Source organism: Notechis scutatus, chromosome 12, assembly GCF_049901735.1.
Source record: "Notechis scutatus isolate UNSWTSFEM ecotype Mainland chromosome 12, rNotScu1.2, whole genome shotgun sequence".
NCBI classification, from domain to species: domain Eukaryota; kingdom Metazoa; phylum Chordata; class Lepidosauria; order Squamata; family Elapidae; genus Notechis; species Notechis scutatus.
Window position 1 is genome coordinate 10,089,792 of NC_142020.1, and position 55,138 is coordinate 10,144,929.

Consider the following 55,138-nt stretch of genomic DNA (forward strand, 5'->3'; position numbering starts at 1 on the left):
ACAACTGTGAGTAAATGTCTGGAAAAAGTAAAAGCAGACTTGCTGACAGGGGAAGGATTAAGCAAGAAGGGTGGCGGCTGTGATAAGCTTCACACAATTCGGAAACCTCTACAAATGGCTAATCACTGCCTCATCCAACCCTTGGCTTCCTCCTCCCTAAGCGGGATTAGTTTCACATCCTTTCTCACTCGCTCCTGTCTCAAACAGAGTTCAGAAGCCCAGATTTATTTCTCGAAGCCCCGTCAACATGGGGAGAGAGAGTCCCAGTTAAAATGTCATCTTGGTCCCATGGGCTAAGTCACAAGCTTGGCCAAGGAGACCCTGTTGGCATGGTGTCCTTTTCCTGAACCGACTCCAAGCAAGCAGAGGGTAGTGGCTTGGAGACAATTTCTGACTTTGGTTGACTTGGAGATCACTTTTGCAGAGATGCAAAAGCAGCTGCACGGTCTCTGCTAAGGCTGCGTTGCCAAATGCCTTGCGGCTTCTCAAAGGTTTTCTTCCCCAATCCAGGCTCTCTCTTCTTTTCCCTACATGATTTTTCCAGGGCATTTGAGATGTCCTTCTGAACTCCACTTTTGATGGTCATTGAGCTGATTCTAGTGGTGGTGGTAGCAACTGATTTTTTTTCAGGGACATGCTTTTTCGATGCTCTTGATCCGCAATAGCTCCCTCCCAATCAGAAAGAACCCTTAAGAGGATAACCATTCTGACCTCTTCCCTTGAAGTTCACTGAACCATTGAAAACTAAGAAGGGTTCAGACACAAGAGAGAAGATAGAAATAGACAAACAAAGATAGTTTAGATAAAAGATAGATGATGATAGATGATAGATAGATAGATGATAGATAGATAGATAGATAGATAGATAGATAGATAGATAGATAGATAGATAATGGATAGATAGATAGATAGATTGATTGATTGATTTATTTATTGATTGATTGATTATAGGTAGGTTGGTAGGTAGATTAAATAGATGGATGGATGGATGGATGATAGGTAGGTTGGTAGGTAGATTAGATAGATGGATGGATGATAGATAGATAGATAGATAGATGATAGATAGATAGATAGATAGATAGATAGATAGATAGATAGATAGATAGATAATAGATAGGTAGGTAGGTAGGTAGAGCAACAAAGATGATTAGAGGGCTGGAGGCTAAAGCATATGAAGAATGGTTTAGGAATTGCATCTGTCTAGTCTAGTAAGAAGGACTAGGGATGACATGATAGCAATGTTCCAACATTTGAGAGGCAGCCACAGAGAAGGTGGGGGGTGTTTCAACCTATTCTCCAAAGCCCCCTGAAGGCAGGACAAGAAGCAATGAGTGGAAACTAATCAAGGAGAGAAGCAACTTAGAACTAAGGAGGAATTTCCTGATGGTAAAAACCATCAGTAGAACGACTTGCCTTCAGAAGTTGTGGGAGCTCCACCACTGGAGGCTTTTAAGAAAAGACTGGACTGGAATGTCTGGAATGGTATAGGGTCTCTTGTTTGAGCAGGGGGTTGGACTGGAGGACCTCCAAGGTCCCTTCCAACTCTGTAAATTCTGTTATTCTGAATTCTGCTTGAAAACAGTCCTTCGTTCCTAGAAAACCATTGAGTTTGTAATCTCCTATCAAAGTAGGAAGAAGAACAAGTGAAAGAATCTATGATAAAATGTGGGGGGAAAATTTTTGTTTACAATATACAAGTGGCCTCCAACTTACAACCAAGGCAAGAATTGTTATGATCTAAATGACCAGGGGTTCGCACCCCACCATTGCGGAACACAGTCATGGAGAATCATCTCCAAGAAAAAATGAGAAATATAGTCCAATCACCTAGGAAGGTGGCCCAATGGAAAAGACATCCCGCACAGAGAAAAACACCAGAGATTCAGAAATGTGGCTGGAATCACAACTTCCTTCCAGACAATTTCATTTTTTAAAAAGCTGCAGTGATACGCTTTAAGAGTTTAATGAGCCAAACATATTTTCATCAGTGCCACGCTGGTTCTCCTTCCATTAGATTTGTTGTTCAATGGAGTAGAGCATCGAATCAGTAAGAATTCACCCAGGAAGGCAGAAGTTAAACATTGGCAACTAGTTCCTGAGCCTTCTATGAAACCAGACTGGTTCTGATTTTATTCTTTTTTTTGATAGATAGATAGATAGATATAGATAGATAGATAGATAGATAGATAGATAGATAGATAGACATATAGATAGATAGATGACGATAGATAGATAGAAGATAGAGAGAGAGAAGAGAGAGAGAGAGTAGATGGTAGATAGATAGAGATGAAGACAGGAGAGAGAGAGAGAGAGGAGAGGAAGGAGGGAGAGAGAGAGAGAGAGAGAGAGAGAGAGAGAGAGGGCTCTGATTAGACTGGCTGTTTTTTTAACTGTCACACATTTAACAGACTGTTTCACATTTGAATTCATTAAAATAGTGCTTCCTAAACTTTCTCCTTCATTACCCAAAACTTCTTCTCATTAATGAACTTTACGTCATTTCAACAACATACCATTGGTCATTTCATTTTCATCATAAGAGGATCACTTCAGGAGATTTACAAATATACTTTAACACACAGGACAATATATTCTACCCACACCAAAACCAAACAGCACTTTTTGGAGCAAGCCAAAAATCATCGGCCATATTACCACCCGACATGCTCATGAGTTCATCAAAGCCTGGCCCTCCACAAGCCATTCCATCAACAGACACATTGACCTACAACCAGCCTACGAACCCCTTGGAATCCAAATCAACCACACAGACAACCAGAGACGGCACTGACCCTCAGCCAACCCAGGCAAGCCCCCCACAACCAGACCCTTCATCTCCCAATGACCCTCACCTGAGGTAACTTCCCCATCGCAAGACCCATTGCAAGACCCTCACTTGACACACCCACACCTGATTCACCACAAAACCTACTGACCTACTGACTACACGACACCCTTATAAACAGAGGAGAAGGAACCTGCACCATCAGACATGACAATCTTTAAATCAATTTATATGTTCCTATTCCAATGGGTGTTGTTACCCAAAGAAAAGCCATCTTTACCCAATTTTGGCTAATTTACCCAGGTTTGGACCCTGAGAGATTCCCCGCCAGCTTATGACTAGCCACACTTATTGTGGCTCTTATATTGTGAATATATAACCTTTCCATCATGGCCATTTTGTGAAAACCCATCACTTCATGCTCCCCAAATGCTACGTACAAAGGCTGCCTTCGAGTCATAATAAAACTGGTTTATATTAAAAAGTTTATATCGATTTAAGTTAAATAATTTATATAGCTTATATTAAACAGTCGGAGATGACTGAATCAGTGGTGGGATTCAATTTTTTTTACTACTGGTTCTGTGGGCATGGCTTGGTGGGCATGGCAGGGGAAGGATACTGCAAAATCTCCATTCCCTCCCCATCCCACTAACCTGCTTTCCAGCTCCGTTCTCCTGTGCAGGGCAACCAAAGAAGACCCAGCCAATCAGCTGGGACTCAAGAGGCAGAGAATAGATGGGGGCGGGGCCAGTCAGAGGTGGGATTTACCGGTTCTCCGAACTACTCAAAATTTCCACTACCAGTTCTCCAGAACTGGTCAGAACCTGCTGAATCCCGCCACTGGACTGAATGGAGATCATCATTATCATGGTTGGTTTTGATTTAGCATGCAATGGTATGTTCCATAAGCCAGAGTTAATGCAAAACATGGTTTAATGTTTGCTCTTTCTCTCTGTATCTCTCTAACTCACACACAGATACAAATGACAACTATTAATTTTGTTGCGTGTAAAAACTGCTCTGCCTTCTGCACAAACCCTTGGTTTAGCACTTCTGGCTCACCAAATCCCAACACTTCCAGCATTGATTTTCCTCCCAAAGCACCACTTGAGCTACGTGCATAGACATTGATCCCTCTCTCCAACTGCAGAGGCAACAAAAGGCAGGCAAGAGACATAAACTCCTCATAATTAATGGAGCAGCCAAGCTGAAAAACACATTAGGCTGCATATTAATGACAAGTAGCTTATGGTAGCCGCTTTGAATTGCGCGGACTCAATGTGTATTTAATTAGGATTTAATAAAGCCACAGCCTGTTCTCAGAGGCCAATTAGAAACACAGCTCGGTGGAGTTTTGAAGCTCTGAAACGGATGCCTTTGAGATCCAGATAGGCACCGAATATATTGCTATTAATCCTCAATCAAGGCGTCGGATAGTCAAACACACATAGCTGCTTTATTAAATCTTAATGAGAGTCATACTGAAGTGCAGGGAAATACCATTTTTCTTCAAAGCGGGATGCAGGAAGAACAATGAGGTGAGTACAGTTAGGAAGACTCTGTTTCTCTCTCTCTCTCTCTCTCTCTATCTATCTATCTATCTATCTATCTATCTTTAATTAACAAGTGCTTAATAAACAATGTATTGTCTGGGTCAATTTGTTTATACAAAGTGATAACACCGTAATGATGATGATGGTGATGATGATAACAACAACAATAATAATATATTGTTTACTTATATATGGTACTAATCTTTCATCATTTAGGTAAAGGTAAAGGTTCCCCTCGCACATACGTGCTAGTCGTTTTCTGGCTCTCGGGGGACAGTGCTCATCTCCATTACAAAGCCGAAGAGCCAGCACTGTCCAAAGACATCTCCGTGGTCATGTGGCCGGCATGACTAAACACCGAAGGCGCATGGAATGCCGTTCCCTTCCCACCAAAGGGGTCCCTATTTTTCTACTTGCATTTTTAACATGCTTTCGAACTGCTCAGTTGGCAGAAGCTGGGACAAGGAACGGGAGCTCACTCCGTTACACGGCGCTAGGGATTCGAACCACCGAACGGCTGACCTTTCTGATCAACAAGCTCAGAGTCTTAGCCACTGAGCCACCGCATCCCTACTTCATCATTTACTTATACATAATAATAATAGTCCTTTATCTTCTAATTTCTACCTCTATTATCTAACCACTGATAAAACAAACCCCATATTAGAAAATATTCTGTTTCTTCCTTGTCCTTTATTTTTAATGTCAAGACTCTGTTCCGAGGAAGCTGGCTGCACATCCTGTGTCTTTGCAACCAAGAGGGCTCTGTACGCACACAGAGTGCAACACCGGCAGGCATAATGGACAAGCCAGACCCCCAAAATATCCCCTTTCTCAGGCAAATCTCGGACTGAATTCTGATTACTACAAGGAGGGGAATCTCTCTGTGTGCCACCGACGTGGTGGTGACAGCTAATCTGGCCAGCTGTGCAACGTTGGGCCTCGGAGAAAGCATCTTGTTACATCCATGGCAAATTGGATCCGTAAGTACAGGAGTCACGTTGTCCATGCAAAAGATGAGACTTGCTTGAGACATTAAAAGCTCCTCCTACGCTGGTGCATTCACTTCTTGCTTCTCTGACACCACCTCCACTTTTTGAGGCATCCGTTTGGCGCTGCAGCTGCCAAAAAAAAAAGCCCACGCAGTTCTAGGGCGCATTGGCAAAGGAATAGAATCAAGATCACAGGAAGTGATCTTTAGGATCGCTTTATAAGGGCCTTGGTAAGACTGCACTTGGAATGTTGCATGCAGTTTTGGTCACCGTGTTATGAAGAAGATGCACTTGAGACTCTGGAAGAAGCGCAGAGAAGGGCAGCAAAGAGGATTAGGGACCACAGTGGTGGAATTCAATTTTTTTTACTGCCGCTTCTGTGGGTGTGGCTTGGTGGGCGTGGTGTGGCTTGGTGGGCGTGGCTTGGTGGGCATGGCAGGGGAAGGATATTGTAAAATCTCCATTCCCACCCCATTCTAGGTGAAGGTTCCTGCCAAATCCCCATTCCCTCCCTATCCCACTAACCTGCTTTCCAGCTCCGTTCTCCTGTGCAGGGCAACCAAAGAAGACCCAGCCAATCAGCTGGGACTCAATGGGAGGCAGAGAAGAGATGGGGGCAGGGCCACTCAGAGGTGGTGTTTGCCGGTTCCCCAAACTACTCAAAATTTCCGCTACCGGTTCTCCAGAACTGGTCAGAACTGACTGAATATCACTTCTGATTAGGGGGCTGGAAGCTAAAATATTTTAAGAATGGTTGCAGGAATTGGGTACATCTAATCTAATGAAGAGAAGGATCAGAGGTGACAGGATGGTAGTCTTCCAATATTTGAGGGGCTGTCACAAAGAAGAGGGGGTCAAGCTATTCTCCAAAGCACCTGAAGGCAGGACAAGAAGCAACGGGTAGAAACTCATCAAGGAGAGAAGCAAGCTAGAACTAAGGAGAAATTTCCTGACTATGAGAAAAATTAACCAGTGGAACGGCTTGCCTTTAGAAGTTGTGGATGCTCCATCACTGGAGGTTTTTAAGAAGAGATTGGATAACCATTTGTCTGGAATGGTATAGGATTTCCTGCCTGAGCAGAAGGTTGGACTAGAAGACCTCCAGGGTCCCTTCCAACTCACTTATTCTGTTATTCGTTCCATCTCCTAATAGGAGGGCTGGATCTGATTTCCTTAAACGTCTCTTGTCAAACCCGTACCTTTCTCATGACATAAATGAGCATCTCTGCCAACAGCGTGTGGGAAACCGACCCGAGGTGGACCAGACAGGGAATGTCATCTAAATCCTGCCATTTCTTCAAGCCAACAACAGTGTGTAGGAAACCAACCATCCATTCTTCTCTCTGCATGAATGAGAAGGAAACCAATTCACGGGTCTTAATAGCTGCACTTAGAGAGGGTTATATAGCAAATCTGATCTATGGGGAAATGAGGGTGTCTCCTTCCTGCAAAGCATTTTTGCTCGTCTGTGTCGCGGCGGTGGTGTGTGTGTGAACTGACCAGAGGAATGTCTGATGCCTTCTCCACCTTTCCCCACTCCACCCCTGTCCTGGTTAAAAAGATCAGAACCTAATGATTAGCCAGGGTGGCGCGCCTTGAATTCTCCTTCTGGGTCTTTCTGGTCTCTTCGGCGTGGTGGCTTCGGTAAGGTTGAAAACAGTCAAGTGGTCCTGCTGGAATCTTTGACATAATTAGGTTAATTGCAGAATATAGCACTGGTGGTTGTTGGGTTCCCACCCCCGAAGGGACACAAAATTGAGAATGATGAATGAGCAATCAAGGATGTTTTTCTTTCTCTGCCTGGCTCAGCTTGCCAAGAAGCCAGTCGAGTGGAGCGATGGAACAAGAAACGGAGAGGCAACTATTGTCTCTGCCAAGTACCCACTCTGGGTATTAATCTAATCTGTGTTTGCCCCTGGGAGGAGGGACGTTTTTATTCTTTGATTATGTTCCTGGTAAACAAATTGCTTTTAAACAAATCATTCTAACTTTATTCCTTCCTGGAGGTTGGTCAGGCATTGCCTTCTGCTCTGTTTCTTTCTTTTTTAATTCAGTTCCAAGAAACTTTATATCATGGGTTTTTCTGCCTTCCTCCTCGCCAGTCGCTAAATATTATTTTTGGTTCAGTTCCCTCCGTGCCACACTGGGCTTAATAAGTCAGTGGGAGTGTGGCTGGTTCCAACAACATTTGAGGTGGGAAGTGTGTGTGAAACCTCCAGAACGGTATTTCTCAACCTTGTCAGCTTTAAGATGTACGGACTTCAACTCCCAGAATTCCTCCCAACAAATATGGGGAAGGAAGAGGAGGGGCAGGAGGGGAGAAGAGGGAGGAGAGGGAGCAGGAGAAGGAAGAGCAGGAGGAGTAGAAAGAAGGAGCAGGAGGAGGAGGAGGAGGAGGAGGAGGTGGTGGTAGTAATGTAGGATCTTCTGCTTGTGCAGGGGGTTGGACTAGAAGATCTCCAAGGTCCCTTCCAGAGGTGGTAATCAGCAGGTTCTGGCCAGTTCTGGAGAACCAGTAGCGGAAATTTTGAGTAGTTTGGAGAACCGGCAAATCCCACCTCTGACTGGCCCCACCAACCCCATCTCTTCTCTGCCTCCCATTGAGTCCCAGCTGATTGGCTGGGTCTCCTTTGGTTGCCCTGCACAGGAGAACGGAGCTGGAAAGCAGGTTAGTGGGATGGGGAGGGAATTGGATTTGGCAGGAACCTTCCCCCTGGAGTGGGAAGGGAATGGAGATTTTACAGTATCCTTTCCCTGCCATGCCCACCAAGCCACACCTACCAAGCCATGCCACACCCACCAAGCCACGCCCACCGAACTAGTAGTAAAAACCATTTGAATCCCACCACGGGTTCCCTTCCAACGCTGTCATTCTGTTATTCGCTTAAAAAAAACCTTAGCGAGGACAGATCGTCCTGTACAGTCCTTTGCAAAATAAAACAAAAATAAATAAATAAGACAGACACCAACGCATGGGCCTGAAGTCAGCCCCGAGGAGGGCTTGTTTTAACAGCCAGAGGTGTCGTACTAGGAGAGAAGGCAGGAGGTGGCAAGGGATAAGGGGATTGGAAAACTGAACTGGGCTGGAGGTAAGTGAACATCAGAGAATGCCTCGGATCAGGAAGCAGGAGACCCCAGCTGGTTTCTTTTAGCATCTGTCAAGCCACACGTTTCTGCAGATGGCCCCCAAAATCACATCACCGATGGTATTCATTAACGCATTCTTAGGGAAAAATGAAAAGAAACTTTCCCCCCACGATGTACAAGAGGAGTTAATCTGTTGCACAAATTGAGCCTAATCACAAAAATCCAATGCAACAAAGAAGGAAAGGACATTCACCAGGTTGTTGGTTTTTTTTTTATGATCCATCAAAAACCATCAAGGGAAGGGAAGAAAGGGTCGGAAAGAAGAACAAACCAAAGCTTATAGCCAAATCTAAAAATTCCACAGTCACAATAGATAGAAATTCTGTGAGTTGAATTCCAGTGTTAGTTGAAGGACAGCAGATTAAAGAAGACTGCTCTGAACAACCTAAAAAACTTTTTTATAAAAATAAAACCCTAAATCTAAATCTCCTGGACTTTGAGTCCGTAAGTCTAATTTCTAATAAGTCTGTGCGAAAAGGAGTGGCAAAACCTGGGGACAGAGTTAAAAGAGGGGTCAGCCTAGAATCCCTACATAGCCACAAGCAAACTAAGTTCAATTCTCCTTGAGTGCCGTTGACCGTTATCTAACTCTCTCCAGACTTGGTCAGAAGATGGTGGCTGGATAAATATTTGAAATAATTTTATGAGTAGGGGACGTCCTTTTCCCTCATTTATGTGATCCAAAGTGTCAGAAAGAGTCCAGATGGCCTCCAGATTGGTTCAATAGAAGTTCCACCCAGACTTGCTGTTCTTGTTGAATGAAATCCCTCCTTCCCTAAAGCAATGCAGCAATTTATGAATGAATTAATAAGTAAATCACTTTGTGCTGTTTAAGACAACTGAGAATTTCACCCTCCAGAATATTGTTTTAATCAGAGGTGGCCCACTAATGGCCTGCAGGCTGGATGTGGCCTCCAAAATAGTTTTATCCGGGCTCCAGTGACTTGACTTAATTTTATTAAGGCACGCTTTGAAAAAACAAAATGCCCACAATTGTTCTTGCAAGGATAGTTAAACTTGTCAGAAGTGGCATTGGAGAGAGATTCAACAGGGTTAGTCAGAGATGGAGGGAACGAGTTAGTTTCAGATAAAGCAATCAAGATAAAACAAATTGTAATAATAATCTCTAAGAAGAACCTCAAGGTGAAGGAGGAGAATAGACTGAGACTGTGATGTTTAAATCTTTCTGACTTCCATTCATCCTAGAATAGCAATTTAAAGACTCCCTCGCTCTGTCTGGGAACAAAACAAAGCGAGTGTTGGGAAAGATTTGAAGTCTTTCGTTTCTTCTTGAGAATGCTATGACAAGCCAGTTTAGGTAATGAAATCAAATTCCTGGGCTGAGCATCCACGTTCAAGGAAGTTCGTGTCCTTCATGAATTCTAACTGTTCAATGTACATTCTCACCGTGTGTTATCTGGGGTCCAGTTCATTACTTGTTTCTCAGTTAACAACTGCTTGGGTTCAAACAACATGTTTAGCCATAAACGAGCCACACTGGCTGGGTTCACAAGTCCCACGAAGCTGTCAACTAGCAAGCTACGTGTCTGAGGAAGATGGATGGTTTAGAAATAGGAAACAAGGGGGAGGGAGAGAGGGAGGAAGGAAGGAAGGGATTTTGTGAGGAAGGAAGGAAGGAAGGAAGGAAGGAAGGAAGGAAGGAAGGAAGGAAGGAAGGAAGGAAGGGATTTGCCACCTGTGTCTCCAAAGACACAATACTGAATGCTTCCAAGCCTCATAACCTGCCATCAGCTATAGCCTCTCTACTAGCTACCAAACAAGGTGGCATATCCTCATTATTTTTCATTTATCAATGTGATTCTTTTCTCTTTATAAGTGTTACTGATCTAGTATATACAATTAAATTAATCAATCAAGAGACTTGCATAGTCTGCCCTTCCTGATTTTATTCATTGTACTCTTTTCTCCCAAAGTTCCTCTGTTTTATTCTCACAACAACCTAAAAGAAATCGGGAATGGCTGGAACTACACAATACACCATACCATTTGTATCATTTGTTTGAATGCAGCCATTGTGTTTTATAGATTTATAAGGAAGAAAGATTTTGTGAGAACCTGGTCTAACTCTGTTTCCACTTCCCAAGAAAGACCTCCTTGTTTTGATTAATGATTGTCAGGTATCTACTAAAATGGAACCAAGCTGAACCCTTATGTTTGGAGTTTGACCAGCCTCAACGTCTTCAACTTTGGTCTAAACTTATGCATTTGTCATGGAATTAGATCAAACTTGAAGATTTCACCACTTGCTTTGTGCCAGATAGGACAAACGTCAGATGTGAGGGTTTGAGGGTTACTGTTTATAACATGCTTAAAGATGCCATTCTACTCATTGAGACTGACTCTTCAAATCATAATATTGATATCAATTTTTTTCAGCTTTAATAGTTTAGGTCAGTCAAAATCCTTTGTCAGATATTGAAGACATTTGCAAAAAGTTTAAACTACAACATCTCATTCTTTTTATTTTTTTATAGTTTTTTTTCGTGAAAAATATTTGTATGTTACTATCTAATGGGTTTCATATTATTTTTCACACAGTTTAATAAATAAACATTCTATGAATGCATCCATTTGGATCTGAGATATGGTAAATATTGATAAATACAAGCCGCTCTTTTGAAATCCTCCATAATATTTAAAAATTGCAAAAGGTCCCAAGAGAGCAAAATGTTTGATAAAGATGGATCACTGACGTGTTTCACAATGATACAATAACAGTATTTTTTTTAAAAAAAGCATCCATTTGCATTAAACACGGGAAGTCAAGACTTTTTCAATAATAAAATCAGCGGCATTTGAAACAAAATGGACTTTCTGTTCTTAAACCTTTAATCACTCTCCACAGAGAAGCATTGCAAAATAATAACATTAATAAACATCAGAGTTTACTTGGCAAACCAATTTGGCATGCAGCCAATAAAGTAGACCATAATCCCAAATTTTGCAGCAAGAAATTGTTTAAGAAGGAGCGGAAAATTCACAGGACAATTTTTTTCCCCCCTTGCAATTACAGTAGATGTAAATTGGATTCAAATGAAATGAATTAAACTAAATTAAATTACAGATACGCCCCACATATTTTGCAGAATTCTTCTTCTGTCAAGTTAAAAAATTATGATTCTATAACAACTTTTAGAGGGATCTTAATAGGTCATGCAAGGCTTTGGAAAGTGTAGTACATATAATTGGAAAGCTCTGGTTATTTATCTCAAGATAAGCTTGCAAACTTTCACAAAATGCAAGATTTCCTAGGTTGCAGTTATAAAAAAATGTAATTTTAGACTGAACTCAAATAAGCATTGATAGCACTTTACCTAATGGAAAATGGACCTCAACTTACCTTGATGAATGGCCACGTGGGCAGAAGGAAAGTTAAGTGAGTTATGTAATGGGATGAATGTTTAAGCCAGTTCTATACAGGTAGTCATCAATTTGGGTGTGAGGGAACCCTATTCATTTAGCAACCATTTGAAATTAATGACCGTAACACAAGGACTACTTGTACGGCTCCCCAATGCATTCCCAGATTATTTTAAAATCATAAATCCTTGATAGCAGCAATTGGCTTGGGATCCATAGAAACACCTTATGACCAACTCTCTTCTGCCTCTAGTTTTATTTTATTTTAAGATTTTTATTTCCTTTTTATCTTTATACCTTTCTTCTGTTTTTAAAAAAATGTTTTTGTTAATGAATTGCTTTCATTTATTTTATTACGGCCACCCAGGCTCTGAGCAGCTATATAAAATCCAGATGCATTGTTTTCTCTCTCCCTCTCTCTCTCCCCCCCTCTATTTCTCTCTATTTCTCTCTCTGACCAAATTTACCATTAAGGAAACACATAAAAAGCTATAGAAAATGCAAAAGGAGAAAATTTGAAGAATATCTATTGCCTCTTTGTTCTATTTTGTCAGCAGATTTTTTTTTTAAAAACAGTGCTTTTAGCAGACTGATATATAGAAACCAATGTGTCAAGGAAAGAGGACTTAATTTCCTGAGATTCCTGATCAGACAACTTTAAGGAAGCCCTAAGAACCCACAATCTCTACTCTTCAAACATCAGAAACTGGATACATGGCGTTGCTTATTCCTTTGCTCTTTTCCTAATTGGATCATTCACATGTAAACAGCGGCAAACTAATTCGTCAAATCATGCTTGCTCCCACTAAGGTTTAAGGGGTAGCCACAGATCAGTTTTTAATCAGTCAACACACAGTTGGGGTGTCATCCAATTAGATTTCTTTTTCTTTTTTTTACAAGCTCAGCCGTGGCTGCTAAATGCAGACATATGTTCAACTCTGTTCTGTACATAAACAGACTCATTTAGTATATGCAAATATACTGTACCTCTGGAGGAGGGGGGGTGTCTTCCAAGGAAAGAAGGAAAATTCATTGAGACTGATGTGATGACCATAAAACAAGAACATCTGGACCAGGCCAAGGGTGAGTAAACAGAGAAAGACCAAAAGCAACATGGAGTGAAAACCGTTTGACAGATTGTTTTATGGTGAATAATTATGACATTGAAAAATGGGGAGATTTGCTTGTTACTAAAAGCTAACTTGGGGGGCGGGGGTTTGAACCTGCATTCTGTTCCCTGAGTTTGCAGGGAATAGGTAAGATTCCACCTTAATCTCTCCTGGGAAGGGAGAGAAAAACTCTTTGATCCGCAAGAACATAAATTGGAAGTGACAAAATACCAGAAGAAACAGACTCAAAGGATCGGTCCCAGACTGACCCTTGGCAGAAAGACTGCTAGGTAGAACTCTCACTTCCAATGTTGACAGGTTCAACCTCTGACTGGGGTTGTCGGTGGAGCTGATAGAAAATTGTTATGACACAAAGAAATTCCAACTTGGCGTTTTCCTCAATAGCATGCCAGTTTTGGTCAACTTCTAGCATTTTTTCAAGAACTTGGAATGCTCTGTGACACGATCTCTGTCGGATTCTTTCTTTCAAGCCATGTTTATCCTACCTTTCAGCCAAGGGAAAATCCCTAAACAACCAGGGTTAAGATGATCCATAAATCAATGTCATTTGCATTGCATTGATGTGAGATAAAATTAGCATGAATCTCCTGGGTGGAATGTAGATGGGTTCCTTCTCATGGCCTTGGTTGAGGGGAAGATCTAGTTTTGATCCTTCTAAGATGTGCCGAAGGTGCTTTTTTTCAAAAGGAACTGGACTTTCTTGGTTTTTTTTTCCTTTGAAAATGTTTTGCTTCTCATCCAAGAAGATTCTTCAGAACTGGGACATGCCTGGATTAGAAGATATGAGAAAAGTAGCCCAAAATAGACTAAGGAGTAAAAAGTCTTGGATGTGAAACCATCAGTGTGATATAGAAGCTGAGGACCTCCATACTAGATCCAGGGAAAGCTAAAGTCTATGTTCACCTTCATGTCTGTGGAGATTCTCAGCCATCCAGATGATGGTTGTCCCAAAAGTGCTTTTTTTCAAGAGACAACTGGACTTTCTTGTTTTTCTTTGAAGACGTTTCGCTTCTCTGAAAAAGCTCTGAGCTGAAGAAACTTCTTGGATGGGAAGCGAAACGTCTTCAAAGAAAAACAAGAAAGCCCAGTTGAAAAAACACCATTGGGATATGCTCACCTACAGAATCTCACTAGAAGACTTGAGGCCAATTAGGTCCTCCCAACCTACCTTACAAGGTCTTTGTAAGGAAGAAAGACCTTTGTTGGAGTGTCCACAGAGTATGGATGCAAAAGTCAAGCTTACGGCTGTGATGGCATGATGAAAGCTACCTGTAGGAAATGACCAAGCTGAATCCAAGGGGTCAAGCACATCATCAACTTGGAGTCACCACACCTCCAAAAGAGACCTAAGTCCAGCCCTCCCCCACTTCTTGAAGTGCACTGAGTTTTATCTGGTGCCAGAGATGGTATTCATCAGGTTCTGACCAGTTCTGGAGAACCGGTAGCAGAAATTTTGAGTAGTTTGGAGAACTGGCAAATACCACCTCTGACTGGCCCCGCCCCCATCTCTTCTCCACCTCCCGAGTCCCAGCTGATTGGCTGGGTCTTCTTCTGTTGTCCTGCACAGGAGAACGGAGCTGGAAAGCAGGTTAGTGAGGTGGGGAGGGAATGGGGATTTTGCAGTAACCTTCCCCTGCCACGCCCACCAAGCCACGCCCACAGAACCGGCAGTAAAAAAAATTGAATCCCAACATTGCCTGGTGCCAATTCACCTTGACAGTTAGTAGATCAGATTCTGTGTGTAGGTTGTAGGGAATGAACTCACAGTGTTTCCTGAACTCTATTCTGACTCCTGATTTTTTGCACTTGACATTCCCTGAGTTTTATCTGCCTAAGGACCAAGTAAAGCTTTCACCACAACGCTATAATCACTATCTCCATTTTTGGACCAAAGCCCCGAGACCCTCTCAGTTCTACACTACACACCTCATTCCCCCTGGAAGAAAAGCAGGATATAAACCTAATGAAAGAATAAAACCTGGCTCTCTTTTCCTTTCCTTTAAAAAGAGCTTTTGGAGTGTCTTCTTCTCCTTCCAGGACTTTGGCCAGCAATTGTGAAAACGGAGAGATAATGTTCAGGCAGCAGAGACGGCTTTTAAAATGGCATCCAATTAAATGTTTATTTAACTAATGCTGAGTGCGATTAAATGGCTATAAACATCATCAGGCTGCCTTTATTTATGTTCTGCCTGTTTTGCAAGCAGTCCCCAGCTCCACCCTGGTTGTTTGGTGGATTAATTGACATGTTTCAGAGGAAAATCCATGACTCAATTAATCCGCCCAGGACACAAAAGTGTCAGAGGTACAAGAAATCAAAAACAACAGGACCAATATGCAAGGGTACAAATCTGAATACCCTAAAAGGTTCTGTAAAGATACAAACTTTATAAAAAGAATCAACCAAGGCCGTTCTCTAATTTTTAGCAATTGCAGAAGAAGAAGAAAAAGAACAGGAAAACAGGATATTTTAAGCCTTCTTGCCTGCTGCTGCTAACAATGATTATATATTGATTGAAATTCTTCTCTAATTTCTCGTGAAAGGCTGGTGTGCAGGTTGGCCAACCCCATGAAGACTATAACAAAAAGCAAACAAATGAAGAGCCATGGTGGTGCGGTAGCTAGAATGCTGTGTTGCAGGCAAACTCTGCCCCCTGCCAGCAGTTCGATCCTGACCAGCTCAAGGTTGACTCAGCCTTCCATCCTTCCGAGGTCGGTACAATGAGGATCCAGTTTGTTGGGAACAATATGATGAGAAAGTTGTAAAGCACTATGAAGCGGTATATTAGAAGCAACCTAGAAGGAGGGAGAAATTTCCTGACAGTGAGAACAATTGATCAGTGGAATGGCTTTCTTTAGAATTTGTGGGTGCTCCATCCACTGGAAGCTTTTAAGAAGACACTGGAGAACCATTTGTCTGAAATGTTATAGGGCTTCCTGTTTGAGCAGGGAGTTGGAGTAGAAAACCTCCAAAATTCCTTCCTCCAATTCTGTTTTTCTGCTCAATTGAAGAGGGTGACAGGATCAAGAGTCCTTAAAACATGGACTGGTCCTTAAGGGAGAATTCCAAATCGCAAGGCATTTGAAGGGTTATCATTGTTTAGGCATTATTTCCCACTGATGAAAAGCAGAGTGTTTGATTTATAAAGAAAAAACAATAGCTTGAACATGTAATTGCACCCTAAATCATAGCTGGAGCTAAATAGAGCTGTTCAAATTAAGCAATCCCGTTCCAGGATCTGGGTCAACCGTCTGACAGCAACCCTCGAAACCAACTATTCTTCCAGTGGTTGGTGTCAATCACCCAAATGAACAAATACAGAGCGGGCAAACACTACAAAGCTCAGCTCCAATGCTACATGTGTTAATAGTCACTCCCTCCTCACTTACATGTTTGGTGAACATCTACAGAGAGACAGTTCTGGCTCATGTAGAGGCTTCCAGGTTGACAGCTGTTCATGCAAATGTCTCCTTTTCGCGAAAGTCAACACAGACACCAGTGGGCAAATCTACATGGTTCTCATGAACCTAGACAGTCTTTCAAAACCTGAAGTGGCCTGCCAGTTTGGCATCGTGGCTCCTCTGGAGGATTAGGGTGCATTGGGGTTCTGGAGATGTAGAGTTTTGTCCCCTTCCATGCTAGATCATCCCTCTTTTAGCCAAGATGTGTTGATTGTCTCAGAACCAGCGGTCTGCTAGCAGTTCACTTTTGAGTTTCGTGGTTGGATCGCTTGCAGGTTGGTCTTGCCAGTCACAGCATTGTCATTTGGTGGTCACATAGGCAGCTATTTGAGTAGGGGGGTTGATGGTGTCTACTACCTCCTCTCATTCACACTTGTACTGGGGCATGCGGGAGAGGGCATCAGCCAGAATGTTCCTCTCCCCTGGGATGTGCTTTAGCGCAAAGGCAAACCAGTTCAAATATTGAGCCCAGCGGACTTGTTCAGGCAATATTTTTCATGGGGTTCTAAGGGCCTCTATATTTTTATAGTCAGTCCAGACTTTGAATGGCCTCTGCCCCCCCCCCCCTTCCAGCAGGTGGGGATGTCCCGGGTGGGGTTTCATTCCTGGGCTGCTAGAATTGCAGAACTGGGAAGCTAGAAAGGATGATCCCATCCATCCTTCTCCAAGGTGCAGGAGAAGCAGTTAAACCTTCCACGAGAGTTGGCCCTTCAGCCTCTGCTTAATATGTCTGTGAAACAATATGTCTTCTGTCTATGGAGGTTCTCAATCATCCAGGTCATGGTTGTCCCAAAGGCAACTGGACTTTATCGGTGTTTTTTTTTCCTAAAAACATTTAGCTTCTCATCCAAAAAGCTTCTTGGATCTAACTTCCGTTCAGTTAGGAGGAAGTATATCTTCAGATGCAGGTCAGAATTGCATTAGCTCCTCCACTGGCAGGAGGAGACCAAGACCAGGCCCACACATGAAGGTTCAGTTAAACTGATTTATTGCTAAACAGCCTATGTGCAGGAATCTTCTCAACTAATGGTCAGAACCTGGTTAGAATTAGAGAACGGTCATTGGTACAATACTCGAAGGAGGTTGGACTTAGTTCATTTGTGATCAGTAGGGATTCTAGGCTGATCCCTCTTTTCACTTTGTCCCCATGTTTTGTCATTCCTTCTCCTACATCTACCAGCTGTCTCACACTGCTGATTCAAGTTCAGCTTGTGGTCAAGAATTTCTTCAGTGTGGTGTTTCCAAGATATGACTCCTATATGTGTGCCCTATTTTTCACTCCCTAAATGCTTTTTTCCCCGTTGAAGAAGACCTTGTTCTTCTCAATCCAATCCTCAAATCCAACCCAGTCTGAACTGTGATCAAAGACCAAGAAGTTGTACTTCCAATCTGTCTAGATTAGGTTGCAATCTCCTTCTATCTTCCTGGGTGATGGACAGATTTGCTAAATTTGTTTGTTTGTTCGTTTGTTTGTCAAACATGTACAAGATAACAAGTATAAGCATGAACATAAACAAGAACAAGGGAGTAAATACAGATAAATGGGGACTGTAAGACAGGAACGGTAGGCACGGTAGTGTGCTTATGCATGTCCCCTTTAAGTACCACTTAGGAATGGGGTAAGGTCCATGGTAGACAGGTTGAGGTTGATGCTATGAGGGGTTGAGGCTGTAACAAAAGAGTCAGGTAGGGCATTCCAGGCATTGACCATGAGATCCATAATTATTCATGAGATCCATAATTATTCATGAGATCCATAATTAGAGCGACTTCCCGGGCCATCCTCACTCACGTGCTTGGTCCCGTGGTAACACTAAGGCCTTTAGAGGGCTCACCAGACTAGACAAATGCATTTTTCTAGTTCCATGAGTTGACGTATCTTCTTCACAGGATTAAAAAAGAAAAGGTTTTTCAGTAACAGTGTTTATTGCAAGTCTCTCCCTCCCCAACATGCCTTTTAAGAAGAACAGAAAGGAGTTGGAGAGGGGACAAGGCAAAATGACAAAGGGTTTGGAATGCGTGACCTATGAGAAAAGTCTGAAGAATTTGGGTACATTCTCCTCCAAAAGAGGGGAAGAAACAAGCACGGACAACAGAAAGACACCAGGCTGATTTACAAATATCTTGAAGGCTGCCAAACCGAGAACCAATGAACTGTTTTCTCATAAGAGGGGGGCCTTGGAAACCAAAGATGGAATTGAGGCGGGCTATTGGGTTTTTCCACTGGCCTTTCACAATAAAAGTGAACCCTGGGGAGGAAAATCAGAAGTCCTGCTAAGGCTTAGAGCTCAGGAATCTATTGGAACTGGGAATTTGTTGTTCAGCAAATGTCACACATGAAGCAGAAAGACTGTTAGAACCCTCTGGGTTGAGAACAAGGGTCTCCAAACTTGGCAAATTTAAGACTTGTGGACTTCAACTCCCAGAATTCCTGAGCCAAGCATACTGGTTGGGGAATTCTGGGAGTTGAAGTCCATAACTCTTAAAAGTTCCCAAGTTTGGAGACTCCTAGTCTAGGAGAAGCCAGGACCAAGTGATGGGAGGAAGTTTGAGTTAATTACCATTCAGAACGATGGTCACAACTGGATCTGGATCTGGATCTGGACCATCAGAGATGGAGCTCCTTGTCAAAGAGCAACCTTATCTAGATGGTCTTCCTGGAAAAATGAAGACTTCCTTGAGTCAAAATGGACTCTTGGTGATTTCATAGCTATGTCCATATGGTCTTTTTTGGCATCAACAAAGTAGTTTCTCATTACTTTCTACCCCAATGAATTTTGGCTTTTCAATTTATCCAACCACTTCTGGAATCCCCTGATGACCTCTTCCCAAGTACAAGCCAGATCAGATTCTGCATGGCTTCTCCACAATCAACCAAGGACAGCTAAAAGGGCCACCAACTTTTCTTGTACATATTCGAAAAGGTGAGTTTGCACCTATACGTCAATGGAAGCACAAAGATCACTCTTGTTCATGAAATTAAATCTCGTATATTAAATCATACAGATTAACAGAGTTGGGAGGGACCTTGCAGATCACCTAAGACTGCTATCCTGTCTCCCTTGGTCCTTCTCTTCACTAGGATAGCCATGCCCAGTTTCTGCAACCGTTCATCATATGTTTTAGCCTCCAGTCCCCTAATCATCCTGGTTGCTTTTCTCTGCACTCTTTCTGGAGTCTCAACATCTTTTTTATTGGTTACTTCTTAAGTTATTTGGTTACTTCTTAAGTGAACCTGTCTTCCCTGTTGCCTTTGCTTGCCAGAAGGTCACAAAATGTGATCTCATGACCCCAGGGACATTGCCACCATCATAAATACACATCAGTTGCCAAGCATCCAAATTTTGACCACAGGACCATGAGGATGCTGCAAAAGTCACGTGAAAAACTGTCCTTTTTCAGTGCTGTTGTCACTTTGAATAGACACTAAACGAATGGTCGTAAGTCGCGGATTACATGTGTAGCAGGTCCTGGACCTCTCTAGCATCATGGGTAGAGAATTCCCAAGAGCCAGTTATGGGGGAGGCTGAACCGCCCTTGAGATTTCAACCTCCTGTGTTCCTTGATCTCCCCATCCTACATCCTGCTGGGTTCCCATCTCAGCTTGTCAATATAATCCGCCTTACATTTGGAAGGGATTAAACTGTATCTCACTTCTGCTCTCTTGATCAATTCGAGCCAATGGGCATCCAGGGGGGAGGAGGGAGGGGTGAAGGAATTGCCAGATTCAATCAGACATGTTCCCCGAAGATCTTTTGGAAACCGTTGGATTCGAACCAACTTCTCATTTCTGACATGCGTTTCTCATAGCCTGATTCCTATAGTTTACTTAAAATAAACAGGTCCTTATGTTCGGGTGTTCTGTTTCCCCAGGGCGGGGAGCGGGGAAGGGCGACAGGACAGTTCGGCTCGCTCTGCGTCTGGGTTGCCATCTTCTTCTTGCTCTTGTCAAACGCTTTGATTTCCACCAGCTCAGCTGCCTACCCCCTCCCCACCTCACTCCCCCACCCCAGTCCATGTTCCATAAACATTTCTTGACGGGATCCTACATTATCCAGATGCAGCCGAGCTTTGAAAGACTGCTCCAATTTCTGCAAAGGATGTTTGACATTTGTAGACCCTCTTCTAATAAAGATGCAAGAAGGAGATTGCGACCCGAAGGAAGGGAAGGAATAAACTGATAACCTTACCCTTTCCAGCCTGCCCGGGATAGGCCAGCATCCCAAATTCTTTGCATAGTCAACCTCGGTTGGCCAGGAACAATCCAATAAAATTGGGGCAGAATTATAGATGGCTTGCTAATGGAAGAATAAAGAAGATGGATCCGTCTGCTCGTGTCTCCAATTTAGAATTTGCTTTGTGGGTGGAGAGATTGAAAAGATGCCTCTCTGGAATTCCATGGAATAGCCATGGAATTACGTTCTGTGGCTATTCATCAGCATAACAGAGTTGGAAGGGACCTTGGAGGCCTTCTAGACCAACCCCTTTCTCAAGCAGGAGACTCTATATAGATGAGTCTGTCATCTGCACCTCTATAACTGTCTGGTTTGGCTCTGCAACCCAACAGGACAGACACAGACTTTAGAGAGTAGCTAGGACTGCAGACAAAACCATTGCTACCCACCTGCCTTCCATCGAGGATCTGTATACTGCAGGAGTTAAAAAGAGGGCTATGAAAATATTTACAGACCCCTCACATCCTGGACATAAACTGTTTCAACTCCTTCCCTCAAAATGATGCTATAGAGCAGGGATCCCCAACCTTTTCGACGCCGCGGCCCGGTTCCGGCGTCAGCTGCGGCGTTCCGCCAGCTGGCGCCGCCATCTTTTTGCGAAAAATCACTTCCGGTGACGTCACGGAAGTGATTTTCGTCAAAATAGCGGCGTAGCGCTTTGGTGAGCTTTTTCGGGTAGAAATGGCTTTCTACCCGGAAAAGCTCACCAAGCGCTGGCGCCGCCATCTTTTTGAAAAAATTGCTTTTTACCAAAAAGATGGCGGCGCCCAGCAACCAGCGGCCCGGTAAGGCTTGTTCCGCGGCCCGGTACCGGTCCGCGGACCGGCGGTTGGGGACCCCTGCTATAGAGCATTGCACAACAGAACAACTAGACACAAGAACAGTTTTCCCCCGAATGCCATCATTCTGCTAAACAAATAATTCCTTGCTTGTATCCTTACAATTTATATGGACAGTTTCCTAGTATGATTTGATTGCCTATTTGTATTCTATTACTATATTAAGTATTGAACCTTATGATTCTTGATGAATGTATCTTTTGTAGGTTTTCTTTTTATGTACACTGAGAGCATATGCACCAAGACAAATTCCTTGTGTGTCTAATCACACTTGGCCAATGTAGAATTCATTCATTCATTCAAGTTGTTCCACCGGTTAATTGTTCTGACAGGAATTTTCGCCTTAGTTCTAGGGTGCTTCTCTCCTTGATTAGTTTCCATCCGTTGCTTCTTGTCTTGTCTTCTGGTGCTTTGGGAAAGATAATAATAAGCAACAGATAATAAGATAACAAGAGATAATAACAACAAGCAACATTAAAATGTAGGTGGAAGAAGAGGAAGAAAAAAAATTCTTCTTCAAAATGCATTTTGTGAGCAGTCAAGAGAACAAAGAGCTGCAGGATATTATTATCCCAAAAGAAAAAGAAAAATGACCTGACCCTTCTAAGAGAGGAAAGTCCTCTGTAAACTAGCAGTTACTTGTAGTCCTTGGATATCACAACTTGAGGCATATCTCAGGTCTAGTTGGGAAAAGATGATGCAAAGAGCAAGGCCCTTATTTGTGAAATCTGCTTTGGTTCTTCGACAAAGAACAAGCAACATGATGAATGGGGCAGAAGCAGTTCTTCTGTTAGAAGAAGGTGTCTGGAACACCATGCGCCACTTTCTGTTCCAGACATCTCAGAAATATACCAGCCAGCCCCCCAAATGCTCATATCCATCTGTTCAGGGGTAGAAATGGAACATTCTAGGAGGGGGGAAAAACAAGCATTTCTGGAAAAAAACAGATTGCTCCAAAGTGGAATATTTTGCAAATTATGAGTCATCGTGTCTCCAGAAGTTCTTCAGCGATCATCTAAACTGCTCAGGAGAATGACTTGTGGTCCTCACTCAGAGGAAGCTGCCACCCCTGGCTTACAACAACGTCAAATAAGGAGAGGTAATGACAGAGGTAGAGAGATGTCTGTGCAGTGGGGAAAATATGGAGAGAGACAGTTCTCCCCTTTTTTTTGAGATGTCAACAACTGGGATTGTTTAAGGGAAGGACTTTTAAGTAGTAAAACCATGGGATCTTCTTCCATCACATCTAAAGATGGCTGCCAACAGTTGATTTTAACAGAGGCAAGACAAAGTCATGGATAATAATATTATATTCTATATTGGCTGGCTGTCTTCAACTAGGGCTGTACAATGCTTTCGATTCCATTCCATAGCTTCGGAGTATACAAGAATACCAGCACTCTTGAAAGCAGCTACATCTTTCTTTGCTCAGGATGGATGTGCTGCTGTGCAATTCCAGGAAGAGATACAGCTGCTTTAAAGAGCTGCAGGCAGAAGCGATATTTGCACTCCTGCATGCTTCAAAGCATCTTTTCCCCAAATCAGTGTGTGTTTCCAATATCTCCTATGTCCTAATCACAAGTATAAGAATAAGAATAAAGGAGAGGGGAGGGGAGGAGGGAAGGGAAGGGAAGGGAAGGGAAGGGAAGGGAAGGGAAGGGAAGGGAAGGGAAGAGAAGAGAAGAGAAGAGAAGAGAAGAGAAGAGAAGAGAAGAGAAGAGAAGAGAAGAGAAGTTGGTTGGTCAAGTGTGATTAGACACACAAGGAATTTGTCTCTGGTATAAAAGCTCTCAATGTATGTCTTAAATGCAAGCAGTGAGGAACCATGGAAGTCTACCATCCCGTACTCTTCCCCTACTTGTTGCTTTTTGAAGGTAAAAAATGTCACACAAAATGTTTAGTCTGATCTAGGAGTCCAGTTCCTCAAAAGCAGCCGTCTTACCAGCTGTTAACATTTTGCTTTCCAGAATACTTTTTCCCCCTTACATTGTCCTGCTTTAGTTTGCATCTTCGTGAGTTGTTCTGGTTGGTCACCTACTCAGAAAACCTCTTTGTGTCAAACCTGTCCCATCCCTGACATGACCTAGGAGGAGAGCAAGCAGAGGCAGGTGGCTCGGCAAGCCTGCCCTGGCAGTGGCATCAAACAGGACAATACAACAATTCATTTTTTTCTTGCCGTTCCCATACAGAGCGCTGAACTGCTTGAAATTTTATTGGAGTTACTATGCCAAAAATTTATCAAAGATAATTAAATTTTGCCATGACCTGCCCTGGGACTGGGACTGTGCAGCCAGGAAGAAGGTGTGAGTAAAAGGGAGAATTTTACTTGCAAAACAAAGGTAAAATCAGCCAGGGCAAAAGTTCTCCACTGTACCTCTTTGTTGTGAAAGATACGGATTAATCTGTGTTCTGATCATTGCAAAGGTCATTCCTTCAGGGGGGAATCGTATAGAATCCATATTTTGAAAAATCCAGATAATAGGCTTTATCAGAATGTTATCTCATTCTCTCTGTGCCCCTTAATTGGCCTGATTAATGATCACTTGGTTGTCCATATTAACTTCATCAAATAATTGAAACCGATCAACTGTGAAGCTGGGAATTATTTTCCCATTCACAGTAGATTTTTTTAATTGGTTATTGATATTGTTGTTATCTTTTGTTCATTAAACATGAAACTCAAGTCAACTGAACATTTAAAAATGTATCACAAATATCGTTGACTGGTGCTGATGGATGATACGGGTTGTTGCCAGCGTCCTAGGTATCAACCAAGTATCTTCTTAAAATATACGATGTTCCAAGTAGCGCAGTTTTTTGCAGTTCCACTGGTGTTATGGCAGGAAGCTGCAATTTCTTGATGTGTTTTGTAAAATTCTTGGGCATGGTCCAAGCGCCCCAATGACAATGGGTATCAGTGTTACGTGTTTCATCCATAATCGCGTAGTTTCAATGGCCAGGTTGCGACATTTCCTGATCTTTTCCAGTTCCTTTTCTTCGACTCTGGCGTCTCCTGGTACAGGAGATTTATTTATTTGGTACAATTTATTTGGTACAAGATTTATTTGGTACAATTTATTTATATCAATAAATTGCATGCTTGTTTTCAATGACTGTGATATCTGGCGTGTTGTGTGTTCCAAATGACGATCTGTCCCACAAGATCTTCACCCTCTCATTGTCGACAGCTTTTTTCACTTTATATTCCCACAACTTTTTGGACACAGGTAAGTCATATTTGTTGTTGTTGTTGTCACACTGTCATACAATTTAGTCTGGGTTTGGCAGTTTTTATCCACCTCTCGAAGACCTGCAATAGGCAGTTGTTGCTTGACAATATTAAAAGTATCAACACAGGATGTAAGCTGTTTCAAGTAAGGCTGCCTTTTGCAATTGACCGGTGGTGATTTCTTGTTGTTTTTTTTAATCAATGCCAATGGTGCTCCACCTGTTTGGGGATTTCAGCTAAGGTGCCTATTACTACTGGATATGCTGGCTGAGGGATTCTGGGAGTTGAAGTCCATGCATGTTAGAGAGATTTGCCTCTACGTTGCCCTAGGCTTAGTTGAAACAGAACCCTAAATAGAGATAGCCTTCTCCGCAGTCACCATAAAACCACGGTGTCTGCCACAGCCAAATGCCTGCCTTGTCTCCCTTTCTGTGCAAAAGCCAAGAGAATCCACATTGCATGTTTTCCATACCCTGATGGTTTTTTCCAACCAGATGTTGTTCTCTGGCACCCATCCACCTTCTCTCTCTCTCTCTCTCCAACAACTCTGATAGTTGCTGAGAGAGACCAGGGCCCCCAATTGTTCATGCTTGATGCCTCTTTTTGTTCCACATCAAATTGGGCCACACTGGTTAGGAACTATATTTGTGGTTATTCTGGCTGCCAACGGCTGCAGTGTGGTAGAGGGATGTGGAGCAACAAGAAACAGGCCCACTTTGGCGATTCAAAACAATGGTTGGCCAATTTAAAAGTGGCTGGAAGAAGGAGATAAAGAACCAGAGTAAATATGGTAGTAGACTGTAGCTGATCCTAAAAAAAGCAAAGCAGATTTCTCTTTGGATCAGAGACCAAGCAGAAACCCAGCGTTGTAGATGAAGAGCTGAAAACATATATCCAGAAGGGCAAATGATTTCTTTATCATTGCCAAGAAATCTGCACACAGATGTCCATGGATCATCAGGAGCTGAGCTTGACCTGGTTTTTCGCTACAGCAGGGGGCAGGAGCTTCCTAACCTTGAATGATTCCCAAAGGGTAAGAGAGTGAGGCACGGTTAGCAATGGGATGAGAGACCACAAGGTAATCCGATAAGTTTGGACTATGCTGGAAAGTTGTGGGTTTTTGTTTTTTTTTAAAGAATCCAGTATGCAATGGTGCACCATTTCGGTTACAAGAACACTCCATGCAGCTACCATGAGGTGATACTGATTCGATGGGCCATTTTCCTTTAACTAGCCTACATGTCAAACTATGATAAGTGATGCTTCTATCAATAGATATACAGCATGTGCAGCTTGTACCCGAAAACACATCTTTGGATCTCAGCAAAAAAAGCATATCAAGAATTATTTGAAAAACCATCTTAGTCCACTTTATCATACATTCTTTAACATGTTTTTCCTGTTTCAGATTTTAACAAATGTTTATATACATTTTAGCAATTACATGTTGATCATTGGTGCACAATTGTACTATTTTGTGTCTTTATATTTTTCTTGATATCTTGCTTTTTTCTTTTCTGTGTTCTTCTAATTCAATGTCCTCGACCTCAACAATTTTAAAACTGGTGAACCAACTCCCAAATGTCTTTGAATTTATCATGATTGTTTTTATAATGACTTTGGTGTTATAATTTTATATGATTGTTTTGTGTTGCCCAGAATCACTTTTACTGAAATGGAAGCTTTATAGATAAGATAGTTGACAGAGATTAGATAGATAGATAGATAGATAGATAGATAGATAGATAGATAGATAGATAGATAGATAGATAGATAGATAGATAGATAGATTATGGTGGTTTTATATCTTGCTCAATCTCGCCTTTGATCCAGGATGGTAAACCAAGAAATTATACATATTTCAACTAGCAGAATATATGTTCATTTTCTCCCCCTACTTAGAATCTATCCAGACAGAAATTAGCATATGAACTAAAATTAGTAGTGAGAGGGGAAGGGTGAATTTTCACACAGCTCCTGATTAAATTATACTCATCTATTTTCTAGATTCACACAATATACCTAACCAGCCTGGATTTGCTGAACATGATATATAAGATAACCAAACATAACATGATGTATGAACATAGCCTCTCAGGTAGGTAGCTAATGTCCCATTGTTTAGGTTAACCATGGCAAAACAATCATTTTCCCAGAAAGTATACTGATTTCTGAAGTTCAAAAAGTAGATCAAGATACTGGTCTGTTTTTTATTCTTGGCTTTGGGCACTGTAGTTCTAAGTATGTTTCCTATTTTAAAATAGGCATTTAAGGGGCATCCTTTTAAACTGTTGCTTTGGCTTTTATCAACCAAAACAATATTTGGATATTGGGCAAAAAAAAAATATCATTTGTGAGATTTAAGAAAGGGAAGATTGCCCTCTGCTGTTGATTTGAGAAAAGGCAACTAGGAACAGTAAAGGAAAGAAAATCAGGTATAAAAGTTACTTTGTAGAAGAGGATCCATTCCTCCAATTTTCTCTTTGTTTAATGTTTAAGTAAAATGGTTTATTATAGCAAGGTGTGGAGGGCTCCAGTAATGAAATAAGTATACACTTTAGGGTGTATTGTTCACGGTGCAATTACAAGTTTATTGTTCTTAATCTGCCCAAAGCCAGTCTATGAACTTTAAAGATTGCAAAGAAACATAGTAATAAACGTGCAATTAACCAAGGTGGTATTCCATTTTTGTTTTATTCGGGGTGATATACAAAATACCAGATAGATAACAGGTCGATGATAGATATTGGATGGTGTTGTGGTTCGCCAGCAGCCTGTGCAGACGGGCAGCGGAGTCGGACAGTGAGTAAGAAAGGGGACCAGTCCAGGAGTCTGGAAAGGACTCAGACGAGGGTCCTGTATCCGATGCAGAGATGGGGCCAGGATCATCTGGGAGTGGGGTGCTGACTCTGGAGCCTTCGGAGTCTGGCAGCAGTGAGGCAGAGGAACAAGGGGAGCCTGTCCCCAGTGCGTGTGTGCACAGAGCTGCTAGAAGGCGAGAGCAGCTGAGACAAAAGGGACTTGGGAGTAAGGCTTGGAGGTGATTGCCCCTCCCATAAGGTATGAAGGTCAGGCAAAGATGGTGAAACCTTTGCAGGAAGCAAAGTCATTCGTTTGGTTCGGATTCATTCTCTTTGTACTTCGGTTGTTTTTCCTAGTTCATTTGATACTTCTGTTATTGGCAGCACTTCACAGAAAAGAAAAGTGGGTGCTTATCTCGGGGGACTGTTTGAGATTCATTACTGACTGGGAATGAAAACAATTCCCAGCGTTGCAATAAAATAAGTCTTGTTTTTAAAATAAGCGTGTGCGTAATTACAGTTTAGAAAGCCTGGGTCAGAACGGATGGATGGATGGATGGATGGATGGATGGATGGAGTCAGACAGGTAGTTCTCAATTTACGACCACAATTGAGCCACAAATTTATGTTGCTAAGTGAGACTTTTTCCCCATTTTGCAACTGTTCTTGCCAGAGTTGTTAAGTTAGTAACACGGCTGTGAACCTGGCTTCCCCCATTGGCTTTGCTGGTCAGAAGGTCGCAAAAGGAGATCACATGACCCTGGGACACAGCAGCCATCATAAATATGAGTCAGTTGCCAAAGGCCTGGATTTTGATCACTGCAAAGATGCTGCAAAGATCGTAAGGGTGAAAAAAAACGGTCATAAGTCCCTTTTTTCAGTACTGTTGTAACTTTGAATGGTCACTAAGTGAACTATTATAAGTCGAAGCCTACCAGTAATGAAAACTGCAGAAAAATCCATAGGAGGATTGCAATTTGAAACGTGAGAGAGCTGGAATGAAAAACCCAATCTCATTCAGTGGAAACCCCTTTGCTTTAAGAAGAAGAAGAATTCCCAAGTGTTCCACAGCTGGAGATCAAATATATTTCCCCGGGGGCTTTTATCGTGCTTTCCCTACTCTGGGCAGATTTTAGCATCCTCTTTGCGGTTCCTCTATAAAGAGTTTCAAAATAAAAGAGAGCACTTAAGGAACCAGGTGACAGAGACTGTTTCAGGTGCAAAGGTATAGGGAGGTTGGGGGGATTTCAGGAGAGGCAGGAATTTCCTTTGGAGGCGAGTGCAAAACTCACACTGATGAATAAATGTCAGCGAGATAAGCTGCAGCCCTATGGGAAAGATGAGGAGGTGGATGGGGGGAGGGAGGGAAAAATCAGAGAAAGGGGGAATACCAATTCCAGCTGCTGCTGCTTCCCAACATCTTGCCTACAGCTGGGCGATTCAGATAACACTGCCAAAAAAGTTAAGGTGTCTTTTTTTGGTGAAATGTGAGTTATTTTTTTTTTTAGGAAAAGGGTTTTGTTTTCTTGGCAGGTGAAACTCCAGGCAGGCCTTGCCCGAGTTTTCTAACGACCAGAAAAAAACAGGCATAAATTTGCATCTTTTTCTTCTTCTTTCCATATACAGTCCTCGATTTACAGTCCTCATTTAGTACTACAATGGTCGTAAGTGTGAAAAATGGTCCTAAGTCACTTTTTTCAGTGCCGTTGTAACCGGTCATTAAATGAACTGTTGAAAGTCAAGGACTGCCTGTATAAGTATAGCTTGTGCCCTCGATTGTAACTCAACAGATTGCAACCTCACAAATCGCCCTTATCATTACTGCCACCCCCCTGATTACAATTACCATCACTTCAACATCTGGAATGAAAATTCTCTTAAGTTTTCTGCAGAACCTTTTCTTTTCCTCCAGAGGGCTGTCCTCCCCTCCAGCTCCCTACATGACTGGGAAAGCGATGGGTAGGGCATCCCACATATTCAACGGTTGGCTTTGGCCAGCTTCCAGTAAGGCTGTTTCCAGCAAGTGCAGTAGCAATAGCACTCTTAGACTTATATGCCGCTTCACAGTGCTTTTACAGCCCTCTCTGAGCGGTTTTACAGAGTCAGCCTATTGCCCCCAACAATCCGGGTCCTCATTTTACCCACCTCGGAAGGATGGAAGGCTGAGTCAACCTTGAGCTAGTCAGGATCGAACTGCTGACAGCGGGCAGAATTAGCCTGCAATACTGCATTCTAACTACTGCGTCACCAAGGAAGGAAGGAAGGAAGGAAGGAAGGAAGGGAAGGAAGGAAGGAAGGAAGGAAGGAAGGAAGGAAGGAAGGAAGGAAGGAAGGAAGGAAGGAAGGAAGGAAGGAAGGAAGGAAGGAAGGAAAATAGCAATAGCACTTAGACTTGTATACCGCTTCACCATGCTTTCCAGCCCTCTCTAAGCGGTTTAGAGAGTCAGTGTATTGCCCCCAACAATCTGGGTCATTTTACCGACCTCAGAAGGATGGAAGACTGAGTCAAACCTTTAGCCTGGTCAGATTCGTACTGCCAAATTGCAGGCAGCCAGCAGAAGTAGCCTGCAGTACTGCATCCTAATCACTATGCCACCATGGCTCAGTATGAATAATTGTCCAATTACGGTAAGTGAAGAAACTTCCAGATGTATATTTCCTTTCATACTAATCCAGGCCTCTCTTCCACATCCCAGAAAGGCCTGAGGATGGAAAGGATGGAGGGCTATAGCCTGGCCCTTCTTTCCTTCCTTTCACAAAATCGTCCTTCTTTCCTTCCTTCCTTGTTCTCACAAAATCCTCCTTCCTTCCTTCTTTCATTCTTTTCTTTCCTTCTTTAGTCCTTCCTTCCTTCTCTTCTTTCTTTCCCTTCCTCTCTTCCTTTTTTCTTTTTTTCCTCTTTTCTTTCTTTTCTTTCCTTCTTTCTTTCTCCTTCCCTTCTTTTCTTCTCATTTCCTTCCTTCCTTTTCCTTCCTTCTCCCTTCCTTCCTCTTTTCTTACTTTCCTTCTTTTTTCTTCCTTTTTTTCCTTCCTTCCTTTTCTTCTTCCTTTCCCTCCTTCTCCTTGCTCTCTTTTTTTCCCCTTTCCTTATTCCTTTCCTGCAAATGTTTCCGATCCTTCACCTGGAAACAGAAAATTTGCAGGAGATACAGCTTGAAGTTTCTGCTTTTCCCACGTTATGATCCCTCATATTCTTCTCTTTTAGACTTTCCTGATTCTTGACAGTGATCCGTTCACAGGATGATTAGCTAGCACTCCTTAATTGATTAATTAATTCTAATTAATTAATTAATTCTGGTTAATTCTAGCCCTCGCGTCCTAGAATTTTTAAAAAAGTCATTTTGCACTTCCATCCTCCTTCAAGGAAGATGCGAGGGAGCGCCAGTACGCATGCGCGTGACAGCACCCTTCCTTTCCCCCCCCCTCCAAAAAAAAAAAAAGCACCGGCTTTGTAATCCTCACTACGCGTGCGCGCCAGAAACCCGGAGAATAAGTACAGGAAGCGCCTGCGCGGACCAAAGTAGAGGGGCGAAATCGGAGACTGTCAACTGCGCCTGCGCTGGCTGTCCAGGTGGGTTTCGCGCCTGGTTACCTGGAGCGCGGAGTCTACAGGTGAGGCGGAAGCGCGCTCCGGGAGGGAGGTAAAGAAAAGGGCGGGCAAGGCGCATGCACGTGGGCTTCTTGCGGACAGAGGAGGCGAGGCGAAGGTAAGGGGCTGCCTTTTCACGCAGGAAAGGTAGCGGGGAAGGGGGTTGCTGAAAGAAGTAGGGCTTGGCTTGAGGATGGAGGGAGCAAGGTGCTGCCGGGGGGACCTGGGTTCCTTTTTCAGGCCCCCTCCTCATTATTCCCCCTCCTTGTCCCATGGTTCCTTGCAAGACAAGAGCGCCCCTGAGCATAATCAGAGTGCCTACCTGCCTACCCGCATCAGCAACCAGTTAGTTACCTGCCCGTGCTTCGGATCCCACGTTGATTATCTGCCAGTTTGCACAACAGCTGCTCAGTTGGTTATGTCCCATTAATGTCAACTTTAAACCAGTGCAGAAATAGATTTTTTCCTGCATGATCACTAATTAATCTCATATTTGGGGGTCTTTCAGGCAGTGCACTCATAGCTGTTGTCCATCCACCAAATTTATTAGAACTACTATACGGTCTGGGGAAAATGGTATGTCTGGTTAGACAACAGAAAGAAAAGATAACTTAAAAGTTTAAATTGTAAATAGTGTATGTATGTATGTATGTATGTACAGGAGAATGGACTAACTGATGTCACAAAAAACTGCAAAAATGTATATAGAATTTGTTTTTAAAGGTGAAAATTCAGTAAAATTAGTTTAAAAAAAAGAACTACAGAATGAAAGTGTGTAACAATGCATTGCACACAAAGGGTTGCCTTTTGGGGGTTTTCCTGCCTTGCACTCTGATTAGTTTAGCATCCTCCAGAATAGAGCATTGTAATCCCTTTCCATCATATAAATTTGATAATAGAATGGTCATATTAGAAATGGAACGGATTTATGCTTTTTAGCATGAGCGTTATAAGTACCGGTAGTAAAGGTAAGATATATCTCAAAACATGAACAATCTAAAATGATTGTTGCTATCTCTAGTCATCTGGACTGGTTGTTGATACTTCAAACAAACTAAACTATCATAGTTACAGAGCTGGTGTTGCATAAACACAAAAGATTAGATGTTAAACACCTATTTATATAGATGTTTTTTTTCCTCATCATGCAATGCTAAGTTCAAATGCTCCAAATTGTAAACTTGAAATGGCCAATCTCCTACAGGTTAAATAAACAAAATAAAACTGCCCTTGTTTATCATTTTTATAGTGTTTTAATTGGTGCTTCCTAAAAGTAATTATGCCTTCAGGCAGTAAACATTACTACCTATGTGCTGCAAAGCATCAGCATAGATATTTTCTTCCAGATTTTTTTCAAGAAATTAAGGAGATTATAATTGAACATTTTAACCACGAGTAACCAATTAAGCTATCATTTTTCTCATGACTTTGGGTTGAAAAGCCATTGAGAGAGAAGAAAGGGCTACATTGATACCAAAAGCATTTAAAATAAACTCGTATGCAGCAATTTCAACTACAGCTTAAAGTTTCACATTCATAAAAGTAAGTTTTTAAATTTCTAGACACCCCCAAATTTGTTTTCTTAGATTTTTAATCTGAGAATTAGATATTCGGTCATCCTGGCTACATTCTACATTCTACAACTAACTTTGGTTAGTTGCAAGTTCTTTAATTTTTTTATAACCATTCAGCAAGCAAGATGCTTAAAAGGTTTTTTTTTTCTTCTCTAGAAAGAAAGAAAAAACAAACATTGGTACTACTGATTTTTAACCAAATCTGGTTAGTCTCAGTTGAATGCTATATTTAATAGCTGAGAAAATGTAATTTTCAGTTGAATGCTAAATTTAATAGTTGCTAAATTTTTCAGTTGAATTCAATTTAATAGCTGAGAAAATGTAATTTCAAGGGGATTATAAGGATTCAAGTTTATAGATTCATTTGATCATTTTTAGCGTGGGTAAGAAAGAGGCTAATGTTTGGGTTTCATAATTATATGATTTAAAAAAGGTTTATTAGACTGCCGTTGTTTCCATTTTCAAGCTATAGATTATTATAACCTAGTTATAGGTTATTATTTCTAGTTCTCAATTTATGACCATAACTGGCATCTGAATTTCTAATTGTTAAGTAGTCAGGGCTGATTTTACAACCTTCATGGTCATTACAGTTATTAAATGAATTACATAATCATTAAGCAAATCTGGCTTCCTAATTGACTTTGTTGGAAGCTGACTAGGAAAATCGCAAATAGCAATCTCCTTATCTCTGAACAATGCAACTTTCATGCCAGTTGCCAAAGGGCTTGAATTTTGATAACGTAGCTGTGGGAATGTTGCAATGGTCATAAGTGTGGGGACCGGTTGCAATGGTAGAATTGGTCTCAAGCATGTACCAGTTCCATAAGCCTTGGTCTCCTATCCATCACCTGTCAAATATATAAAAATGGGCTGAAAATAAATAAATAAATAACATGGATAAATTAAAATGATAGTTTACTAACATCTAGGTTCATGTCATCCTCTTTCCAGCAAAGTTGTTTTAATAATTGTATCTTTAAGCACGGTATAATCTTTCTCTATGGAAGAAATACTTTATTTGTTAAAATACTGAAATACTTGGCAGTTTTGCTGTCGAAAGCTATAAAATTCAATGAACACAATGAACAAAAAGCTAATTTAGCTGGAGTCTGTTTGTATAATAGACTATATTTGTATAGCTCCCATTTAATCTGTGGTTAGAAAACACTGTGGAACACACACGTGTCAGTTTTAAGTGGGCCATAATGACCTTGTATTCCTAAACAAGAACTGCTATTCAGTTATAGGGTAGGGGATACAGCATTGTGTTTGCAGGCCTCTTTCCCCTTTATCTGTAACTGTCATCTACCAGACTTCTCCAAATTGATAAGAGATCTTCCAGCATTGTAGTTTTGTTAATTAATCTGTGCAGCTAAAAACTTTCTTGTAGCAGCTCATATTAGCAGCCGTGATACAAGACTGTGACAAATAATCCATTTTCTTGGTCTACCAATGATATCTTTAAGGTGATGGGTTAATCAGATAATTAATAGAAGCTATGCAAGCTTATTGCTGGTGTTGTTATGGCTAATAACGCCATGCTTACTGGGATAGGAAATGAAAGTTTAAACGCACAAAGCTTAAATGCACAAATAAATTGGCACTAGACAAGGATCAATGGAATTCACCAGGGGGGAGGGGCTGGACTTGGGTCTCTTGTAGCAACGCAATGACTCCAAACTAATGACACGTTTAACTCAGCCTGCTCTTCTGGAAAAATACCATCAGTTGCCTGTATTAGTCATATGTTGCATAACGTGAAATTAGTATCCAGCTTTCTATAAACGCTTGCTTGGCATTTCTTCTTGATTGTCACTGCTGAACTGCAAGAAAATGCAACCCTTGAACCCAATGGCTTTGCCGCGAACCATTGGGTCACGTGTTTGAGTTGCAAAGTCAGACATTTGAGTAGCAACAACAGCTTTATCTCTTCCCTTCAGCCTGCTTCCACTTCTGTCCCAAGCACAAAGCACAATTCCAAGAACTGAGTTCAGATTAAGAGACTAAGGAACTCCGTTGCAGAAGCCTGTACATTGTATAAATCTACTGTTTGGGTAGGGGCTCAAATCCTCCTCTAGTCACATATTGTATTGATCTTTTTTTTTTCCAGAATGTTTGAGACTATAATTTTTTTAAAAAAAATGGCTCATAGATAAAAGAGCAAAAGGTGACTTACAATAAGAAATACAGAGAAACTATTAGTGGAATTGTAATTGTTTGTACTAATTAGTACAAAAGAAAAAAACATTCATTTCTAAAGCAGGGTGTCAAACACAAGGCCGGGCCAAATCCAGCAGACCTCGTCTGACATTAATTTATGATAATAAAGAGTGGACACATAGACCTACAGATACAACCGGCCCTTTGATGGGGACCAAACTGCTGATGCGGCCCCCGATGAATTTGAGTTTGACACCCCTGCTCTAAAGCAACAAGAATTTATCATGGTTGGGGATTTGGGCGGTATAGTTTTTCAATTAGGGAATATAAGATGGTTAGGCTGGCCAGTTTAATCAAACCAATGTCAAAAGTGAGTTCCTAAATCAATGTTCCTCAGCCTGCAAAACTTCAAAATAAGGGGACTCCAACTACTCTGAGAATTCCCCAACCAGCATAGTTATTGGAGAAATTTTGGGAAATCAGAGCTGCATATCTAGAAGTTGCTCAGGTTGAGAAATACCGTGGGAGACTTTAAAATGGTATGTTGAGTGGTCTTTTATGTGCGCTTTTGCAAAAAAGAGAGTCCTGTAGCTTTTGATTGATCAATTTAAAGTGCTATAAATTACTGTTCATTATTATTAGATTATAATGGTTGAGATCCTTTATTAGGTGTGAGTTTGCAATTACAAAGCCATGTAGAAGACCCAGGAGTGTGTGGTCTTCTAGAAAGTTCTATCTCTATTATCTGAAAACAATATCTTAAACTTTTGTTAAGTAATAAGAGCCTCAGTGACGAAGTGGTTAGAGGGCAGTACTGCAGGCTACTTCTGCTGACTGCCTGCAATTTGGCAGTTCGAATCTCACCAGGCTTCAGGTTGACTCAGCCTTCTGTCCTTCCAAGGTGGGTAAAATGAGGACCCAGATTGTTGGGAGCAAGAGGCTGACTCTGTAAAACCGCTTAGATAGGGCTGCAAAGCACTGTAAAGCGGTATATAAGTCTTAAATGCTATTGCTATTATGTGTCAGATGACAATGGACTGCCATTTATAATCTTCCATATTTATTCTGTAGCCACTTAATGCATTCAGAAATTGTTTCTTAGCTTCTCAAGTCATCCTTGAGAGAAAGTATTGGATTATGCGCTAATTAGTTGTGTACATTAAATATAAGCCGTTGCCTACATAATTCCATTTAAAAAAAAAAAAGGACTGTTTCCATCCAGTAATGTGCCCTCCTATACAATTAGCCACAAAAAGGCAACCTGACACTTCCAAATTTAAATAACCTTTTGTTCTATTGCAGGAGGCAGGGTAAACTTTCCAAGGGACTACTTAAAAAGAAATTGCTGATGTCGTGTCTTTAAGACTGCCTTGGCAACCATGGGTGAATACAGTAGGTTTATAGATTGGGATAAGATGGATGCTACCATCCAGGCCGAAGATGAGAAGGAACTGACCGGCACCGAATTTCACACTGAAATGCTGAAACAACTGGCTCGCCAAGGTCACTGGGCCAAGAGCCACTCTTTAAGAGCCAAAGTATATGACAAATTGATCAGCTCTATCCCTTGCCGCACGGTGACCCCCGATGCCCACGTCTACCAAGACATTGTGGTGAAAATTGTTGGCAAGAGAAACAGCAACACGCTTCCCCTTCCAGAATTCGTAGATAATAGCTTGGTCCCCACATACTGCCTGAACGCGGAAGGCATTGGCGCCATCAGGAAGATTATCTCTTGCATTGGGAACCAGTTCCCAGACATCTCATTCTGCCCGGCTCTGCCTTCCGTGGTGGCCCTCCTCCTTCACTACAGCAGGGATGAGGCCGAGTGCTTTGAGAAAGTTTGCCGCATCCTGGCCTGCAACGACCCCTCTAAGCACTTCATCGATCAGACCTTCTTGGCTTTCGAGTCGTCTTGCATGACATTCGGGGACCTGGCTAATAAGTACTGCCAGGCAGCTCATAAACTTATGGTGGCCATCTCCAAAGACGTGCTGGAAGTCTACTCGGATTGGCACCGGTGGCTCTTCGGGGAGCTGCCCCTCGTTTACCTCGCCCGCGTCTTCGATGTGTTCCTGGTGGAAGGTTACAAGGTGCTCTACCGGGTTGCCTTGGCTCTCCTCAAATTCTTCCACAAGTTCAGAGTTGGGCAGACCCAGGAGTCGGAAAACGTACAGCAGGACATCCGAGCATTCGTGAGGGACATCGCGAAGTGGGTCTCTCCCGAGAGACTGCTGGAGAAAGCTTTCGCCATCCGTCTCTTCTCGCGGAAAGAGATTCAGCTTCTGCAAATGGCCAACGAGAAGGCCCTGCAGCAGAAAGGCATAACGGTGAAGCAGAAAAGGTAGGGGCCCTTCAGCATCTTCCCTAAAAGCTTTTTTTAAAATCTAGGGACTACATTCTTGCATTGTGGGGAATAAATGCTATTATAAAATCAAGCGTATCTGTGCTCAGTTTCAACCATTGTGAAAATATAGATAATCTATACAGTATATGTGTATATGTGAAAAAGTCAGTTTTTGGAAACCTGACAAAGCATAAAGTTTTAGGAGTAGAGTATAGTAGGCTGTATAGAGTCGAGTAGAGTAGAGTAGGAATAATAGGAATAATTAGGATAGGATAGGATAGAATAGAATAGAATAGAATAGAATAGAATAGAATAGAAAGAATAGAATAGAATAGAATAGTGAGTAGAAGTAGAATAGAAATAGAGAATAGAATAGAATAGAATAGAATAGAATAGAATAGAATAGAATAGAATAGAATAGAATAGAATAGAATAGAATTTCTATTGGCCAAGTGTGATTGGACACACAAGGAATTTGTCTCCGGCACATAAGCTCACAGTATATTTATCATACCTCTAAGTTTAATTGAATCAAAGAGAACAACCTCAGCAGACTGTTTTTTTCTGTAATTTGTCACGTTACCCAGAAAATATTAGGTTATTTTTCCAGAATATTTCTTCAGGGGCAAAATGGCGACCTCTGGATCAACTGGACAGCATTTTCAAATCACGATAGCAAGCGTGTAAGGCATTAAAGCCCACAAGTGTGAGGATTAAAAAAATTCCTCAAATTAAGCATGGGCCAGTATTAACGCCTCTTAATCCTTATATTTTGGGGGGGGGGCTGGATCAATATTCCGTATATTGCTAAAATTGTGGCCAAAACCAGTAGTTGACGAGATATGGCAATTTTTTGTATAACCTTGAGGAAAAAAAGTTAATGTTCCATCCCATTTAGTTTGAAGGAGCTCTTGCGTCTACCTTTTTCTTCAGCATTGGAATCCAAATTTAAACCATTCCTGACAAGTGGTTATCTAGTGAAGGAGATCCCAGTGGGAATTCCTCTTAAAACATTTCCTCAGTGCTGCAAGATCTTTCCTAGTAAAATCTGCTTTCTGATAACTTAAATCATGTTGCATTTCTAGAACTTGGAAGAATAGTTTTGCCCTTTTATGTGATCACTTTTTAGGGATTTGAAACAGAAACTTCAGTGAAAAAAATGGTTTCCCAGCTGCTGCCTGACCCCAAAATAGAAAAGCTTCAAATAATTTAGCAGCAAAATCAGTAATTGATATTTCATGCTCATAAAGGGCATCATTTCTATAGCTATATAACTCTATTCCTGTAGCTTTTGCATTCAGTTTCCCACAAACCTTATCGCTCAGCAACCTCCAGTTAATATATCCCCTGCTTCTGGTTTAAAAAAAAGAAAAAGAGCTTGTGAAAATTGATGCCAGAATGAACTTTTAACAGAGTCTTTGGTTTAATAACACCTTCGCTGTATTCACACATTCAGATTCGCTTAGCAGTGATAAGAATCTAAAAATGACTTTTAAGACTCCTTTCTAATGGATCCTTCGGTATCTTGCTCCTGAAATCATAAGGCATAATCTGCTATATGTATTGATGATGCTTTTTAAAATCCCTGTATTTGGGGAAAACAAAGATGAAAAGGATTTGTTGAATGGACAAATGAACTCGAGTCAGGAAAAGTAAATTAAAATAAATGAATTAAACCAAAGATCCTTTCTTCAAAAAAAAAAAAAAAAAGAACTGGGCTTTCTTTGTTTTTCTTCAAGTTCTGAAGAAGAAGCTTCTTAGATAAGAAGTGAAACATCTTCAAGGAAAAACTAAGTCCAGTTGCCTTTTGACCTGGAGGACTGAGAATCTCCATAGATAAATGAACTAGAAATCAGAGTGAGGGAAATTCCTATAAAAGAAATGTGGCCTAGAAAATTTAAAAACCATTGAAGGAATTAAGAACTGACTTAAGGAAGGAAGGGGGAGGGAGGGAGGGAGGGAGGGAGGGAGGGAGGGAGAGAGAGAGAGAAGAAAGAAAGAAAGAAAGAAAGAAAGAAAGAAAGAAAGAAAGAAAGAAAGAAAGAAAGAAAGAAAGAAAGAAAGAAAGAAAGAAATTTAACTGTTGGTCTGCTCAAATCTTATTCTGTATTTCTCTGTAGGCTTTTTCCATGCACTTGATGGGGATATATGAAACTGCTGATCTTTTCTTGATTTCTCCTTTTTTTTATCTCCCTTCTCATGCCTTCTTTTCTGTCAATTCCGTATCTGCTGCATTGCTTTGCAGCAGTACATCTCCCAAAAGGTAGGTTTGAACATTTGAATCTTCATGCTCCGCTACTCTAATTTGATTCGGCTTCCAAATGGCTGTGGCTACACTAAGACAATGGTAGCAATAAGCTTATGTGAGTTGGTGGCAGTGCAGTAAAATGCAAGGCTGTCTTTACTTGCTTCTGTCAAATTAATAACAGAGATGGAAGGGGCCTTGTAGGTCACCTAGTCTAAGCAGGAGACCCTACACTATTTCTGATAATGGCAGTCCGGTCTCTTCTTGAAAGCTTCCAGGGATGAAGCTCCCACAATGTCTGAAGGCAACTTCTGTTCCATGGGTTGATTCTTCTTACTGTCAGAAAGTTTCTCCTTATTTCTAGGTTGAATCTCTCCTTGTTCAATTTCTATCTATTATTCATTGTCTGGCCTTTGGATGCTTTGGAAAATAGCTTGACCCCTCTCCTCTCTGTGGCAGCCCCTCAAATATTGGGCAAGTCATGTTCGTATTCTAGGCAAGCTTTGTTTCTCTTCATTATTATAAAGCTTTCATGAGCTGCGGCTTACTTGAGCTGATTTGTCATTTGATGAAATAAGCTGTGGCTCCCAAAATCGTATGCCTTTTTAGAAGAGAGGGGAGGGGAGGATATTCTTGTATTGGCCAAGTGTGATCGGACACACAAGGAATTTGGCTCTGGTGCATAAGCTCACAGTGTACACATAAACAGCAAATAATAGGTCATAACTCATAAATCAACAAATAATGAGGATTATTACCAAGTTGGGTAATGAAACATCTGCAAGAAAACAACCTGGCTCAGAGAGAGCACCAAGGACCTTGCATTTCAACCCTGAGCTATAAATATTCTCCTTCATTGGTACCATGAATTGTGTTAATATAATTATGGACATTTTCCCAAGGGCCGTACTACATAGGCATACCCATGTTAAAGTGGAGGACAAAACAAAATTGTATTTAACAGTTTTCTTGCATTTCAAATCATCTTGGCATGTAGAATAACATACTCAAAACTTACTCGGCATAAAATTTCATTGCGCAATCCCTGCATTTTGCCTGGCCTAAACTGCATTTAATCTAGCTTGGCTGCAAGAAAGAAATGGCTATGTGGACTTGTTCCTGGCTTACGTATAATTCTGTGCCCTGGTCGTCTTCTTTATGTGTTGGTCTCACATTTCTCATTGTCACCAAGACATTTGCGATTTCTTTTAACCTTTTCTTCCCCACAATATTAGAGCTCCTGTGGCAAAGATACTGTTGGTTGCCAATTGACCTATTTAAATTATATATGTCACCCATCTCACTGTTACAGCGACTTTGAGTGGCTTCCAATGTAATAAAAGGGTAAGCAAAGCTTTTTAGGCAAGAGCCGTGGTGGTGCAGTGATTAGAATGCAGTATTGCAGGCTAACTCAATGCTCACTGCGAGCAGTTCGATCCTGACTGGCTCAAGGTCGACTCAGCCTTGGTGAGCCATGGTGGCACAGTGGTTACAATGCAGTACTGCAGGCTACTTCTGCTGACTGCCGGCTGCCTGCAATTTGGCAGTTCGAATCTCACCAGGCTCAAGGTTGACTCAGCCTTCCGTCCTTCCGAGGTCGGTAAATTGAGGAGCCAGATTATTGGAGACAAGAGGCTGACTCTGTAAACCATTTAGAGAGGGTTGTAACGCACTGTGAACCAGTATATAAGCCTGAGTTCTATTGCTATATACATCTAAGTGCTAGTGCTACTGCTATTATCTTTTAGTAATAATTCTCTTCCCATTTAAGACTTGAAAGAGGTAGAATTGATTTAAGCCAGTTGCCTTTTCTTAACTTGTTTTGTTTGTTGTTCCCCAGGCAGAATGTCCACCTGGCTGTTCATGCCGAGAACTTCAAGTCTGAAATTGTCGATGTGAAGAAGATGAGAGACATCTGGTCATGGATTCCCGAGCGCTTTGCCCTTTGCCAACCTCTACTGCTGTTTACCACCTCAGAGCATGGCTGCAGCCTAAACAGGTAGTAATTAACTCCATCGTTGTTGTTTTTTAAAGGATTTGTAGTAGGAAAAAATTAACTGATATCCCTGCATTGACGGTGTGCCATCAAGTCAGTGTAGACCAGAGGCCTCCAAACTTGGCAACTTTAAGACTTGTGGACTTCAACTCCTAGAATTCTAGGAGTTGAAGTCCACAAGTCTTAAAGTTGCCAAGTTTGAGGACCCCTGGTGTAGATCTTTAGCAGCCATACAGGTGTATTTTCAGCTTGGTCCTACCAACTTGCCAACAGGATGCTTTCAAAAAGTTGGGTTAGGATTGTGGAGAGCCATATCTCTTCTCAACTCTGAAGCTCACCAAGTATCTTCGGACGGTTTCTGTCTCTCTTTGAATCTACTAGCTTGTGAACTTTGATTAAGAATAAGATGAGGGTTGTCAAAACTGTTATCACCTCTTTCGTGCCTTTAAAAGCTATAAAGTTAAGCAAAGAATGATTTTCATCCTGCATTCTATTTATGATACCTATATAAATAGGTGTAAAATTACTGCAGCTTGATTAATTGTTTATGTACTCTCACGTCAAGTACAATGCTTGTTTTGATGGATAGAGCTTTTTAGTTCTTATTGGATTAAACTTATCTGAAGGTTCAAACAATGTTGCACTGCATTAACAATATTTTTATCCCAGATATAGATAGATAGATAGATAGATAGATAGATAGATAGATAGATAGATAGATAGAGCTATATATAAAACTCCCTTTTACGACCCTGAGATCCCTTAATTTGGGGTAAAATCAGGGCAACTGGATGGAGCTGAGCATTTCCTGGCCAGATGCCCTTCCTGACGCCTATGTGGAGTTCACAGCAGATATTTTTTCTTTGCACCCTAGGAGAGAAACATCTGCCGCTACCTAGGATTGAACTCTCAACCTTCCAAGTGGAAGGCTAGTGTCTTCACATATATATATATATATATACTATCCCTCCTTCATAAATATGCTATATGTCAATGTTTGTGACTCTGCCAGATCCTAGGGGAATGTATTCAATTAGTAGAAGGTAAATTAATGTTTAAGTAGAAGTTGGATTAATGTTTCATAAAGACATATTTTTATACCTATTGTACATTAGGTTTTACTCACATTGTGAAGGGCATGAACCAACTCTCCTTTTGATTAAAACAACTATGCAAGAGGTAAGTGAGAGGATAAAGAACAGCCTGGTTAGAGGCTCCCTTGATGAATTTCAAAAGCTTGAACAAAGCAATGTCTTAAGACAAAGGTCTTCAAACTTGGCAAGTTTAAGACTTGTGGACTTCAACTCCCAGAATTCCTGAGCTAACATGACTGGAGGAGGAATTCTGGGAGTTGTAGTCCACAAGTCTTAACGCTGTCCAGTTTGAAGACCCCTTTCTTAAGATTTTCTTCCCCTTAAAAAAAAGCAGAAATTTCTGTTGTCTCTTTCTTTTCAACGAAAGTCCCCTTGACTTGTTTGATGCTCCTGTTTGTTGCATTTACCACCCAAAGTTCATTGAAGGCACACTCAGATATTCAACACACTTGGCTTTTAATCTGCCAGAGTTGAGAAGATGACAACTGAAACAGCAGCTATTGTCAGGCCCAAGAAGGCAGCATTACTTAAAAGTAGTTTCCTGTATTGTTCTTCACCTCCAGACAGAATCTTGCCAGACTAAAGCAATTATCTGTATCACTGTAGCTCTACTTTGTGAGCTGCTAAGGAGGGTCCGTCCTTGTTCTCTTCCTGCCTATCAGGCGTTCCAAGCTCTGCTGATTCTTTACCCTCTGGAAAGCAGCCCCTCCCTGCTGGGAATCCAGACAATATCCCACCACAATTATATTGACATTCTGAAGAGATCCGCTCCCTAAGGCAGTGTCTATTTTCTGTGCTCCCTCTCCTAGGTCTGCGGGGCTTATTTGTCAACCGATTGGCATGATCGCAAACGAGGAGGAGGCAAGCTAAGTTTCTTTGGGACAGGAGAATGTTTTGTATTCAGGGTAAGAAACCATTGTGACTTTCTTCCAGAGGTCTTCAGTTCTGGCTTAAACACATTCGCTTTTCAATTTAATCTCCTGCCCTCTTCCAGCTGGTGCCTGAAGTGGAACGGTACGAGTGGGTTATAATCAAACACCCAGAACTCGCCATGACTGGCTCTGAACAAGAAAACAATTCTTCGGCCGTTTCTGACTCCCCCTCCTCAACCGATCTCCCCCTGGATCCTTCCAGTCGCCTTTCCCCTTTCCTTTCAGCCCGGCACTTCAACCTGCCTTCCAAAGCAGCGTCCATGTTTATGGCCGGTAGCACTGATTGCATCATCATAGGTAGGTCTCCGGTTTTCCGCTTCCTCTCAAAAACGGCTTTTTTGTGCTTACAGAGAGAAATGAGTCTTATCTTCCATGCTCTCCGTTAGCACTTGCTGAGGCTGCTTTAACACTTTTTATTTGTGAACAGCCAAAATTATCTGGAAATGTGGGTCAGAGTGGTAATGAATACGCAAAATGCTGCGATTACCGTATTCTAAAAATGTTATACCCGCTGGGCTAATGGTTTTGAAAGGCAGCTAGCTAATGTTGAAGGTCTAGCAAGCAACACTAAATTTTACATCATTGGCATGGAGTGATTCATGTGTAAAATAAGAATGGCACTTAGACTTATGTATCGCTTCACAGTACTTTACAGCCCTCTCTAAGTGGTTTAGAGAGTAAGCTAAAAAATTTGGGTCCTCATTTTGCCCACCTTCGGAAAGATGGAAGGCTGAGTCAACCTTGAGCCAGTGAGAATCGAACTGCTGGCAGAGTTAGCCTGCAATACTGCATTCTTACCACTACACCACCACGGCTCTTAGATAGAGATAGAGATAGATAGCTATAGATAGATAGATAGCAATAGACTTATATACCACTCCACAGTGCTTCACAGCCCTCTCTAAGAGGTTTACAGAGTCAGCCTCTGGCCCCCAACAATCTGGCTCCTCATTTTACCAACCTCGGAAGGATAGACGGCTGAATCAACCTTGAGCCTGGTGAGATTTGAACTGCCAAATTGCAGGCAGCCGGCGGTCAGCAGAAATAGCCTGCAGTACTGCACTCTAGCCACTGCGCCACTGCATAGTCACAATGATGTAACTATGCCAAGGATGCCAATTAGATGAAATATGTAAATTGAGATTCAATGGACACCATATTCCTCGAGTATTATTTTGCACATGTTGGATTTTGATAGTCATGAAGGGTCCTTGGTGCTCTCTGAGCTTGGTGGGTTTTTTTTTTGCAGACCTTTCATTACCCAAACTGGGTAACATCATCAGGGTCAGTGGTGCTCAGAAAGCATCAAGTACCCTTCATTTCAACCCCGAGCTACAAATAGTCTCCTTTATTGATCGGGACAGTCATAGTATTTTAATTCCAAAGCAGCCTGGTTAAAAGAACTAGAGGCAGGTATTTGAAATATATGAAGACACGAGTGTTTCTCTTCTGTCTACAAAAATACAGGTAGTCTTTGCTTAATGACCAGTCAATTTAGCAACTGTTCAAAGTTACAATGGAACAACCCTCCCCGCCCCCCAAAAAAGCTACTTAACAATCTGATTCCAGAGTTCCAACAATTGTGCATGCACATACACACCACGATCATATGACTGCATTTAGTGTGCTTGGCAACCAGCGTTAACCTTTACAGCTGATTGCAGTCTTCTGCAGTCATGTGACTGTAACGTACAACATTTTGCAGATTTCTAGCTCTTCAGACAGTTTCTAGCAAAAAAAAAATCCAACTGGAATACAGGAATTGATTTAATAACTACTCAGTTTGCTTAATGACCGTTGTCTTTGCTTAATGGCCATGGCATTTGCTTAATGATTGGCGCAAAAATGTTATAAAATTGGGGCCAATCATGTGGGTGCCTCAACTTGTGTCTGTCATGACTTATGACTGAAATTCTGATTCTGTAACAGATATACCGTGGTGGCCAGTGGTTAGAGTGCAGTACTGCAGGCTACTTCTGCTGACTGCCAGCTGACTGAAGTTTGGCAGTTCAAATCCCAGCAGGCTTAAGGTTGACTCAGCCTTCCATTCTTCCGAGGTTGGTAAATTGAGGACCCAGATTGTTGGGGGCAAGAGGCTGTAAACCACATAGAGATGGCTGTGAAGCGGTATATAAGTCAAAGTGCTATTGCTACTGCTATACTATAAGTCAAGGATTACCTGTGGTAATTACAACAACCATATTGTGAGATAGCACCAAGATGTAGACACATTCCAAAATTATCTTCTTTGCAGGTGGTGGCGATGGCCAAGCCCTCTATCTTGATGGAGACTTGAATCACGGAAGGACGGGTCATTGCAATACTTTCAACAATCAACCGTTGTGCTCCGAAAATTTCCAGATAGCTATCATGGAAGTTTGGGGGTTCAAGGACACAATGAGCAGCTGAGAAGTTTGCCTCCTTCAACATTGACTAGCCCATGAAGTATTTCTCAAGTTTCCGTGCCCATTTCCAGTTGCAGGAACCAAGCTATCCTTGGAAGGCCCCCCAGAATTAACCTTCTTTGTAAAAAGCTAAATTGGGAGATCTCGGCTAAATCTGGGGCCTAGTTGTTTAGTCACCGTGTTTTTGTACGTAATTCTGTGTAGTCTAAATGATTAGCCTCTTTCTGCTCTGTTGAGTTTGATGCACACCCTGATATTTTTGGTGGGAAGGGAGAGATCTTAACATCCCCCCCTCAGTTGATCCATAACTCTGTCAACATTGCCATCCACTAGAGGCATTCAGATGTCATTGGGTGTTTTTTTTTCCAGATGTTGACAGAGATGGACTAGCAGCTGATTCAACCAACAAGTGTCATTTCTTATAACTGTGAGCTTCCCTCCAAAAATCAATGGATTATGTTGCTGATTTCTTTCAGTTTTCCCTCATTCTCACCCTCTGCGTATTACATCCATCTTGGGATTCCCTCACAGAGCTACAGTAGATGAAGAGATTTTATTGCATAGCACACAAGCACCTTCAGATTCAACCTATTATTTTCAGGGACTTTCTTCCTTAAATCTATTTAACCCCTGCTTTGAGCCTGTTGTACCTGGCTGCTCTCCCGACTGCTAACTGCATAATTCCAATATGTGGGAAAATACCTTTCAGGAATCTTAATTTTCATTCTGCAGTGACACACTGATCTGTAGATGTTAAAGGGACCTCCAACCCTCCTCATATTTTTCTGTTTACATTCCTGGCACCGCATATCAGTAATATACTTATTTTATTGTAACAGCTTCAGGCCACTGAAATCCAATGCAATATACATTGTGCACAAAAATATCCTCAGCAACCAGAACTATGACTTCATCCTTTTCTAGACTAGCCCTCTGCATTTGTGCTTAAGAGTAACAGTATTTCCGAAGCAGTATTAGCCATCCAACCCGAAACAGTTGATCGGTATATAAACCAACCATTTCTCTAATTTCTCCATTAATTAGGACTGGTTGAGTTCTCCAGGCCTGCAATTTTTTTCAGTAACACGATTGCCTCTTTTTTATATTCATTTTGGTGCTGTGCATCTTGGATTTTCAAGATAGGTGTACTGAATACGTGTGAGTGCAGATTTTACTTCTGATGGTGGGGTTCTTTTTTTTTTTTTCCCCCTCCAGAGACATTTGTGACTTTCTCGGCCCCATACCTTTCCCCACTTCATAATTTATATCTCCTCTTTGTCCAGTTGTCCTGGCCTAAATCTGTATAAAGTGTGTGACTCCGTGTCTGTCCGGAAATCCAGTTGATTTTATTGTATACAAATAAAGTGAATATGACTTCATTTTTCAAACCAGCTTCATAATTCTTGGGGCCTGCTGTTGGAGTTTTTCCTGCATCTAAGGTTGCTCCTTAGGGAAACAAGGTTGTTCAGGTGCTGAGATCCTGAGATTCGGGTGCGGGCAAATCTCCCTTAACACCATGGCTTGATTCTTAAGCATCTTTCATTGGCTTGAATTGAATTGGCATCCTTCAGCCTCAAGAGATTGTGGTATCGTGTTATGAAACTGGTAACTGCCACATCCCGTGTTGTTTCAATGCTGTATGCAAAGCTGGAGTGTCCCCTCCAGAGCATGAGGCCTGGGTAATTTAATATGGAGGATAAACTGTTACCCAAGCAGCAGATCCCCCCTCTCCACATCACTGGAATGGAACGGCAGAGCTGATACGATTAGTTCCAGGTGCATCACAGGAGTTACCAGAACGTGATTGTACACAGTCACAAACTGCTTCTGGGACTCCAGCTCCGGATTTTGCCTCAGGGTTGACTCCTGAAGCCTTTTCCAATAACAGATATAGCCACTAGGCAGTGGAGGTTTGAAATCAGAGTTTCCCTTCTCTTAGAAGATGGTTCTACCGTTTTATCTGCCGTTGGGGCATAAAGCCCTCTTTCGCCTTCAAAACTTGACCATCTCCTATAACCCTGGAAAGGGGCCTTTATGAGGTGCATTGGCTGCTGTTCAGATAAACCAAGGGTCTTCAAACTTGGCAAGTTTAGACTTGTGGTCTTCAACTCCCAGAATTCCTGAGCTAACATGACTGGGGAGGAATTCTGGGTTGCATCCAAGTCTTACTTCGTTGAACAACGTGCTGTTCAGATAAACAAGGTCTTCAAACTTGGGTTTAGACTTGTGGCTTCAACTCCCAGAATTCCTGAGCTAACATGACTGGAGGAGGAATTCTGGGAGTTGGAGTCCACAAATCTTAAAGCTGTCAAGTTTGAATACCCCTGTTCTGCATTATCTATCTTCTATCTCCATATCTATCTATCTATCTATCTATCTATCTATCTATCTATCTATGCAAGGGTCTTCAAACTTGACAAGTTTAAGACTTGTGGTCTTCAACTCCCAGAATTCCTGAGCTAACATGACTAGAGGAGGAATTCTGGGAGTTGGAGTCCACAAGTCTTAAGCTGTCAAATTTGAAGACCCCTGAGAAACCTTAAGAGAAAAGTTATTGTAAATTCTTTCAAATCGCATTTGATCACAGGTGGCCCTTGAGTAACTTCCACAATTGAGACCCGATTTTCTGTGACAAAGCAAGGTGATTGTTTAGGGAGTTGTACCCAATTTACGACATTTTATTTTTTTGCTATGGCTGTTCAACAAATCACTGCCATTAAGTGAATCATATGGTGTTAAGGAAATGCAGATTCTCCCATGGACTTCGCTTGTCAAAAGCCAGCCGGGAAGGTTTGCAAATGCCAGTGAGATGACCTCAGAATTCTGCAACCTTTGCAAAGGCAGGATGGTTGCCACGTTCCCAAATTTTGAACACGTGACTGTGTAGACACCACAAAAGTTGTAAGCGCGAGGACCAGTGGTAAGTCCCTTCTTTCAGTGCCATTGTAACTTTGAATGTTTACTAAATAAAAGATTGTAAGTCGAGGACTACCTGTACACGAAAAGGCCAAACTCTTTTCTTGGAAATATAGTTGGGGTGTTTTTTCCTGCTTTGGTAAAATATTATTGCATAGTCAACATTTTTCCAAACTGATACCCTTCACATATTAGGGCAGTGGTGGCTAACCTTTTCGGTACCGAGTGCCCAAACAAACATGCATGCATGCTGGAGTGCCGGAAACCAGAAGACCAGCTGGCTGGTACGCGCATGCCTGTTTTGGGGGTATTTTGGGGGTCATTTTCAGGCCAAAAAACAGTCTGAAAACAGCCCGGAAAATGGCCTGATAATCATCCAAAAATGGCCTGGAAAATATCCAGAAAACAGCCTGAAAATGGCTTGGAAAATGGCCCGGAAAGTGGTCTGAAAACAGCCTGAAAAATGGCTTGTTTTTTTGGCCGTATTTCGGGGCATTTTTGGGCGCTCCGATGCCCACAAAGATCAGCATGACAGAAACCAGAAGAGCAGCTGGCAATGGTGCACGTGCCCATGTAGAGGGCTCCGCATGCTACCTCTGGCATGCCTGCCATAGGTTCGCCATCACAGTGGCTTCGCTTCCTAGGATCTCTACCAAGCAATGGCAGTTCATATGTTGCAATTATGGGAGGGTTAAATGGATGTTTCTCAAGTGTACAATATGTTCAGACATTTCTTTAAAAAGGAATGACAGTCATTGCCCATTTATCCCTCTAGATGTCAGTGGTCACTTCATATAGATCTAGCTGAGTGGTAGAACTAATAATTTGGGACTGGTGATAAAACAGCTCAATCAGATTAGAGTTGGGAGGGACTTTGGAGGTCTTCTAGTCCAGCCTCCTGCTCAAGCAGGAGACCCTATACCATTTCAGACAGGTAGCTATCCAGTCTTTTCTTAAAAACCTTTAGTGATGGAAGCACCCACAACTTCTGGTGGCAAGCTATTCCACTGGTTAATTGTCCTCACTATTAGGAAGTTTCCCCCTAATTCCAGGTTGCTTCTCTCCTTGATGATTTCCATCCATTGTTTCTTGTCCTGCCCTCAGGGGCTTTGGAAAATAAGTCTTTGTGGCAACATCTCAAATACTGGAATATATCTAACCCCTAGTCCTTTTCTCTAGATTAGCCAAACCCCTAATCTTGCAATCATTCTTCATATATTTTTGTCTCCTGGCCTTTAGTCGTCTTAGTTGCTCTTTGCACTTTTTCCAGCTGTTTCAACATCTTTTCTGTAATGGGGATCAAAACTAATAAGATTATTATTCTAATAAATATTCCAATAACAACATTGGGGAAGCCTTTTGTATTGCCCCTAGTAAAAAAAAAAAAAGGTCCCAATTCCATCATTTTGAATTTCAGGGCATGTATAATAATGTTGCTGCACTTCTCAGGTACAGATCTCTAAGCGTTCTTCAGAAATCTATTTCTGCAAAAATCCAATCTAGAAAATTAAGGAGAAATTTCCTGACAGTGAGAACAATTAATCAGTGCAACAACAGCTTGCCTGCAGAAGTTGTGAATGATCCAACACTGGAAGTTATTAAAGAAGACGTTGAATAGCCATTTGTCCAGAATGGCATAGGATTCCTGCCTTGAGCAGAGGTTGGGCTAGAAGACCTCTAAGGTCCCTTCCAACATTGTTATTCTGTTTTCAACACATGGTTTCCATATAAAGCCTTGCAACGTGCAGTGTGTTTATGCAAAAGGACTTTTATACCTATTCTAGACCATATTGCTTTCTGGTCTAATCTCAAAAATAAAGATGTTTTCACCTGTCTTGTTTTGCATCTGTGTTTGAGGGTGGGGGGAAAACCCACTGGTTTAAGCATATTTAAGTACTGTTAGCTACTTTCTGCAGCCAGCTGCCTACAATTTGGCAGTTCAAATCCCATCAGGCTCAAGGTTGACTCAGCCTTCCATCCTTCTGAGGTGGGTAAAATGAGGATCCAGATTGTTGGGGGCAAGAGACTGACTCTGTAAAGTGCTTAGAGAGGGCTGTGAAGCGCTATAAAGTGTTATATAAGTCTAAGTGCTGTTGCTATATGCAGAAGCTTGAGCATTCATGACTCATGGAAAAACATTTGTAATTGAAATTGATAACTAATGGATATCCTTAATCATCACCTTTGTACTTATTTTTAAGCACACTAACGCTAATGAAGGCGAAAGATGTGAGAACTTGAAGGCACATCACTCCAAAGACTTGGACAGATGGAAAATCAGAAAAGGTACTTAAAGCAAGTCACTCCTGGATACAGTGATTTCTGAGCCTTCACTGGAATCTGTTCGCTTTATTTAGAAAAACACACCATATGTTGTCACCTTAAAGAATGGAATATTAATAGAAGTAGAATATTTTTATTAAGAATTCAGTAAGCTTTGGGGCATTTGTTTCAAATCTATGCCTATTTGTTTGTCTTATCTGTTTCTCTACCCATCTACTTCCATTTCTCTGTCTCTATCCATCCATCCATCCATCCATCTTCTATCTAGTATAAAGATACCTAACATACATACATCCATATCTATCTATCTATCTATCTATCTATCTATCTATCTATCTATCTATCTATCTATCTATCATCTATTTTCTATCTATATGTCTGTCTATATCTATCTATCGGTTATCATCTATCTATCTATCTATCTATCTATCTATCTATCTATCTATCTATCTATCTATCTATCTATCATCTATCTATCTATCTATCTACCCACCTATCTAATCTATCTATCTAAACAGGTAAAGGGATTTCGGCTCTTCCTTTCTACTTTGGGATTCAAATGGCATTGCTTTAAGTCATGTAAAGCCTTCTTCCTTAGCAAAATGTGTGGCTGCTATGCCCCTGATTGCAACAGGCCTTTCTTGGAAACACCCTGCCAGAAAGGCAAAGAAGAAGAAAAAAAAATGGGGAAGTGAAAACCACAAGCAGGAAAAAAGACTCTGTGGAAACTCCTCATGTGATGAATCATGGAATAATTAGAGAGGGTAGAGGCTACTTGTAAGGAAAGATTCTGAGAAGTTGGCTCCTCGGAGAAGCTCTGCTGCTAAAATGAAACAAGAAAAATAACTACAGAGTTATTATGTTTATGTTTGTTGTTAAACATAAAAAAAAAATCTTTAAAAATAAAAAAAATAAAATAACTACAGAGTTGGAAGGGACCTTGGAGGTCTTCTGGTTCCAACCAGAGCAGACCCTATAACCATTTCAAACAAATGGTTGTCCCGTCTCTTCTTGAAGACTTCCAGTGATGGAGAACCCACAGTTTCTGGAAGTTTAGGAGGTTTATTTAGATTGGTTGGTTGGTCTCCATGCCTTGGTCTTTATTGTTTAGAGACACAAAATATAGCTTGCAAGTGTAACACACAACAGTAGATGCAAACTGGGCAATATAGGTGGGGGTCTCAAAAGACAGAGCAAGGCAGCTCTCTTGGGCATCAGATGCCACACGGTCAGCAAAAAGTTGTGTGGAAAAACTAGAGTGCCACAGTCCCTTCTGCACCCTTAACTTGGCGTGGTGGCTGAATCCTTCAGTGTCCATGGAGAACATTGTCCCCTTGGCTGGGTTTCCCCAAAACTCCCAATATGATGCTGGATATCTTGTCCTCCACAGACAACAGTGCAACAGGTCTTGTCCAGCAGGATTACAACAAGTGAGGCAATCCCCAAAATATTAATACTGCCAGTCCTTGACATACAACCATTCATTTATGGACCATTCAAAGTTAAAGGGACGTGGCGGCTCAGTGGCTAAGACGCTGAGCTTGTTGACCAGAAAGGTCGGCAGTTTGGCAGTTTGAATCCCTAGCGCCATGTAAGAGAGTGAGCTCCCGTCACTTGTCCCAGCTTCTGCCAAGCTAGCAGTTCGAAAGCAAGTAGAAAAATAGGGACCCCTTTGGTGGGAAGGGAACAGCCTTCCGTGCGCTTTCGGCGTTTAGTTATGCCAGCTACATGACCACGGAGACGTCTTCGGACAGCGCTGGCTCTTCTTCGGCTTTGTAACCAAGATGAGCACCACCCGCGAGAGCCAGAAATGTCTAGCACGGATGTGCAAGGGGAACCTTTACAAAGTTAACAACAGCACTGAAAAAAAGTGACTTATGGCCGTTTGTCACACTTAACAACCGTAGCAGCATCCCTGTAATCAAAATTTGGGTGCTTGGCAACTGGTTTATATTTATGATGGTTGCAGCGTCCCGGAATCACATGAACACTTCTTGCGACCTTCTGACTAGCAAATGGGAAGCTGGATTTACTTCACAACTGTGTTACTAACAACTGCAGTCATTCACTTCACAACTGTGGCAAGAAAGGTGATAAAATAGGGCAAAACTCATTTAGTGGCAGTCTTGCTTAGCAATGGAAATTTTGGGTGCAATTATTTTATACTCAAATTTGTAATTGTATATTTACTGAGTGTTTTTATTTGTTCTGGTCTCTGGTCTACGACTGTAATAAACTGAATTGACTACCTGTGGTCATAAGTTGAGGACTAGCTGTAATTGTGGCTTCTACTGCAATTATGCCACCATGAGTTGTATGTTGCATGGGCAACTCAATAAATTAAATTATTAAAGTACGAGGCAAGTACAGTGGGAACTAAAGAAGCTAGTTGAAAGAGCCTCTAACCAGTTTTAGTTTTCCGACAAAATACGTTGGCTGCAAACTATTTTGCCAACATCTTCAATAGTTTCTTTTCCAGATGCATTTCAAGATTAAGGCCAAACTATTATCTGGAAAGCTACTCTGCAAAATCATCCAAGCAAACAGACTAGGAGAGCATGATGTACCACAGCTGATACGTCAAAGCCAGATGCAACCAGAGATGACCTGTAATGGGTGGGTATTTGCTTTCCATGTCCACAAATGAAGAGGAACCCAAAACAACCCCAGGCCTGATCCTAACTCCATCAAGAGACAGCCTTTAAAAAAAAATATCCGTATTTGTTTTGATTTCTCCTCACTGAAGATCTCAATAAGAACTTAGGGGAAAAATTTGCTTTTGTATGAAACTTTCAAATGCGTCCACAAAGCAGCATGGAAATTCTAGCCAAGGTAACAGATATCAGATAGTCAGAGTTGGAAGGGATTTTGTAGGTCATCTAGTCCAACACCCCGCCCAGGCTGGAAACCCTACACTATTTCTGACAAATGGCAGTCCAATCTCTTCTTGAAAGTTTCAAATGATGGCGCTCCCACAACTTTTGAGGGCAAGCTGTTCCATTGGTTGATTGTTCTCACTGTCAGAAAGTTTCTCCTTATTTCCAGGTTAAATCTTTATTTAAATGTTTAAATAACCATTCCAGAAGAATGGAATAAAAAACAAAAGCACTTCTGAAATGTTGCCAAGAAAACTTCATCAGAATCAGATTCAACATGATTATTTTTACTTTTAACGTGATTATTTTACTTTACTACAGTGGGAACTTCAATCGAATGTCCTATGGGCAAGAGGATGATATCTACAGATTCGAGATGAACGCAAAATTAAGGACAGAACACTCGAGGCATCCGTGAAACATTCTCACCGAAGACTCAGTGGTGCATGCAAGTGTTGAACATTTGTGAGTCAAAAGCAACCCCATAGAAAATACGGGAGTTAAAATGTGGCAGGTGACAGGCCCTGCCAAGTAATCCTCAACTGCCAACAGTGTCAACTCAAAAATATTTATCTGGTCTTTTAGAATTGACAGCAGAAAGGGAGTGGTGGGGGAGGAAGTAGTGCATTCCTTAAATGTTTCAGATAATTGCTAGGCAGCCAAAGCTGTTGGCATGCAAGATTATTACTGGAGAGCATGATCGATGACTCTTGGCTATGGATGTGTCCCATTGGAGAATATACATCCGGGGGTGGAGGGAAGACCAGGGCCAAGGGTGAAAAGAATCATGTGTCTCAGAGTCGGCTGCACCCAGGTAGTGCCGGCATGTTCACTCCTAATAAATCTTGTTGTTTTTTGACTCTGAGAGATAACGGCTAGAGATTCATGATTTGAATGGGGGTGGATACTGGCGTCCTGACAAACAGTGTGTTTAGTGACCATTTGAAGTTACAATGGCGCTGAAAAAGATGACTTATGACTGCTTTTCACACTTACATCTGTGGCAGCGTCCCCACGGTCATGTGATCAACATTCACATGCTTGGCAACTGATTCCTATTTATGACGGTTGCAGTGACCTGAGGTCATCAGATCACCTTTTGCGATCTTCCGACAAGCAAAACCAGTGGGGAAGCCAGTGTTAAGATCCAGGAAACTCAGGAGA

The 55,138-nt window shown here is 41.7% G+C and overlaps 1 protein-coding gene across 10 annotated transcripts; it reads left to right on the forward strand.

Moving 5' to 3' along the window:
- Positions 1 to 24,635: 24,635 nt before the first annotated feature.
- On the forward strand, positions 24,636 to 47,278 carry TBC1D24 (TBC1 domain family member 24). 10 transcript variants are annotated; one of them, XM_087973258.1, is made up of 9 exons: positions 24,636 to 24,751; positions 26,761 to 26,851; positions 36,183 to 37,224; positions 39,473 to 39,490; positions 41,313 to 41,471; positions 42,584 to 42,647; positions 43,372 to 43,467; positions 43,557 to 43,791; positions 45,749 to 47,278. In XM_087973258.1, the coding sequence occupies exons 3-9, from the start codon at positions 36,260 to 36,262 to the stop codon at positions 45,901 to 45,903; spliced, it is 1,692 nt and encodes a 563-aa protein (XP_087829384.1). In that variant the 5' UTR covers positions 24,636 to 24,751; positions 26,761 to 26,851; positions 36,183 to 36,259; the 3' UTR covers positions 45,904 to 47,278. The 10 variants fall into 10 exon arrangements, with proteins under 10 accessions (XP_087829384.1, XP_087829389.1, XP_087829390.1 ...); XM_087973263.1 differs by lacking the exon at positions 39,473 to 39,490; XM_087973259.1 differs by lacking the exon at positions 26,761 to 26,851 and having other exon boundaries at positions 24,661 to 24,751.
- The last annotated feature ends 7,860 nt before the right edge of the window (positions 47,279 to 55,138 follow it).

Coding starts and splice junctions, on each gene's coding strand:
- TBC1D24 (XM_087973258.1), top strand. CDS start 36,260: ATGGGTGAATACAGTAGGTTTATAGATTGGGATAAGATGGATGCTACC. Junction 41,472..42,583: donor CATGGCTGCAGCCTAAACAG/GTAGTAATTAAC, acceptor ATTGTACATTAG/GTTTTACTCACATTGTGAAG. Junction 43,792..45,748: donor CACTGATTGCATCATCATAG/GTAGGTCTCCGG, acceptor TCTTCTTTGCAG/GTGGTGGCGATGGCCAAGCC.